Below are 72,089 nucleotides of genomic sequence, written 5' to 3'. Positions count from 1 at the left end.
CTGGCTACCTTGAGGCGACACTCCTATGCCAGGACAGTAGTGTGTATGTAGAAATAAAATTTATTTTGTATGTACCAAATTAAAAACCCTGTTAATGATACAATTTGTACCATAAACTATTAACTGTAGTTCAGTCGTCTTATAACCTTATCAGGACATTACAATAAAATTTTCAGTTTAATTGTATAATTAGAATTTGAGATATGGCTTTTTTAAAAAAAGACAATAAAAAAATTAGAAATTCAAATTCTGGCAAAATATTAATCCTGCATAATTTATTATATTTATCCGTTAAATCACAGCTGTTTTGCTTTACACATGCAAAATTTTAGATTTGTACATTAATAAATTTGGCTGTAATGACTTTTTAAATAAATGTTTACATTTTGCATTACACACACCCCTAAACAACAGTGGTGGTAAACTTCAAGCCTGTATTACACACTTCTCAATAAGTACTCGGTTTTGACTTTCCACCTTTACCACTGGCAATTGGTGTTATTGCGTCTTTCTTCTGAGGATAATATTGCCCGTAAAAACCAATATGGATCTCCTATTTTGTGTGTTAAGAGAAAGCAGTGAGAGGTCGGCCATTGCCCTGGTAATACGCCTGCCGTGGAGAAAGGGCGTCGTCAGTCGACGATCGATGGCCGGTGAGCTTACTCCCGCTCCACTCCAGGAGAGATACCCCGGCTGTTGGCTCGAAAACTTCAAGCTGTAGGGCTATCTGCAACGCTCATTAATCTCCCTGTCACAAGTGGAGCATCGAGATGCTGAGAGAGAGAGAGAGAGAGAGAGAGAGAGAGAGAGAGAGAAATAGAGAGAGAGACTCCCATCTCATTGTACACTGTGTCTGCAGATCACGCTATTGCAAAGCTTGCAACAAACCGCCGATACTCACAAGTGAGAAGAAAAATGACTCTAACATATTTTCCCTCGAAAACCCCCACTACCCCATTTTTTGAGAAAACTACCCCTAGAGTTCATGACGAGCGGAGACCGCGAGACCGGTAAGTAAAATAATAAATCTTACCTCAGTGTAAACACCTAATTGTCTAACGCAATGAAGGGTCACACCGATGGGAATACTTGACTTGGTTCGGGATGGTCAGGTGCGACAGACAGACAGGTTCAGCCGCTGCACGTCCGACGAGGTACATCCGAGGCCTGCGAGAAAGACAGGCCGTGGCGCGTACGTCACGAAGGTAGTTCTTCGCTCGCTCGCTCGCTCGCTGGCTCAAATCAGCTAACAAACCACGTTTCTATACCAGTTAACTCGGAACTGGGCGTGTCCGTACAAACGAAAACTGAATCTTCTACTGAAATCTGCTATTATGGAATCTTATTGTTACTAGTTGTATAACGATGGGAAGTCCATGGAACTACTTATAATTTGTTACAGCTGTATTAGTGTACAACAAAATAAAATTATGCTAAAATGATTATCAGTTGCATAAGGCACCACTTCCAGCATGTAATGAGTACTGTTTAAGTAGAAGAGACTAAATGCTATAAAGAAGCCGTTATACCATTTATATCGAGTATTGATCTTAAATTTAGTACTGTTAATCAGTAAGACTTCATAATAGCACATTCCAGTGGAAGATGAAATTCTCGTTAGTACTTTCACGCCCAGCTGCGAGGTAACAGGTTTAGAAACGCATTTTGTCTGCTGAACTTAGCGAGAGAGTCCAGGACTACCTTCGTGACGTACGCGCCGCGGCCTGTGTTTCTCGTGGGCCTCGCTGCACATCATATGGTGACGTGACACATTCAACATTTGCCTTCCATTTTTGGGGTATTCACCAGCATTTTGGACCCCATGCGTAGCTCGACATCCCAAACACTTCGGTTGTCTTCTGCTTTGGTTTTCTCACTGTCCTTGGTTCACTACCATACAATACTGTGTTCCAAATGTACATTCTCAGAAATTCCTTCCTCAAATTAAGGCCTATGTTTGATACCAACAGATTTCTCTTGATCAGGAACGCCCTCTTTTCCCGTCATAAGGTGCCTTGAATGAGATTTTCACTCTGCAGCGGAGTGTGCGCTAATATGAAACTTCCTGGCAGAGACTCGAACTCGGGACCTTTGCCTTTCGCGGGCCAGTGCTCTACCATCTGAGCTACCTAAGCACGACTCACGCCCCGTCCTCATAGATTTAATTCAGCCAGTATCTCGTGTCCTACCTTCCAAACTTCACAGAAGATTTCCTGCGAACCTTGCAGAACAAGTGCTCCTGGAAGGAAGGATATTGCGGAGACATGGCTTAGCCACAGCCTGGAGGATGTTTCCAGAATGATACTTTCACTCTGCAGCGGAGTGTGAGCTGATATGAAACTTCCTGGGAGATTAAGTGAGTCGTGCTTGGGTAGCTCAGATGGTAGATCACTTACCCGCGAAAGGCAAAGGTCCTCAGTTCGAGTCTCGGTCCGGCACACAGTTTTAATCTGCCGGGAAGTTTCATAAGGTGCCTTTTATATCCTCCCTCCTACGTGGGTTATTTTGCTACGAAGATAGTAGAATTTCTGTACCTTGCCTACTTTGTGATCACCAGTTTTGATGTTAAGTTTCTCGCTCTTCTCATTTCTGCTACTTCACATTGCTTTCGTCTTTTCCCAGTTCACTCTTAATACATATACTGTGCTCGTTAGACCATTCCATTCAAAACATCCTGTTATGCTTATTTACTTTCACTGCAGAATCTTGATATCCTTTCATCCTGAACATTAATTCCCCTCTTGAAGCCTTCTTTCATTTCCGTCATTGCTATTTAAGTGTATAGATTGAACAGCAGGGGCGGAAGACCGCATTCCTGACTTTCACTCACTTAATCCGAGCAGCTTGTTCCAGGTCTTCCAATCTTTTTTTTTTTTTCTTCGTTCTTCAACGTATTGTATATTACCCATTTTTCCCTATACTCACACCAATTTCAAAGCACTTACTCGTATTTAAGCTGTGAGAATTTAGCTATGCATCACGTGTTTGGAATGATAGGATGATATGAGAGAGAGAGAGAGAACTGAGAAGGGGGGGGGGGGGGAGGAAAATTCACAAATTTGTTGTGTAAGTAGGCTGTTTAGCTTTTTATGTTGGTAACGCCATGTAGCGCTCTGTATGAAAATCACTGGCTGTGCTGTGTGCAGTCTGTGCTTGGTATGCATTGTTATTGGCTATTGTAGTGTTGGGCAGCTGGATGTGAACAGCGCGTAGCGTTGTGCAGTTGGAGGTGAGCCGCCAGCAGTGGTGGATGTGGGGAGAGAGATGGCGGAATTTTGAAAGCGGATGATCTGGACGTGTGTCCATCAGAGACAGTAAATTTGTAACACTGGATGTCATGAAATGATATATATATATATATATATATATATATATATATATATATATATATATATATATATATATATAATGACTTTTGAACACTATTCAGGTAAATACATTGTTTGTTCTTTATCAAAATCTTTCATTTGCTAACTGTGCCTATTAGTAGTTAGTAACATCAGTAGTTAGAATCTTTCATTTAGCTGGCAGTATTGGCGCTCGCTGTATTGCAGTAGTTTGAGTAAGGAAGATTTTTGTGAGGTAAGTGATTCATGAAAGGTATAAGTTATTGTTAGCCAGGGCCATTCTTTTGTAGGGATTATTAAAAGTCAGATTGTGTTGCTCTAAAAATATTGTGTGTCAGTTTAGTGTTGATCAGAATAGGTAAAGAGCGAAATGTCTGAGTACGTTCTGTTCTGCTCAGCTGTGTGAAAATCAAATAATGTAAGAGGTTTATCAGCACAGTAATTCCTTAAATTTTCTAAGGGGACATTTCATATGAGATTCCAGGTTCGTATCCAGGAAGGGTCGACATTTACCTGATTCAAACGGTTCAAATGGCTCTGAGCACCATGGGACTTAACATCTGTGGTCATCAGTCCCCTAGAACTTAGAACTACTTAAACCTAACTAACCTAAGGACATCACACGCATCCATGCCTGAGGCAGGATTTGAACCTGCGACCGTAGCAGTCGCCCGGTTCTGGACTGGGCGCCTAGAACCGCCAGACCACCGCGGCCGGCTATTTACCTGAATAGTGTTCAAAAGTCATAATATATATATATATATATATATATATATATATATATATATATATATATATATATATATATATATCATGACATGCACCCTTAAAAATTTACTGTCTCTGATGGACACACGTCCAGATCATCCGCTCTCAAAATTCCGCCATCTCTCTCCCCACATCCACCACTGCTGGCGGCTCACCTCCCAGCTGCCCAACACTACAATAGCCAACAACAATGCAAACCAGCCACAGACTGCACACAGTACAGCCAGTGATTTTCATACAGAGCGCTACATGGCGTTACCAACATAAAAACCTAAACAGCCTACTTACAGTTGTAACGGAGCGGAGGTGCTTTGACCGTGGACAAAATGTTGTGGATTGATGTGTACTTGATAGAGCCTTCCTTAAAAAAAAAAAAAAAAAAGATTGCCTGTCCGGAATCTTCAGAATATGGTAGCGTTCCGGATTTTAGTTGCAGCTGAACAAATAAGCAGACATGGAGGAGAAAGCCATGGTTTGCTGGCGAAGGTACGGGGTCATGCGCCACGCATGGCTCTTTAGTGCTTAGCCTAGTGCAGAAGCATAAGTGCAGATTCACTTGCCGGCTGCAATGTCATCCCTTTTCCGCGGTAGTCGCTGATGTACCTTCAGTCTATGTCAGCAAGAGGGACGCCGACGCATGATTTACAGCTGATGGTATATGGGTTGTACGAATACTTCTTTAATAGCAAAGCGTACAATGTTTCGCGGAATATTTACATACGTTTTTTCTATTTATATGCTATTGACATTCGGTATTCATGTTACGCGGCCAATACCATAACACTCAAAGAGTGTATGATGCCCTCTACCTTCCCCTTGCCGCAATTAGGTGGCAAGTTCTTTGCTACCTGTGACAGAATTACAAGTTTTTCTTTTTGCTCCCAGTATCTACATCTACATCCATACTCCGCAAGCCACCTGACGGTGTGTGGCGGAGGGTACCCTTAGTACCTCTATCGATTCTCCCTTCTATTCCAGTCTCGTATTGTTCGTGGAAAGGAGGATTGTCGCTATACTTTAGCTCCTACTCCTATTTGTCTTTCATTTTCTTTACTATATCTGACGATTGGAGAAGAGGAGACTTTGTTCCCATCTTCAAAAAAGGCAATAAAAGACTTCGTAAAAACTACTGATGAATAAACCTTATCAGTTATACAGCCAGTATATTTGAAAGAATTTGACTAAATCAAAAAAGTGAAAAGATAGAAAAGGAGATGAGTGAACAACAGCATGGGTTTAGGAAAGGAAGAAGCACGTTCGACCTGATATTTTCTATCAGTCAACTGCCGGAAAAAAGTTGGGAGTATAACAAATGGTGATAATGGTTTTTATAGACATAGAAAAGGCAAATGACTCAGTTAACAGGGAAAGACTCTGAGAAGAAATGAAGAAGATAAATATAGAAGATGGATTCATTAATGTAATAAAGACAATGTACAGAGGACACAATTGTAGAATTCGAACATCATTGGGGAACTCTGAATACATCGAAATAAGACAAGGACTTAAACAAGAAAGCAGTCTTTTTCCTGCACTTTTTAATGTTTTGATGGAGAGAATGAATATGGCAGTTACAGTAAAAGAAAAATACAAGTAGATGATTTTTGCAGATGATATGGTAATATGGGGTGATAAAGTGTTAGCTGTACAGTTACAACTTGATGCGTGGAAGGAAATAATGAAAAGATATGGATAAAAAATAAATAAAGATAAGAGTGGAGTAATGGTATTTGAAAGAGACAAAGGGATGAACGGAAATATTAATTTTAATGGAGAACCTCTCAAAGTGGTAGGCAGTTTCACTTATTTATGGAGTTAAATATCGAGTGATGGAAGAATAACCAACGAAATTAATAGGAGGTTACAGAAGGAATTTCTACCAAACAATAAAACACCTAATTTGGAATAAGGAAGCTTCAGGAAAAGCAAAACTCCTTATGTATAAGACTTATTACTTCCTTGTTGTCACATATGGAGGAGAAACATGGTCAATGGCAGAAAGGGACTGGAGCAGACTGCAAGCAGGGAAATGAAATTTCTCACAGCAGTTAAGGGAAAAACAAGCATGGACAGAGTAAGGAAACAAAATACAGAGTAGAAATTAGAGAAAAAAGGGATTAAAGTGGTATGGGCATGTTAAGAGGATGCGTGGGCAGAGATTCCCCAAAGTTACGGAAGAACTAAAGATGGGTGGAAAAAGACCTAGTGGACGCCTAAGAACACGGTGGAAAACGGGAGTGCGAATATCTGTGGAAAGGAGAGGTGTGGCCTGGCAGCCAGTGGAGGAAGAAAAGTGGTGGGAGGACCGAGCCAAATGCAGAGGACTCGTCAGCACTCAGACCGGGCAGTAGCTGGAGCGAGATGAGGATACAGATAGATTTTCTTTACTGCTTGCTGAATGTACAGACTTAATAATATCAGTGATAGGTTACAACCCTATCTCGCTTCCTTCTCAACCACTTCTTCTCTTCCATGCTCCTCGACTCTTATAAATGCTGTCTGGTTTCTGTACAGTGTAGGCTACATCACCTTTCACCTCTTGTATTTTACCCCTGTTACCTTCAGAGTTTGAAAGAGGGTATTCCAGTCAACGTCGTCAAAGGTTTCTGTAAATTTACAAATGCTATAAATGTAGCTTTCCCTCTCCTTAACCTTTCTTCTAAGAGAAGCAGTTGAGTTAGCATTGCCTCGCGTTTTCCTACATTTCTCTGGAATCCAAACTGTTCTTCCCCAAGGTCGGCTGGTCCCAGTTTTTTTCCGTTTTCTGTAAAGAATTCGTTAGTATTTTGCAACCATGACTTACTGAACTGATAGTTCGGTAATATTCCCACGTGTCAGCAATTGTTTCCTTTGGAAATGGCATTATTACAATCTTGTTGAAGGATATTTCACCTGTCTCATACATCTTGCCCACTGGATGGAAGAGTTTTGTTTTGGCTGGTTCGCCCAAGACTAACAGTAGTTGCCAGCCATAGTGGCCGAGCGGTTCTAGGCGCTACAGTCTGGAACCGCGTGACCGCTACGGTCGCAGGTTCGAGTCCTGCCTCGGGCATCGATGTGTGTGATGTCCTTAGGTTAGTTAGATTTAAGTAGTTCTAAGTTCTAGGGGACTGATGACCATAGATGCTAAGTCCCATAGTGCTCAGAGCCATTTTGAACTCTCAGTAGTTCTTACGGAATGTCTTCTGCTGCAGGGACCTTGTTACGGCCTATGTCTTTCATTGCTCTGTCGCATTCTTCTCGCAGTATCATATCTTCCATCTGATCTTCATCTACGTTCTGTTACCTTTCAGTAATGTGCCGTCCAAGTTCATTCCCCTTGCATAGTCCTTCTACATACTGCTTGCAGCTTTCAGCTTTCCCATCTTTGTTTAGTACTGATTTTCCATCTGAGCTGTTGATATTTATACAGTTGCTTCTGTTATCTCTAAAGGCCTCTTTAATTTTCCCTAATCATATAGTCTTCCAAAGCCTTTCATTTTTCGTCTATCCTTTCCTGCCTAGCCATTTTGCACTACTCCCCCCCCCCCTCTCTCTCTCTCTGTTTGTTTATATAGTGTTAAATTGGTGTTTCGGTGTGGGTGTTCTCTCAAACAAACAAAGTTTCTTCTTGAGTGCCACTCCACAAGAAGAGTGCACGTGAACACTTTGGAAGACTCTAACACCTATCCTGTGGAAATGACTGAAACGCCTCCTAATCATTGGTGCTAGATTTCGTCTGCCACATTTCCCATTCCGTGAACTGCGGCAGCTGTGGGTAGCAGGTTACACCTAGTTTATCTGCGATATTGTTTCATCTCACTTCTTTCCACGTGTTATCTACCCTTGCTTTGTGGTCGCGTGCGTTGATATCTCAGATACGTAAATACCCATTGTGAGCAGCGTCATTCACGAGGAGGTGTACGTACTCGTTTTGTTTACGGCTTTCAAGCGATGGGATCCAGAGGAAATTTGCTGTAGTTCCATACCTTTGCAGCTGAACCACATTGTGGACGATGTTCACTAGATGGGATTGTTTGCTCCTCCGTCTTGCTGGGTTTTGAGAACTGATCGTACACTTAGCAAGCCAGATATGCTTAGTATCTTGCTCAGACCTAACATGTTGACGAACTTGAAAGACTACATAATGGCACTGAGGTACTGTAATCAGGGAGAATGACGCCTCCGCTTGGAGATCCGGTCAAAAGAAAGCGCTCCCTACATACGGATGATCAGATACTGGCGATATTTTAATTGCGTCTGACCACCACATTTGCGCGATTGTCGTGAGTATATCGTTAATGTTCGACCCTTCACTTTTGGGGAGCAGGTGAGTGTCGCACAAAATGCATAGCTCACAAGTGCTAGTTAGTCCGGAGAAGTAAAGAAAATGAACCCTGTAGCAAATCCTCGTACTCTTGGTAGTAGCAAAAACAGGTTCAGTTTTAAGGTATCTAGAAATTTTACTAAGCCACCATAAGCCTCCAGACATTCTACAGGAAACTGTTCTGTATGCTAAATAATACTTATTGTATGCTTCAGACTGTTCACAGACAATCCACGATGCGTCACCGCAAGACAGACATACTCGTTTCGGTAATATTATCATCACAGGTCGTCTACGACAGAAGTATACATTATCCAGTCACACGGCTAAAAAATAAATAAATCAATCAATCAAAGAAGCTTAATTAGAAAAGTGCTAAAAGAAAACTAAACTAATGTTCTGGTTCCTAAACATTTTAGACCTTTTTCTTGTATTCACTTTATTTGCGGGGAAAACATCGATCGGTGACGTTTTCACGAACAGCAAATTTATTATCTAAGATTGCGAGGAAAAAAAATTGGAAAACTTCGAGGCACTCTGAATGAAACTGGGATTGATATTCGAAATAGTAAAAGTGCCACGGAAGTAATTTTAACACTCTGCTCATCAATATAAGTAAATTATGTCTGTGTTCATTACGAAGGTTGGTTTTAAGAACACATTGCTGTACTAGGTCTGGTCCTATTGGAAGTGGCGTGCCCTCCCCTCCCTCAGATCTTTGAACTTCTCCGCAGATAGGGAATCTACTGCTCTAAAGTTAATTTTTTACAGCTGCTCGCCAGACATTAAAGGCGTTTAAAAAACGTAACTGCAAAATAGATATGTTATTAAGCAGAGAGTTGTGAAGAAACGGAGAGAAAGAGAGAGACAAGGAGAGGGAGACAGAGAGAGAAAGAGAGAGAGATATTACATGTTATACTGATATCTCACATCGGCTACTTGCAGGTAGCCAGTATTTAATCCGGTATGTACTGCAAAGTTTTTCATTTGGTTATAAACTTTTGTCACAAATGTAAAGCTGAAATAAAAAAAAACGCTTTTTGTTTCAGTAATTCCGGCCACTGTGGCTCAGCAGTTCTACGCGCTTCAATGCAGAACCGCGCTGGTGCTACGGTCGCGGGTTCGAATCCTACCTCGGGGATGGATGAGTGTAATGTCCTTAGATTAGTTAGATTTAAGTAGTTTTAAGTCTAGGGGACTGATGACCTCAGCTGTTTACTCCCATAGTGCTTAGAGCCCTTTGAACCATTTGTTTCAGTAATATGCATTTTCTTTGTTGCGAAAAATGTTATCTACCTACCAGTTAATAACAGAGTTGGTGTATAGTTCGTGTGGCAACTTCAGAATTATGTAAATAATTGACCGAAAATTTCAACGTGGTCACGAAATCGGGTTACTGGATTGCGAATGTCACATTACGTTTTCATTTCTTTCTGTTGCAAGGGAAACTTAGTCCTAAAACTGTAGTAACCGTTATCTTCAGCAAGTAATTTGAAACTTTAAAATTTATTGCAGGCAGCTGCTAAAATCTCTCGAGCTAGTGATGAATGCTTGCGTTAGATACGTGTGCAATATTCGGTTGTATGATCATATCAGTCCTTCATACTCCCAGCTAGGTTGGATACGCCCACATACGGCACGCGATCTCCACACGATGTGCTTACTTCATCGATTTCTTAGCCACTGGTGCCCCCAATACTTATCTTCTCACATTAAACACCTATCGTCATTCCACAATCGCAACACCAGATCGGATACGTCTATCATCTTGGCTGTACCTTTACATAACACAAAATCTTTCTCCGTGTCATTCTCCATCTCAGCCATACGACTATGGAACGCGCTCCCCTGTGATCTGCGTCTTATCCAGAACTACTCAACATTCAAGAGGGAACTCAAAGCTTACATATTAGGGACGGTATAACCACCATTCTTGTGCCCCTCCCATCTCTTTCTTTCTCCTCTCCATCACAGCTTCGAATTTTACCGTTCTATTTCTCTTCCTCTAACCTATCTACCTCTTATATATCTCTTTCACCCCATTCTATCGTCTTATGTCTCTGCTCGATGAGAATAACTCACAAGCTGCAAGAACATAACGAGAAAATTCCCAACTAACAATGGGACTGATATTCAGAAAAGAAAAGTATGTTTACTTTCATATACATAGTCATTATTATTATTATTATTATTACTATTATTATTATTATTATTATTATTATTGATTGTTATAATTATTTTTTATTGTTATAATTATCATTATACTACTGTTATAATATCTATTTTTTTCTTTAACATCAATACTGCATAATAGGCTATATGTCCTTAATGTTAAGTAGAAACTGTAACTCGTTCAGCCTGAGTATGCCTGGTTAGGTGTAAGAGAGGGCCTGAAGGCCCTAATCTTGCCAGGTAAAATAAATGCATAAATAAATAAATAAAATAAATAAATAAAATCTAAAATTAATTACTCGATGCAGTTAAACATGCAGAAGTAAATTATGGCCTTTTTTTTTAGTTATTTCAGATGGAAATGGGTGATCATCACTTCAGTAAATATTAGCTTTCTCCCCCTAAAGCTTTCACGCACATTGGTTCAGCCATTAAGCCAGACAGTTACATTGTCGGCGTTCCTTCCTGTTCGCTGCAGTTGCTGGTATTTGTGCATTACGGTGTCTCTAATGCTGGCGTTTCGGCTGCAGTGATTTGCACTGCGGTTTCCGCAGCAATACGAATTTCGCGGCGCTGGTAACAAGAGGGCTGCCATTACGAGGCTTGAATTGCGCCGTCTCTTTCCCTCCGCAAGCTGAGTGAAAGGCATTTCATTCAAATTAACCCCAGGCCCGAGGTGAGTCAGCTTGACAACCGTCTCTCTTTCTCATCCTGAGGAGTTGGTGAACGACTTCCAGAAACGTGTGGGAACAGCCCGCGGGAAACGAGGAGGGTGACCTGCTTCCTCACACTGTGTGAGGTGGGTGTCTTCCATACCAGTTGGTGCTCACGGACTTATTTTTTAAAAGGTATATATTTTCTGTTTACACAAGAACTTTATCCTTTTCAAAATACTCTCCATTACAACCAATACATTCGTCCCACTGGTGCTCCCACTGTTTGAAACATTGTTTTGGAGTCATCTTTAGAAATGTCTGGCAGCTCCTTCCTCGTTTTCTCTTGACGTCTCCAATGTTGTGAAATCGGGGTCCTTTCGTGCCCCTTTTCACGAGTGGAAATAGGAAAAAGTCGCACGGAGCTGTGTCAGGAGAGTAAGGTGTTTGGGACAGCCAAATCATGCCATTTTTAGCCAAAAACAGTCTAACAGAGATAGCTGTGTGCATTGTCGTGGTGGAAAAAACAGTTTTCTACCTGCCCAAATCTTCAAATATGGTTCAAATGGCTCTGAGCACTATGGGACTCAACTTCTGAGGTTATTAGTCCCCTAGAACTTAGAACTAGTTACACCTAACTAACCTAAGGACATCACACACATCCATGCCCGAGGCAGGATTCGAACCTGCGACCGTAGCGGTCTCGCGGTTCCAGACTGCTGCCGGCCCCAAATCTTCCGTTAAAATTCACTGAACCGAGCTCCACGACACCCCACTAATTTCTGACAGCCGATCAGTTGTCTGTCGACGGCCTGTGAACAATATTTTCGTCGATTCGGGCAGTTAATGGATGTCCAGAAAGAGGTTTGTCATGAAACGACATGTCGCCACTTTTGAATCGAGCTAAGCACTCGTACACTTGAGATTTTCCCATTGTGTCATCTTGGTAAGCCGTTTTCAACATAAAAACAGTTTCAGCAGCATTTCTACGAAGTAGAAAACAAAACTTCACAGGTGCACTTTTCTCACTTAAACGTATCTTCATAAAAAAAGAAACAAAGTGTTAGCAAAAACAATCACTGCGGATGAACAGAACAAGCCACGCCTATAATACAGGCGGCACGGAGCTGGCAATGAGTTCGCCATACACGCCCAGCGGCAGAAATGCGTACTATACAAGCTCTGCCCACGGCAACGTTATTCAGATTTTTTTGGTGGTGCTATAATACAGGAGAGACCAAAAAAATGTATCTTCTGTTTAAAAGTCCATAACTGGCAAACTAATTGATGGAGTTGCCTCATCTTTGGTAGTTTATTCGTTTGTAGTCCAGGCAATCGCCACACAAGCATTGTATTGCGTTGTTTTGTTTTGTCAGATGACAGTCGCCAGATAGTCAGTGTTTTGTTCTTAGTTGCACCTACTTACTCAAGTAAACTTGGCTGGCGCAAGGCTTACATTCGATGAAAGAGAGTTAGTTTTGAAGTGGTATTTTACCTGCCATCCGAGACTTGTGTGGAGAGAGAAGAGTTTACTTTCAACAAGATGGTACCCCAGCCCACTACCAAAATCGTGTTATGGCCTATCTCGACGAAAATCTACCAGGAAGATGGATAGGCCGTAGAGGTGCTGTGGAGTATCCACCACGTTCCCCGGACCTAACTCCTCTGGACTTTCATCTAATGGGAACACTAAAGGACGTCGTTTATGGAAAAAAGCCACGCACACTGCATGAATTTCGAGCGATAATCCATCGTACATTCATGCGCAAATATCCAACTGAAGACGTTGCAGTCAGTAGTTCGTGCTGCAGTTCGGCGGCATAGTTTGTGTGTGGATGTTAATGGTGACCATTTCGAACACCTACGGTGATATCTTTAAGTTGGACTTTAAGCTACTCTTTCACCAAATATTATACAACTTCGTCAATTAATTTGCAAGTTATGGACTTTTAAACAGTGGGTAAATTTTTTGGACCCCTCTGTATAATAAAAAATAAAGTTTAGAAATATGGAAGTAATGAGATTAATTCTCCACTGTGTCGGACAAGCACAATAAGCTGAGCTATGCCTGTAAATGGGTAAAGAATCTTTTCGTATTAGTTCCACATAAATGAAATTGTCTTTATCTTCTTGTAGATCTATACTTACCAGATAATAATATTACGTCCGATCACCTTATCCAGAAAATCTTGACTGTGTCTATAATGTTGTACTCGGATCTTCGTGATAACTTCGAAGTACACAGGTGGGATTTTGAATTTTTATATATTGCGGTAGTATCTGGGATAATGACTCATTCAGCTTCACTGGTAAAATATTGCTGTATAATTCGTATGCACATAAAAAATACGGACTTTTTACTTATTCTCACAACCAAAATGGCTACCGCCGATTACGCTCTAAAATAACCTGCATCTACCTTCGCTCATTAACAGACAGCGAGGCCTTCCTCTTACCGAGGAAGAGGAAAAACATCTTATGTTTTTCAGTATTTGAAAATCAAAAATACATGACGGTAGGCGCAGCCTCTACGCCGGGCTACCGCTTCACCTTTTTTCTTTGCCTTTGAAGAAAAACGAAAACATAAAAGCAAGAAATGCAAAAATGGTTCAAATGGCTCTGACCACTATGGGACTTAACATCGATGGTCATCAGTCCCCGAGAACTTGGAACTACTTAAACCTAACTAACCTAAGGACATCACACAACACGCAGCCATCACGAGGCAGAAAAAAATCCCTGACCCCGCCGGGATTCGAACCCGGGAACCCGGGCTGGGGAAGCGAGAACGCTACCGCACAACCACGAGACGCGGGCAATTATTGCAAAAAGTACAGCACAAATCCCCTCGTACGCGGCACACATAAGACATGAGGCTCGACGTTTTTGCTTACTAATTTGTAGATATGAAACTTCTTAGTAGACTAAAACTGTGTCCGACACACAGGATGTTTAAAATCAGCGCACACTTAGCTGTAGGGTGAGAATTCATTGTGGAATTTGAACTCGTGATTATAAAATAGTTAGTCATCTGACATCTGCTGCTGGATTTTGGCCTCATCTATATCCCGCCACGCATTACAATACTCACCGGAGTACCTAGTAAGAAGAAGTAAGAAAACGATCTCAAAGATGTCCAATGTAGGGAAAATCACGGATGACAAGCTGTTCTTCGAGGGATAGCACATTTTCCTATCCTTTTACATGGAGAAAATTTTTACAAAATTATTGTAGAAGTATACGGAGATTAGCAACTGAACACTTTATTTCACTGCTATATACTTATGTATTTAGTACAGTCATATTTCTGAAGTCTGAGAAAGCAATAATAATGTTACGCAGAGTGGCACTGAGCTAAGTAAACTGGAAACTCTTTAGAACAGCGAAATGACAAGCTTTTCCCCCTGATCATTTTCGTTCCCGAAGCGCCTTTTCGACTGGAGAAATGCGCTGTAGACCAACTCAGAGTACACCAACGGTATACGGTTAACACGTGGCTTCGTCATTTTTGTTTTCATTCGAATTATGAGTGCGGTAGACAGACTGAAGTCGGGGAAGTAGATAGCTAGCAGTGGCTGGGTGAAGTCACGTAATGGCGCACTCTTCAAGATTTTAATGTTTTCTGTTAACATCGGTGCTGTTTACTGAGGAAGGTAATACTGTAATACTTTTGCAGTAATAAGCTGCCTCATTTGGAACAAGAATTAAAATTCAGGGAGAAGAAATAAAAACGTTGAGGTTTGCCGAAGAATTTGCAGTTCTGTCGGGGACAGCAAAGGACTTGGAAGAGCAGTTGAACAGAATGGATAGTGTCTTGAAAGGAGGATAGAAGGTGAACATCAACAACAGCAAAACAAAGATAGTGAAATGTAGTAGATGAGTTTTGCTATTCGGACAGCAAAATAACCGATGTTGGCCGAGGTAGAGAGGATATAAAATGTAGACTGGCACTGGCAGAAAAAGAAGAAATTTGTTAACATCAAATGCAGATTTAAGTGTTGGGAGGTCTTTCCCTAAGGGATTTATCTGGAGTGTAGCAACGTATGGAAGTGAAATACGGACGATAAACGGTTTAGATGAACAGAGAGTAGAAGCTTTTGAAATGTGGTGCTACAGAAGAATGCTCAAAGATTAGATGGGATCCATTACGTAATTAATGAGAAAGTACACAATATAATTGAGCAGACAAGAAATTTGTGGCATAACTTGACAAAAAAAATGGGTCCAATGGCTCTGAACACTACGGGACTTAACTTCTGAGGTCATCAGTCCCCTAGAACGTAGAACCACACACATCCATGCCGGAGGCAGGATTCGAACCTGCGACCGTAGGGGTCGCTCGGTTCCAGACTGTAGTGCCTAGAACCGCTCGGCCACCTCGGCCGGCCACTTGACCAAAAGTAGGGATCGGTTGGCAGGACACATTCTGAGACATCAAGAGATCACTAATTTAATGCAGGAGGGAACCGTGAAGGGTAAAAATCGTAGAAGAGACCAATGGTTGAATGCAGCAAGCAGATTCAGAAACGTGTAGGTTGCAGTAGTTATTCGGAGGTGAAGAGGCTCGCACAGTAATATGGAGAGCTGAATCTTCCGGCTGAAGGCCACAATAACAACAAGCTGCCTCATGAAAATTGTAGCCGTTGTTGCAAGACATCTGCTAGGAGAAATATGATGCACCAAGAATAGCACCAACGGTGCCGATCGGCCGCCGTGTCATCCTCAGGCCTAAGGCGTCACCTGATGCGGATGCGGACGAGCACGTGGTCAGCACATCGCTCTCCCATCCGCTGTCGGTCCGTACCGTTGGGCCTTCACGGCCTGTTCGGACTGTAAGTGGAGTGTTTAGGTTTTTGTGTTGGTAACGCCACGTAGCGGTCTGTATGAAAATCACTGACTGTGCTGTGTGCAATGTGTGGCTGGTTTGCATTGTTGGAATATTTGCTGTTGTAGTGTTGGGCAGTTGGATGTGAACAGCGCGTAGCGTTGCGCAGTCGGAGGTGAGCCGCCAGCAGTGGTGGATGTGGGGAGAGAGATGGCAGAATTTTGAGAGCGGACGATCTGGACGTGTGTCCATCAAAAAGAGTAAATTTGTAATACTGGATATCATGAACTGATATATTTATATCTACATCTACATCTACATGATTACTCTGCAATTCACATTTAAGTGCTTGGCAGAGGGTTCATCGAACCACAATCATACTATCTCCCTACCACTTCACTCCCGAACCTTTCTGTTCGAGCTCTGATTTCTCTTATTTCATTTTGATGATCATTCCTACCTATGTAGGTTGGGCGCAACAAAATATTTTCGCATTCGGAAGAGAAAGTTGGTGACTGAAATTTCGTAATTAAATCTCGCCGCGACGAAAATCGTATTTGCTTTAATGACTTCCATCCCAACTCGCGTATCATATCTGCCACACTCTCTCCCCTATTACGTGATAATAGAAAACGAGCTGCCCTTTTTTGCACCCTTTCGATGTCCTCCGTCAATCCCACCTGGTAAGGATAGCACACCGCGCAGCAATATTCTAACAGAGGACGAACGAGTGTAGTGTAAGCTGTCTCTTTAGTGGACTTGTTGCATCTTCTAAGTGTCCTGCCAATGAAACGCAACCTTTGGCTCGCCTTCCCCACAATATTATCTATGTGGTCTTTCCAACTGAAGTTGTTCGTAATTTTAACACCCAGGTACTTAGTTGAATTGACAGCCTTGAGAATTGTACTATTTAACGAGTAATCGAATTTCAACGGATTTCTTTTGGAACTCATGTGGATCACCTCACACTTTTCGTTATTTAGCGTCAACTGCCACCTGCCACACCATACAGCAATCTTTTCTAAATCGCTTTGCAACTGATACTGGTCTTTGGATGACCTTACTAGACGGTCAATTACAGCATCATCTGCTAACAACCTAAGAGAATTGCTCATATTGTCACCCAGGTCATTTATATAGATCAGGAACAGCAGAGGTCCCAGGACGCTTCCCTGGGGAACACCTGATATCACTTCAGTTTTACTCGATGATTTGCCGTATATTAGTACGAACTGCGACCTTCCTGACAGGAAATCACGAATCCAGTCGCACAACTGAGACGATACCCCATAGGCCCGCAACTTGATTAGAAGTCGCTTGTGAGGAACGGTGTCAAAAGGTTTCCGGAAATCTAGTAATACGGAATCAACTTGAGATCCCCTGTCGATAGCGGCCGTTACTTGGTGCGAATAAAGAGCTAGCTGCGTTGCACAAGAACGATGTTTTCTGAAACCATGCAGATTACGTATCAATAGATCATTCCCTTCGAGGTGATTCATAATGTTTCAATACAGTATATGCTCCAAAACCCTACTGCAAACCGACGTCAATGATATAGGTTTGTAGTTCGATGGATTACTCCTACTACCCTTCTTAAACACTGGTGCGACCTGCGCAATTTTCCAATCTGTAGGTACAGATCTATCGGTGAGCGAGCGGTTGTGTATGACTGCTAAGCAGGGAGCTATTGTATCAGCGTAATCTGAAAGGAACCTAATCGGTATACAATTTGGACCTGAAGACTTGCCCGTATCAAGGTATCTACTTCTAAGAAACTCATGCTAGCAGCTGTTCGTGTTTGAAATTCTGGAATCTTCCATTCGTCTTCCCTGCTGAAGGAATTTCGGAAAACTGCGTTCAATAACTCCGCGACTTTTGAATATTATTAAGGTAAATACATTGTTTGTTCTCTATCAAAATCTTTCATTTGCTAACTATGCCTATCAGCAGTTAGTGCCTTCAGTAGTTAGAGTCTTTTGTTAGGCTGGCAGTATTGGCGCTCGCTGTATTGCAGTAGTTCGAGTAACGAAGATTTTTGTGAGGTGATTCATGAAAGGTATCGGTTATTGTTAGTCAGGGCCATTCTTTTGTAGGGATTATTGAAAGTCAGATTGCGTTGCTCTAAAAATATTGTGTGTCAGTTTAATGTTGATGAGAATAACAAAAGAGCGAAATGTCTGAGTACGTTCAGTTTTGCTCAGCTGTTTGAAAATCAAATAACGTAAGGGGTTTACCAGCACAGTACTTCATAAATGTTTCTAAGGGGAGGTATCAGGACTGTGCTTGTTATTCTGTTTTGAAGAATTGCACTATCTTACTTCAAGAATGGTTCCTAAAGGTGGACAATATGTCGTGTTCGATCTATCTAAATCATGACTCGTAAAGGTACTGTGGAAGCACTTTTACAACATATTCTCGACTGCACTGCCTCTGAAAAGACAGTAGTATGGTGCTGAACTGCACTGACCAATTTTGATGTAGCAGGACGTGTAGTTTGAAGGAAGTTTGTGTGCCAAGCAATCTCCTTTTCTCACGTAAAGTAGATTGGTGATTGATCTTATTTACTTACAACAGTGGTCCCTTAGGTATGAAAAGCTACGAAAACGTGGACTCAAAGCTATGCGCAATACGACCAAGTAACTAACAGAGTCGTATTTTAAACCTTAAGGAACAATAACTTCCTCCAAATTGTAATGCGTCACCAACTGGTGCAGAAGCTGATCATTCAAGGAGGCAGCAACCAAAATTCAGGTACCAGTTACGGCTTAAAGTAAAAATCTCAATCAAAAATCAATCTCTCTCTCTCTCTCTCTCTCTCTCTCTCTCTCTCTCTCTCTCTCTCTCTCTCCAAACACATATATAAATATTCATATTACTAAGATAAAAGTCATTTTATCAGCTCTGCAGCTGTGCGGATGGCAGGTGCATCACAGTGCGCGAGTGAAATGGCAATTTGAAACGTTTCCAGAGTATCTGAGACAGTACAGCTCTTGTGAGCAAAACGTCTAAATAGCTCACTGATTCATCTTGCAACTTCTTGCTTGATATGGACCAGTTGCAATGTCGTTACAGCTGCAGTGGAATGGTGCCAGCTGTCTGACCAAGACGCGATGACGTGCTTCGTGCTGATCGGGGAGTCGAGATGTTGCCGTACGGGATTTATAAGTTTTCGGCAAGCTGGAGGAGTATCTTGCTGGAAAGAGATTCTCCAACCATGAGGACGTTCACACAGCGCTTCTCGAATGGCCCCCTTGACCAGGGAGCGGATTTCTATCGTCGAGAACTGAACTGTAGGTAGAACGTTCAGACCGCTATTTACAGATACGTGATCACTATGACTATGTATCTGTGCCAGTCTGGAGTGTTGTCCAGTATTCAATGAAAGTTACTTGGCCTACCATAATAATTTACGTTTTGAATTCCCTTAGTATAATCTGCTCATTCACTCATTTTTTGTTTACCATTATCGACCTTGTGAACAGTCGACATTTAATTACTTAAGGGGGACGTAGGTAAAACTGCTCAAAAATTATTTAAAAAATTGACCCCAGGCGGTTCTTTAGTATCTTAGAAATACTGTCTTCAATTTTCGCAGATTAATTCCAAATACAAATGATAAAAAAGCTGTCTTGTGTCAATCACTGCTCAGCGCCACGCCCACTTTTTTAGACGACACTCTTCTTTTTGCGATGTTTTAGTACTTCCCGCTGTCATAAAAACATCGGATTGGGAATAGAAAGCTGTGGATCCGTTTACGTCGTGTTATCTTTTCCTTTCGCTAGCTGTCTTTGGCAGCTGTTATTGTGTGTGGTGCAGAAATATAAACAGTTCAGTTCTGCTGTTATTGTGAGAATTACGGCTGTGCTCAAGCTTTTTGTATAATTTTCCGTTTAAAATGCGAGGATACAGTGGTAAAGTGTTGAAGAAAGTGGCAAAAGCTCGCGATTTACGTGTGAATAAATAGTTTCTACAAGTGAGTTAACATAATTCAGCGGAAGATAGTTGTGAAGCTAAGAGGACGAGCCGTTCACAGAAGAAACTTGGAACTTTCAGTCCACTAAAGACGAAGTGAATAGTGGTTTTAGGATAATTGATTTAGAAATTATGTGTTCTATTATTAGAAATTCGTGTGAATATGGTAACTGTGGCAATGCACCTGTAAGATTATATGACAGCAATGACAGAGATGGTATTGAGTGTAATGTGCATTTGTTTTGTGACAGCTGTCAAACTGACATTCAATTCATAACATCAGCTGCTAAGAATTGGGTGTATGAAGTCAACACAGGATTCCGCTATGGGATGAGATGTGTTTGTGTTGGCAGGGAAGGTAGCAATATGCCATCTCCGTTTGCCTCGTACTCAACACTAAACAATCATCTTCTGTAAACCTTGGAAACAAAATGCAGTAGCAGTTTGTCAGCAGCAGTGAAAGAGGCAGTTTTATTTAACAAAGACATTCAGACAGAAGTGAATAACCCTTTGCCTTGTACAGATCGGTGTGTTTTATGTGATAGCACATGGTTCAAAAGGGGCACAGCTCCCTGCACAGTGTTTCATCTGTTATAAGTGCTGACACAGGAAAAGTTTTCGATTTACAGGTGATGTCCAAATATTGCTCTATTTGTGCACAGACGAAGACGTTAGACAATAAGGGAGAAGAGACACAGTCGCAAATAAAACACAAAATAAATTGCAGCAAGAATTACGATGGTTCTAGTGGTGCCAATGAAATTAATATTTCACCAGAGCTAAATGATGCATGGAGTGAGATATGTGAAATATCTTGGCGATGGAGAATCTAGTCTTTTCAAATCTGTTGTAGAAAACAAGCCATACGGAAGTGGATACAACATTGAAAAGCTAGAGTGTGTGAGGCACATTGAGAAGAAAATGGGTGGGAGACTTCGAAACTGAAACGAGAACATAGAGGTATAAAACTCAAAGATGGAAAGCCTGACTGACAAAGAGATCCACAATTTGCAAATATACTATGGCAAAGCAATAAAGCAAAACATTGGAGTCTTGAAGGCAATGCAGAAGGCACTGTGGGAAATATTTTTTCAGAAGTTGTTAACTGATGGGAAGACAGTACATGAAATGTGTGCTATGTACTGGTGCAAGAATCACCAAGCAAAAGCAGAAAACAAAACCTATTCATGTAAACAAAGTCTCCCTGAAGTAGTCTTAAACACCATAAAGCCAACTTTCCAGTTTCTAGCTTATTCAGATTTGTTAAAGAAATATATCCATGGTGGAGCACAAAACCCGAATGAGAGCTCATTTGAAATATATGACCAAAAACAGCATTTAGCTCATCTGCTGTTGTTAAGAGTGCCACATATGATGCATGTCTGGTGTTTAATGATGGTAACACTGAAAGAATGAGGACCCTTACTGGAGTAGAATTCGTTGCAGTTTGCTTCATCGAGAAGCTATTGAAGAAGATACGCACTGCGCGTGTTGCACATTCTGAACTGTCTGTGAAGGATATAGCCAAAAGGGCAACCCAGAAACATCAAATAAAAAGGAAACAGGTACACCAAGAGCAAGAAGAACAAATGTATGGTTGTGGTCAACGTTAAGGTACTAGTTTAGCATTTCCCGGAACTTCCATTTTTCGGTGTATAAGGAACATATTACCCTGAATCACTGGAGAGAGAAAAGTGAAACTTTCTGCAGACTTTGTTCATAGTATAACACAACTTCGTGTTGTACAAATTTTTTCTAAGTATATTTCTGTCAAAATTATTTTATTTTCTGTGAAATTGCTTTGTTTTTTAAAATTGTAGGAGCTCTAAAACTGATATTAAAAAAACAGTTCCACACGTTTGCTTATCTGATTACGAAGAATTACCTAGCACAATATGAAAGTTGTAAGTAAAGAGATGTTTGTGAAAATTTTCCTTGTGTGATAGCATGTGTTGCGAAAATTTCCAACTATGCCATGACCAAACTTTTTGAGAAAAAAATTCCAGAATGTAGCTCATAACATAATTACTTGAGGTGCAAAATTTGGTTCTATTATCTTTCAAACACCAATAACTGTGTTAGAGATTATGCAAACTTGTCCATTTTCTTCTGCGTCTCCCCTTAAGGTATTGATCACTTTTGCAGACAAATGGGCAGCGATACTGTATCGACATCGAGGTGAGTGATGAGCGTGGGGGAGGATGTGTCAGGCAGCACTTCTAACTCCTCTGTTCCTCAACCCAAACTGAGCTTTGAGACAAACTAGACGTGTATGTGAGGCCTTGTTCTGAAAACGTAGGGCACTTCCATGTTCACTTCATGTACACACATGATCCTCTTCAGCCGTCCGAGAATGTCAAACATACCGGCCCAGACAGCATCGAAACACTCGTAGTGTAAGCAGAGTCGACACCGCAGGCAATATCTCTCTCTCGCTGTTGCCGTCCGGCGCCTGCGTGTCGAAGCATCGAGCTTATATAGCGTTGCTACGGGAGGTCGACCTAGCGGGATGTGGCGGGGGGGAGGGGGGGGGGGGGGAGGCACGCGAAGGGTAGCAAAGCGCTGACCAGTCGCCGCCTAAGGAGCACACGGCACGGAACGCGGGCCTTATGTCACAGGGTCATCTGCCGCGGCTCGTCTCTCATCTGACCATCTCGCGGATCTCCTCAGCCGCAGTCACCTCTCACTTCTCAGTTTCTTCCCTTTTTTCTTTTCGAAGTGGAAAACCGTATAACGGCTACTTCGGCGTTACCGGACGCAAGTATGTGAAATCAGCGATGTGGGGTGCTTATTTTTTTATTTCACGACCTACAAACGTATCTAACCGTTTCGCAACGCTGACTGAGGGTGCATGAATTTAACAGTGTACCAAATAACTTGATCGTATTATAATTAACAGGAAGAATATAACGGATACCCTTTTCAAACGAAGAAGATCACAGAACGCATTGTGAAAACACCTACTGAATCTTGCATCGAATTTTGTTCAACTGCTAAGGTCATAAGTCCCTAAGCTTACACACTACTTAACCTAAATTATCCTAAGGACAAAAACACACCCATGCCCGAGGGAGGACTCGAACCTCCGCCGGGAGCAGCCGCACTGTCCATGACTGCACCGCTTGAAACCGCTCGGCTAATCCCATGCGGCCCTCTTTTCTCAGGTGAATAAAGCATTGTCTGGGAAATACTTCCAGGACTGCGACGAGGTGATGTAATTCGAAGGTCTTTTTCTGAACAGCATAAGTGCAGACTTTCGAAAACCAAAGTCTCCACCACATTCTCTGTCGTTGTTACAAATATGTTGCATTGAAGAGAATGTACATAGTGATTCCGTGGCGATTTTGAAAACTTTCAGGAACGATGGAGAAGGCAATATGTATCAATTTGAAGTCGGAGTCACTGGTTCGTAAACGACCGAGTCCAAATTCATAAGTATAAATTGTTCTGATACCTCTGACAATGGGATACCTCTACTGGTAGTGTTAATGCCAAGATTGTAGCGTAGGTAACTTTCAGAGCTGTTATTATGGACAAAAAAAGAAAAAAAAGTGTCTATTACATGTGGGCTCTAAAATGCGTACGTCGAGTAATATGAGCACTTCTTTACGTTCACTGCAGTGAAGCACATCTCTTCCACAGCAAGCTCTTTCGTTTCCACGGTTTTGGAGGAGGTAATATGGACCAAAACAAGAACAAATATCCAATAAATATAGGCTCTAAAACGCATACTGTAAGAGCTGTGGGATCTTGTTCAAATGAGTTTCACAGTAGCTCTTAAGCCATGCTTTTTAGAGTCCATATGTAATAGACCGTTTTTGCTAGTTTTGGTCCATACAGCCACCTCTGAAGGTGTGTGCTGTACGACCTCAGCAACAACAGTACCGGTAAAGATGTTTCATTGTCAGAGGATAAGGACGATTTAGAGTACAAATTTCAACTCGATTGTTTCCGGGCTAGGGTTCCTCACCACAAACTGATAAATTTACCCTTTGCCACTACCCAGAAAGTCTGTAACATCATCACTGGATCACCCTCTATGTAGCGTAAGACGAACGCCATCACCAGGTTTCAATGTCGCAGTTTCACGTACTCAAGGTGCTAACCTTAGTAATAATTGAGTTGTTGCGGGTTTCTTCACTTGATAGTATGTTAAACGTTCATAAAAAGTACAAAATGAAAAATTTAAAGATGACTCACTGATATGCAACAAAGAATTCGGACTACCTTTTCTAACACAGACTTCTTACGGTAGCAGTAAGCCACGCCGGCAAATTATACCTGCGCGGCTAATTCGTTTGACATTAGGAGACACCTAATTTTGTTCTTGAAGTGGGAGGTCGACATACCATTTAGTACAAAGAAGCATGCACCTTATTCCGAAAAATTTCTCTGCCTCGTGATGGCTGGGTGTTGTGTTGTGTCCTTAGGTTAGTTAGGTTTAAGTAGTTCTAAGTTCTAGGGGACTGATGACCATAGATGTTAAGTCCCATAGTGCTTAGAGCCATTTGAAACATTTTTTGAACCATTTGTTAGCTAGTGTCGACTAACGAACATTTATTTATTTTTCTTTTAAAATGAAAAACTTTGTAATGACTGATTTAGCGTTGCAAGATGCACCGATATGATATCAGAAGTGTGCAGTCTTTATTGTTTTTCATGGTCTGCCCATGTACTAAACACATTTTCGTCAGTCTCTCTTTTAAGATAAGTCGTAGCATTAAGATGTCTTTAATTTTTCTGTAGGCAGCTTCGATCTTTCCTTTCGTCATCCATGCTTCTTTAGCTTTAGCTTAGCTTCCACCCATACCTGCTTTGGTATTTTGCACTTACCGCCAACGTCATTTATTACATGTCTGTGTACCCTTTTGCATTCTTTTTTCAATTAGAGTTCATAGACTGACAGTTAACCTCAAACTCAGGTTTATTGACCAAAACTTGATTCCAACTGACTATGGTTTCGGCTTGGTCAGTCACACAGAGTGATTCCGTGATGACGTTACAGAATTTCGCGGACATTGGAGGAGGGAAAATGTATGAGTTTGAAGTAACGGACTCTGGTCTGGAAAGGAAAGAGTTGAAAGTTATTTGCTATAATCTCTCAGATACTTCTAACATTGGAATACATGTATCGGTAGTGTTGTTGCTAAGAATGTAGGGTAGACAACCTTCAGAGGTGGTAAGAGGTGATAGTATGGACCAAAAAGAAATTCCACTAAACGTGGGCTGTAAAACGCATATCTTAAGAGATGTGAGCCCTTGTTCGGTAGAAGAGAAATGTTTCACAGTATCGAAGACGAACAAGTGGTCACAGCTTTAAAGATACGCATTTTTGAACCCATGTTTACTAGATATATTTTCCTTGTTTCGGACTTTATTGGTTCAAATGGCTCTGAGCACTATGGGACTTAACATCTGAGGTCATCAGTCCCCTAGAACTTAGAACTACTTAAAATTAACTATCCTAAGGACATCACACACATCCATGCCCGAGGCAGGATTCGAACCTGCGACCGGAGCGGTCGCGCAGTTCCAGATTGAAGCGACTAGAACCGCTCGGCCCCCAGAGGCGGGCTCGGACTTTACTACAACCCCTGAAAGTTGCCTACCCTACAATTGTAGCAACATCAGCACTGGTAAAGCAATGCATTGGCAGAGGAATTAGAAGAATTTTCGCATATAACTGTCGACTCAGTCGTTTCCGGATCAGGGTCATAATGTCAGATTCATATATTTAAACTTCTCGCTCACACTTGAAGCCTTGAAACGTCATCACGGACTCACATTGTCGATTATTCTACAATTACAAGGAATTTGTTTACCCACACATTACCTTCTGTGAGTACAGTATCCATAGTTGCAGGCCCTTTGGTCGTGGTTTCTAAGTGACCCGAAACAGGAATCTGCAAGCTGTGTACGCCTCTCGGAAGCATCTACCTTGGCTACGCGCCATCGTTTCGCCAACATCCAGGGACCTCTGAAACATCATGCAAACATACTAAAAGCAGTATCTGTTCCACTATAAAATCATCGCACTTTTAATTACTCGAAATAACTGAGAATACAGTTATTTCACGTCACCCTGGATTATACATTACTCTGAGATTAAATTCGTTGGTATTGACGACGCACTTTACACGAGCGAATTTGTACCGTCGCAATAGAAAAAAGAAATGTCATCCAATAATGTACTTTTACATGTTAAAATACATTTTATGATTTAAACTAACTCTGATGAGCGTTATTATTATCGCTACACTGACGGAATGAAATCGAAACACAAAAAATAATTAATGTAGAATAATAAAATTTCACTTATACATTTCTCTAGTTAATATACTTAAATAATTAAAACTGCAATATCACAACTTAATATAAGAGCGACATATGCCTTTGCAAATGTGGAAATGAAATGAGCGTTTGGCGGCATTGGCCGGGAGACCCCTTACGGGGCAGGTCCGGCCGCCTTCGTGCAGGTCTTATTACATTCGTCGCCACATTGGGCGACCTGCGCGCCCAATGGGGGTGAAATGATGATGAAGACAACACAACACCCAATCCCTGATCGGAGAAATACCCCACCCAGCCGGGATTCGAACCCGGTCCCTTAGAACGGTAACCATCACGCTGACCACTCAGCTATACGGACGGACATTGCAAATGTGAAATTTTGGTATATTAATAACCGATGTAACCACCAGAATGGTGAATGCAAGTATGCAAACGTTCATTCATTTTTCTGTACAGGTGCCGGATGTCTGTCTGTGGGGTGAAGTTCCATGCCTGTTGCACTTGGTCGGTTAATACAGGGACGGTTAATACTGTTTCTGAATGACCATGGAATTGTCGTCCGATCATGTCCCATATGGGCTCTATTGGAGACACATTTTGCGATCGAGCAGGCCCAGGCGATATGTCGACACTGCGGTACAACAGCGGTATGTGGGTGAGCCTTATCTTGTTGGGAAGAAACCCCCTGAATTGCTGGCAAGTCCGTGGAATAACCTGAGAGTGCTCCTGGTGTCATACGAAATCGCATTCCAGACCATAACTCCAGGTGTAGGTATAGTGTGTCTGGCACACAGACAGGTTCGTTGCTGGCCCTCAACTGGCCTCCTCCTAACAAATACACAGCCATCAGTGGCACCGAGGCAGAACCAGCTTTTACCAGAAAACACGATCTCCACCAGGGTCCTCAATGAGATCCACCACGCACCACTGAAGTCGCAAAAACCGATGGTTTAGGGTCAATGTAATGCACTCTACAGGGCGTCTGGATCCTAACTGTCCTTGAAATAACGTATTTGTAACACTGCGTTGCGTCACAGTGGTGCCAACTGCTGCTCAGATTTCTGTTGCAGGTGGTGTACGACGCGTCAGATCCACATGTCGAACACGATGATCTCTCAGTAGCGCCATGTGGGCATCCGGAGCACGGTCTTCTTGTGAACGTACATTCCCGTGACCACTGCTGCCAACAATCTTATACAGTGGGTACACAGTTTTGACAAATCATTCTGCAATAACGGAGTAGGAACATCCAGCTTCTCCTATACCCATTACACGACCTGGTAGAAACTCAGTAAGGTGTTGATAATGGCGTCTTTGTCGTATTAATGAATTTCGTGACTAATATCGACCTACTACGTGCAACCTCAAAGGCAACTAACAGTCATGACCGATTCGGCCTGCCTTTAAAAATGGTTCAAATGGCTCTAAGCACTATGGGACTTAACATCTGAGCTCATCAGTCTACTAGAACTTACAACTACTTAAACCTAACTAACCTAAGGACATCACACACATTCATGCCCGAGGCAGGATTCGAACCTGCGACCGTAGATGTTGCGCAGAACCGCTCTGTCACAGCGGCCGGCTACATTTAAAGCAAACCTGATTCGCATACTCATAGTGGCGCTATTAGCACCACTGCTTTGCGACTGGCGCAAAATTTGAAGAGACACCATCTTTCAGATGCAGAAAGACGCCTACCAGCTTTTGTTTATCTACGAAATTTTCTCAGTTTATCAGCTAGGTGGCGTCCTTGTCTTCGCCTGAAGACAATGGAAACGAAATCTATTGAAACGTTGTGACAGTACGAAGAAGCCCCTCAGCTGATAACCCGAGCAAATTTAATATCTGAAATACGCCGAGAAAGCCTGCATTCACATAAAACTTTCGTTTATGTTACTCACCTCCTTATTAGTGCTGCGATTGTTTCCCCTTCAGTGTATTATTGTCCATGTGATTAAACTTCAATCGCAATGCTTTCCATACATCAAAAGTATTCGGGATACGAGACTGGTATGAAGCTGCTAGCTTAGAAGACTGAAGAGAGGCAAACAACGTTTGTAGCATTAGTAGATTTAGAGAGAGCTATTGACAATGTTATTGCAATGCATTCTTTGAAATTCTGAAGGCAGAAGGGATAAAATATTGGTAGCGAAGGGTTATTTACATCTTGTACACAAACCAGACGGCAGCTGTAATAATTGAACGACATGTAAAGGTGGAAGTGGTTGAGAAGTGAGTGAGACTGGGCACGTTCCCGGCACTATTCAATCTGTCCATTGAGCAGACAACAAAGGAACAGAATAGAGAGAAGAAATAAAATCTGTAAGCTTTGCCGACGACATTTGGAGTGGATAGAATCTTGATAAGAAGTTACAAGATGCACATCAACAGAAATAAAACAAAGGTAATGGATTGTAGACAGATTAAATCAGCCGACACTGAGGAAGGTTCGCACGAAGAGAATAGAAACTTTCCAGATGCAGTGTTACAGAACACTACAAAGGATTAATTTAGATTAAATAAATGAGAAGGTACTGAATGGAATCGAAAAAAAAAACGAAATTATGGCACAGCTTATATAAAAGGGAGAATCAGTTAATAGGACACATTCTTAGGCATCAAGCGAAAGTCAGTTAGCTAACGGAAGGACATTTGGGGGTCAAAACTTGTAGAGGGACGCTAGGGCTTGACTGGAGCAAGCAGCAATTATTCAGAAACGAATGAGCTGCATTACACGAATCTTCGGATTCAAGACTATAGCAACAATAAGGAAACGTTAGCTGCGAGAGCTAACAAGGGGACCATCAAGGGGGTACTTTTGTTTACGTAGCCGATTTAAACAAATGTTTAAATCGTCTATGTAAGCAAATGCAATTGTAAAAGAGAACCAAACCACTGTGTTATAAGATGTATAGCATACCTTTTCAGGAAGTAAGTACAATGCATACTGCATATATAAGTGTAAAAATATGTAATCACAAAAACTTTGTTAAATTTTAGGAAGCAAATGTAAAATGAAAAATCTTTTATAAACTGTGAATCTCAATAATTTTGTTATATTTTAGGGGAAAAAATGTAGAACTTGCAAGAAGTCAATGCTACCATCTGATGATGGGTTCAGACTCGAAACTAGTAATGGCATAGTAAAATCATTTCAATAAAACTTGTGGATCGTTGCAGTATTTTCTACAGTGTAATTTACGAAAAGAACTGCGGTGTTCTCCAGACAAATTGGATGAACTAATTTACTGACTTTCCTTTCCTTCTATAATGCTATGTACACTCCTGAGAAAAACTTTGTATTCAGCCTACGTTCGGTTATTATTCACCATAACTGTCAATCCTACTTTGGGATTTGTGTATGCTGACTTTTATTCTAAGGAATTATCAGACAATTGATTATTTACGATGATTACACTTACTTCAACTACATACGAGTTGTATGAAAATTTGTTATGTGATTGACGTGTCAGCAGTTGCATATTTAGATTCTGAAGAAACAGAGACTAGTCCCTAAGAAGAAAGTTATTTGCAAATGCGTCGTTGAATGGTTTTTTTACAGCAGCTCCAAATACTTCGAATGCGAAGATTGTGTTTCATCGCACAGTTACTTGAGTGTGCTCAATACACCAGTAGCATCTTTGTACAGCGAATTCCACCGCGTCAGCTCCTTACTTAATAGGTTTGACTGGAAAAAAAATAGTGGAAGGAGATGCATGTTCAATACAAGAGAAAAGTTTTATATCGTAATAAAATATTTTCCAAGAAAAAGGTAGAAGTAACGGGATGAGTAACTGAATTTAAATAAGACGAGAAGTTTCACAACATTTTACTCCAGTGAGAAAAATTGATTCACAGTAAACATGCGTACCTTTATACACTGAGTTAATACCAAACATACAAATTACAGAGGTGTCTAACACACCAACGCCAAGCAAAGTAATGCGGGAACGAACTTCAGTGCACCGTATGCTGTGGATAACAATTTGGCCAGCACCCATAGTTGTCCGCATCTGTTGCTAATGCTCTGGTGAATTTTCTTTTGACAGTTATAAATATAAATCGCCAACATTAATTATCATGTACAAGTTTCTGTTAAAGTCAGTTTTAAAGAAGACCCCCGAGTATAGATTACTATACAACTGTTTTAATAAATAAATAAATAAATATGAAGTAATAGGTGAAATGATCAAGATATTGGATTAGAAAACACTTATGATGAAATACGTCCCGACAGACTGCAAACTGGGAACAGTTCTGAGACACACAAAACAGGGTTTTTAGCTTTCCGTGCATCAATCGGTAAAGAAGGAACCTAATAGAATCACTTCGTTGTCCATTTGTCTCTCTATGCGACTATTAACACGAATTTTTCAAGCTGAAATGTATGTCACATTCTAAGACCTATGGTTCTTTGACGATGTTAAAATTGAAGCTTCCAAGTCAATGCAATAAAAAAATACGACCATTTATGTTACACAGTATAATACTCGCAAATTCATTCTACAAAACCTATATATAGCGTATTTCCCGTTGACCTAGAATGATGAAGTTTGGACGAGGCAAGGTTTCACAGTATAAGTAAAGGAGAAAATCCTGCAGTTATTGTTGTTGTTGTGGTCTTCAGTCCTGAGACTGGTTTGATGCAGCTTTCCATGCTACTCTATCCTGTGCAAGCTTCTTCATCTCCCAGTACCTACTGCAACCTACATCGTTCTGAATCTGCTTAGTGTTTTCATCTCTTGCTCTCCCTCTACGATTTTTACCCTCCACGCTGCCCTCCAGTACCAAATTGGTGATCCCTTGATGCCTCAGAACATGCCCTACCAACCGATCCCTTCTTCTATTCAAGTTGTGCCACAAACTTCTCTTCTCCCCAATTCTATTCATCACACGAAATTTTTTTTGTGTCGTGTTATTCCACTCTCTTTCTGTCCGTCTATTAAGGGCACTCTGTTAAGACCGCCTTTTCTCAAGAACGAGTAGACGTATCAAGTTGAAATTTATGTCACAATCTAAAGTTTACTGTCAATTTGCGGTGTAAACAATATAAGATAATTAAGTTCACACGGAGCCTTCGACACGCGATTCAAACTCACACTTATCCGAGTTTCTTTCACAATATAATTTTTCTTTTTTCCGCAGAACATTTCCAAATCGATATTAAATATGGAGTAACCAGTTAACTGAATGCTCTACATCTGCTATTGATCCGAAAGTGTTCTGTAAATTAGCCAGACCAGCAACCACTGTGGAAGTTTACTACTGTATGAGGGTGATCATAAAGTTTAAATTATTAATTCTTTGTTGGTCTGCAGATACGTGACTGCAGTTACGGTACACAGTCAAGTCGCCATGTCACAGTAGCATGACGCTACATACGCCAAAACAATATAGTGTAGGCCACTGATGAAGTGGAATATCTTCCTGTAATTCGTTTGTTACATTTGAAGGTGGTCAACGCTGCAGTAATCTGTGCAGGTTTGTTGTAAGTGTACGTATACGATACGCCATGATACCACATAGTTGACACAGACACTTTGAGTGCGACCAGAGAGGCCCGAACGAGGAAGAACGAAGTGGCAGATCATCTTTCAGTCAAGAATCGGGAGTCACAAGAGAAGTGTTGAGCCAGGTGCTTGAAGACCGAAGAATCACAATCGAGGCGGTAATGGAAAAAGTTAAAATCAGTTATGGACCAGTTATTGAAACCTTGCACGACAATTTGAACATGACAAAGGTCGCCTCCGACTGGCTTCCGCGACTGCTCAACCCTTTCAAAAAGCCCACCGATCCGAGACAGCAGCGGGAATGTACCAGCCGTGTCAGGCCAATTCAGATCGCAGATGACTTCTTGAATCGCCCGATCGCCTAATCACTACGGATGAGTGCTGGGTGCACAAACTTTTTTTTTCCAACCTCCGATCGGCTGTGAAATTAAAACTACAGTGAAAATCCGGTTCAGCTTTGCACAGAAGTAATGTCCGTCTATAGCGTCACGACGCAATTTACTGTTCCGCCCGTACAGTGGGCACGTATGGCTGATTAAAAAAGTAGTGCCTTCCGACAAATGTGAAAAATTGCAGAGGTGTTTCGCCTGATTTCAAGCAGCCCACATAACACGACTGTCATGCATTTCCTTCTTCGTGACAATTCTCGGCCCCAAGCTGCAGGTGCAATGATGATGCTCCGGCAGTGTTTTCGATGGTAAGTGATCATCCATGATACAGGAAAAAAAAGGCTCTGAGCTCTGTGGGGCTTATCATCTGTGGTCATCAGTCCCCTAGAACTTAGAACTACTAAAACCCAACTAACCTAAGGACATCACACACATCCATGCCCGAGCCAGGATTCGAACCTGCGACCATAGTGCTCACGCAGTTCCAGACTGAAGCGCCTTTAACCTCACGGCCAAACCGGCCGGCCTTTAACTTTCCTTTCTTCGCTCAAAAGAACCGCTGGCTATGGAGACAGCATTTTGGTACAGACAACGAGCTGTACACCAGCAAAGTGAATTGCCGGAAATGACAACGTGGCTGCCTTCTACGATGAGAGTACCAGAAAGTTGGTAGCTGTAAAGTCGAAGTGGCGGCTGTGTAGTGAAGTAGGTGGTAGGTGAACTTGAAAAAAGAAAAGTAACTGTCGTATTATTACTACCTCGAGATAAGGAGGAAAGCAAGGAGAGGAAACGTGTGCATTCATCAGGTCCATCGTCGGGGTAGTTGACGTTTAGAAGGTTTTGTGACTGCTAACAAATTACTGTTACCGAGGACTGTAAACACAAATCATCGCAGGGAGGTGAAAAACGTGTGCTCTTGCTCCACGACAACACCCTTCCTCAATCTGCACTGGAAACAAACACATATGCTGCCTCTTTGGGCTGCAAAAGTTTGGCTGCATTTTCTGGCGTGGCACCCACTAATCTCTCCCTCTTTCCTCAGGTGAATAAAGCATTTTCTGGCAAGTATTCCCAGGACAGCGACGGGGTGATCTAATGGGAAGGTTTTTTCCTGAACAGCCTAAGTGCAGACTTTCGCAGACCACGTCCTCTGTAGTTGCTAAAAATATGTCGCACTGAAGAGAATGTACATAGTGATTCCGTGATGATTTTGCAAACTCGCAGGAACGATGGAGAAGGCAATATGTATCAGTTTGAAGTCAGAGCCACTGGATCGTAAACGACGGAATCGAAAGCTATAAGTATAAATTGTTCTGGTACCTCTGACAATGGGATACCTCTACTGGTACTTTTAATGCTAAGATTCTAGGGTAGGTAACTTTCAGAGCTGTTAGTATGGACAAAAACAAGAAAGAGGTTCTATTACATGTGGGCTCTAAAATTCGTACCTTGAGTAACATGAGCACTTCTTCATGTTCATTGCAGTGAAGCACATCTCTTCCACTGCAAGCTCTTTGGTTTCCACAGTTTTGGAGGAGATAATATGGAAAAAAACTAGAACAGATATCCAGTATATACAGGCTCTAAAATGCATACGGTAAGAGCTGTGGGCATTCGTTCAGATGAGTTTCACTGTAGCCCTTAAGCCATGCTTTTTAGAGTCCATATGTAATAGACAATTTTTGCAAGTTTTGGTCCATACAGCCACCTCTGAAAGTTGTGTACTGCACGACTTCAGCAACAACAGTACAGGTGCAGGTGTTTCATTGTCAGAGGATAAGGACGATTTAAAGTACAAATTTCAACTCGGTCGTTTCCGGACTGGGGTTCCTCATTACAAACTGATAAATTTACCCTTCTCCACTATCCCAGAAAGTCTGTATCATCATCACTTGCTCACCCTCTATGTAGCGAAAGACGAACACCATTACCTGGTTTCAATGTCGCAGTTTAACGTACTCAAGGTGCTAACCTTAGTAATAATTGAGTTGTCGCGGCTTTATTTATTTGGTAGAATGTTAAACGTTCATGAAAAAATGAAGATGAAAAGATTCGGACCACCTTTCCTAACACAGACTTCTTTCGGTGTCAATAAGCCTCGCCGGCAGAATTATACCTGTGCGGCTAATTCGTTTGACATTACGAGACGGCACGTCTCTCAACACGGCAGTGCCGAAAGGTCGCGGAGAGAGGCAGCGAGCTGTTTACCTAGGTGCTAACGGTCCTAGGTCGGCAGAAGCGACAGGTGTTCCACGAAAAGTCGGCCACGGCGGGTCCTCCAAGGATAGACACCCGCCTCCACCCACTTGGCGCCGTGAGTCATCAATACTGCTACCTCGTTACAGGACCCTTGCTACTCGCCAGCAAGCCGTTCTGCGCGTGCTTGTTCCGTCCAAGCGACTGAATATCGCAGTAACATTTTTCACGCTTACTACACGATCCCGTAACGACACGCTCAGCTCTTTGTTAGATCCTCTCTGTCTATTTTGATAGTACTTCGCGTAAAAGTTCCACGCTTACGAGCAATACTCAAGAATCGGCCGCTCCGCTGTTTTGCGTGCTACTTTCGTGGCCGAATTACATTTTCTTCAGATTCGTCCAATGAGTCTCAGTATGACATAAGATTTTCCTTCTTTTTTGCCATCAGTCTTATTGTTGGACTGATGCAGCCTGCCACCCAACCTCTTCTTCCAACCAACCTCTCCATGTTATAGCACTTGAACCCAACATCCTCACTTATTTGTCTTAACACATATCCTATCATTCTATTCCTTCTTCTTGTCAATGATTTCCGCATGTTCCTCTCTTCAATGGTAATGCAGAGCACGTCGTCGTTTCTTATGTCATCAATACACCTGATTTGTGACAGCATTTTATAGCATCACATCTCAAACGCTTCGATTTTTTTCTTCTCTGCTTTTCCCATAGTCCACGATTAATTTCCTTAGAATGATGTGCTGCAAATTTTCAGAAACTTCTTCCTCCAGTAAGGACCTACCTTCGGTATTAATGAGTTTGTTTTGGCCAGAAAACCCCTTTCTGCATTTACCAACCTGTTTTATATGTGATCTTCACTGCGTCCGTCATGTATTTTTTGCATCCTGTACTACATCTACTTCGTGGTCATCAGTGTTCTTGTTAAGTTTATCGTTAATCTAGTTTCTGCTACTCCTAATTATACTTTCGTCTTTCTTCAGTTTACTCTCAATCCATATTCTGTTCTCATCAGACATTCATTCCATTCACCACATCCCATAATTCTTCCCTTTCACTGAGGATATCAGTGTCATCAGTGAACGTTTTCATTGATATCATTTCTCTCTGAAATTTGACCCTTCTCTTGAAGCTTTGTTTTATTTCAGTCATTGATTCTTTGATGTATAAAAATGCTACATCCCTGTCTTACTCCCTTTTTCATACGAGCACTTCGTTCTTGGTCTTCCATTCTTATTGTTCTCTCTTGTCTCTTGTCGGTATTATATATTACCCGTCTTCCACTACAGCTTACATCTGTTTTTCTAAGAATTTCAAGCACTCTGAATTTCTAAGCATTTCAAGCACTTTGCACCGTTTTACATGGGCGGGCGCTTTTTATAGGTCGACAAATCCTATGAACTGTCTTGAATTTTCTTACTTTTTGCTTGCGTTAACAAGAATTGGGTCAGAACTATCTCTCTGGTTTCTTTACCTTCCCCGAAGCCAGAATAATCGTGATCATACAGATTTTCCATTTTCTTTACCTGTAACTAGTTTTAGGTGGTCTCTGAACTGTATGTTGCTCTAGACCGTCACTCATCCCTATTTTGTGGCTGTTACTGTCTATAGTAATTTATTACCAGTAATTTAACCCAACAGTAATGAATCTCTCTGCCTATTTATGCGAACTACGTTACGTTTACTCGTGTTGCGTCAACTGCCGGATCTCGCGCTGTGCTCTGATCCTCTGCACATATTCATGCATTCGGTACAGCCTTCTGACGTATCAACTTTGCTAGACGTTACAGCATATGTATCAGTATAGTGATAAGTAAAAACTCTATAACACTTTGTTGGGGTACTCAGGAACTTCATTTTATATCTGACGATTTCTCCCAGTGACGAAGGACGTATTGAGTTTCGCCTCTGTAGGACTATGGCAACCTACAAATCTACCAGACCCGTGACCAACTGGAGGCTGTGATGCCTTCGAGGAATTTAATGTAGCACATTAATATTTCCTGTTCCGTCCAGATCTTTTGATTTCAGCTGATCCATTGCTCTCACCGTCAATAATGGCTTGAACATAGGCCTATGCTTTATTTTTCCTTCTACTACATCTCAAAGAATCACATTAAATATCCTCGAAGGCCTTGAAGGATGTCCCATAGTGGTGAGTAAGTTCCACATTTTTTCCCTTGGCAGTTCTTTCTAGTACGTTGTTATATTTCATATTCTTTCAGGTCATTTTGTTCCTACATGTGTACAGAAGTAGTTGATAGTCCATGACTGAGGATACCAATAGCCCTGCAGTCTGTATATTGAGTCAACCGAAGGAAATAGTAGTCATGTCGTGTTTATTGAGATGCTCAGAGTTATGCGATTGCAGTCTTTCTCGGCGTATTCCATTGATGAAATCTTCTCGGGTTATCAGCCGAGTGGTGGCGTCGTCTTGTCGCAACGTTTCGATGAGTTTCGTACCCATCATCTTCTGGCGAAGATGATGGGTACGAAACTCATCGAAACGTTGCGACAAGACGACGCCACCACTCGGCTGATAACCCGAGAAGATTTCATCAATGCTCAGAGTTAATGAAAACGCCGGTTTCTTTTCGATTTAAAATGAAATTTTTTGTATGCCATTGTGTGTGTGTAATCTAGAGAGGTGCTCCAGATTACTCTAGCGTAAAGATACGTATTAATAGCCACAGCAAAACACGAAGACTTAGCAAGAAAAAATATTTAGCGATATTTTTTTCCACAAGAAATAGTAAATTTTTGTAAGCTTCACATGAAGTCAAGAGGAGATACATATCTGTGACAAGTATTATTCTAATATTTCGTACTGTATCTACAATAATTAGTGATCAGCCACTATCAGTCACTAACGCAGTACAATGTAACTGTGCATGTTTCAAATTAGCACGCAAATGCGACAACAGACTATAACGCACATTTTCATGAAACCTCAAAGTAATATTTTTGCTTAAGGATTTCTGTGTTGAAATTGCTGGTGTCATTTTCTTTAAGATGTGTGTGGGCATATGACAACAACGATACATGAATAGTGAGAGAACTGTTCTTATAAAACGTCAAACTATGTTTAAAATTTAAATTAACCTCTTATGAAACTCTAATCTTTGTACTCGAAGTTATAATTTCTATGCATACGTAAAAAGCAACGTAAATTTTATTTCTTCTTCCTCTTTCGGCAGGAGCACGATACAGATGTAAGAACGTTCATTGTAAACTTTGTGCCAAAATTTGTTTTATTATGTGAAATGATTAACATTTCAGTTCTCCTCTGTTAATTATGTGGAACAAATGATATTTGACCATTTAAGTTAGAAATGACTTGCTTGGTGTCACAACGATTGAGCACTCTAGCTCTATAGTTGTTTATTTTAGCGCTCTATAGTTGGTTATTTTACCTTTTCAAAGTCGGAACTTTATAAGAAGTCGGATTAACTTACTACCAAGTAATATCCTTTTTAGGAATACTACCTGCGTACATGGTTACCATTAACCAATAATGGCCATTTTTGCGTGTATCTAATGTACACATTTTAGGCGGTAAACTCAGCAAGTCTTCCTTTACTCAAAATTGAAATAATTAGCATGTTTAACTGTAAATTGAATTGTGGTGCCTTCCTCTTTGACAGCTTTTGAAGTGGTTTCCATTTCTTTAATAAATCGCGGTTTATAGGTGGTGGTGGTGGTGGTTAGTGCTTAACGTCCCGTCGACAACGAGGTCATTAGAGACGGAGCGCAAGCTCGGGTTAGGGAAGGATTGGGAAGGAAATCGGCCGTGCCCTTTCAAAGGAACCATCCCGGCATTTGCCTGAAACGATTTAGGGAAATCACGGAAAACCTAAATCGGGATGGCCGGAGACGGGATTGAACCGTCGTCCTCCCGAATGCGAGTCCAGTGTGCTAACCACTGCGCCACCTCGCTCGGCTTTTCGCGGTTTATATCCTGAGAACTGTTTCAATTGCAATTTAAAACATTAGAATTGTTGGTTTCATCATTCATGGTATTAGAAATATGAAAAGTGGGACGACAGACGGTTGTGAGAAAACGTCATGGAAACGATTGCCACCAGAGCTGTAATAAATATAGTGACTTGCTCTCGATGAATGCCTTGTCCAGTCGCTAGAAATCGGTAAACGCTTATTAGCGAACCCTGCCATTCCCGACTCGCTCCTTGTCGTGTGGCGCGCTTGTCTGGTACAGCTATTCACCTGCTTTAAGCAGTCGAAGTGCACCACTGGCTATTATTCCTGATTTACTGATCTTGTTAGTGCTCATCGTTCAAATCAATACTGCACTAGACACTGACACTGAGTTTGGCAAGAAACGCAGGACGTCAGTGTTTATTTGAGTTGACTACACCCCCGTACATAGCATACACAAAGCTGCGAATGGCTGCTGCAGCACAAAATGGAATGCGGCTGACGACTCTTAGGTGAAACACTCACTATATTCACTAGTGGCCATCAAAATTGCTGCACCACGAAGATGACGTCCTACAGACGCGACATTTAACCGGCAGGAAGAAGATGCTGTGATATGCAAATGATTAGCTTTTAGAGCATTCACACAAGGTTGGCGCCGTTGGCGACACCTATAACGTGCTGATATGAGGAAAGTTTCCAACCGATATCTCTTACACAAACAGCAGTTTACCGGCGTTGCTTGGTGAAACGTTGTTGTGATGCCTCGTGTAAGGAGGAGAAATGCGTACCATGACGATTCCGACTTTGATAAATGTCGGATTGTAGCCTATCGCGATTGCGGTTTATCGTATCGCGACATTGCTGCTCGCGTTGGTCGAGATCCAATGACTGTTAGCAGAATATGGAATCGGTGGCTTCAGGAGGGTAATACGGAACGCCGTGCTGGATCCCAACGGCCTCGTATCACTAGCAGTCGAGATAACAGGCATCTTATCCGCATGGCTGTAATGGATCGTACTGCCATGTCTCGATCCCTGAGTCAACAGATGGGGACGTTTGCAAGACAACAACCATCTGCACGAACAGTTCGACGACGTTTGCAGCAGCATGGACTATCAGCTCGGACACCATGGCTGCGGTTACACTTGACGCTGCATCACAGACAGGAGCGCCTTCGATGGTGTACTCAACGACGAACCTGTGTGGACGAATGGCAAAACGTCGTTTTTTCGGTCGAATCCAGGTTCTGTTTACAGCATCGTCATGGTCTCATCCGTGTTTGGCGACATCGCGTTGAACGCACATTGGAAGCGTGTATTCGTCATCGCCATACTGGCGTATCACCCGGCGTAATGGTATGGGCTGCCATTGGTTACACGTCTCGGTCACCTCTTCTTCGCACTGACGGCACTTTGAACAGTGGACGTTACATTCCAGATGTGTTACGACCCGTGGCTCTACCCTTCATTCCATCCCTGCGAAACCCTACATTTCAGCACGATAATGCACGACCACATGTTGCATGTCTTGTACGGACCTTTCTGGATACAGAAAATGTTCGACTGCTGCCCTGGCCAGTACATTCTCCAGATCTCTCACCAATTGAAACGGCTTGGTCAGCAACTGGCTCGTCACAATACGCCAGTCACTACTCATGGTGAAGTGTGGTATCGTGGTGAAGCTGCATGGGCTGCTGTACCTGTACACGCCGTCCAAGCTCTGTTTGACTCAATGCCCAGGCGTATCAAGGCCGTTATTACCGCCCGAAGTGGTTGTTTTGGGTACTGATTTCTCATGATCTATCCACCCAAATTGCGTGAAAATGTTAGCAGATGTCAGTTCTAGTATAATATATTTGTTCAATGAATACCCGTTCATCATCTGCATTTCTTCTTGGTGTAGCAATTTTAATGGACGGTAGTGTAGTTGAGGCGCATACAACAGGTAACCCAAAATACATTGCGTGACGAAAAAGTGAAGAACCCTGCGGACGCAGTCTGGAGCAGAAGACGCTTTTTTTAAGTGATTTAAGTTACTTCACTACTCCAAGGATATTTACTCCTACGTTACTCATGTTGGCAGCTGTTCTCGATTCGAATTCTGAAGTATTTACTTTGTTTTCTCGTGTGATGGCATTTCGGAAGGCTGTGTTTAGTAAATCTGCTTTGGCAGGACGGTCTTCGATAGTATCTCAATTATTATCGCGCAGAGATGCTGCAAACATACGTCACATACGACCAGAATCTCTTTCGATTTTCTGCCAGGTTTCGAGACAAAGATTCGTAGTGGAAACTATTATAAGTCCACGTCTGGCCAGAGCAAGGTAGGATCGCCGTAATGTGCACCAAGCACATCAAAATCCCTCCGCATCTTCCTGTCATTCGATAACAAGTAATAGACTCCCTCCAACTTTCTGTGTCGGTCCACACCAATAGTCGGAGACTAGCCAGCAGCCGGTTTAGAGAATTACCGCCCCATTCGTAGACTGCAGTTAGCACCATAACAAAAACGGCTGTATTTAGTTAGGTGACGAGAGCAGGAAGCATGGACAGCTGATGAAGAGTGTAGCATTGTGTTTAGCGGTGAATGGCGGTTCTCTGCTACCTCGAATGACCATCGTCGACGAATATGGCGTCGATGTGAGGAGAGGCACCATTTTCCAGTTCTTTGGAAAGGCACAGTGGTATTTCTCCAGGTATTACGGTTTAGGGACCCATCGCGTACGTCGTCAGGTTACGGCTGGTAATCACTTAGGGAACTAACAAGTATGTTTGTGTGGCCATCCTCCGCAGCAATCATATAAATACTTGGTTTGTAAATAAAACTGCCTTTTCCTGCTGCTAGCTGCTTTATTTATCCCATACGCATTTCACCTACTAATGTTCTATAGATCGTCACTGGAATCTATAACGATACAGTTTTGCTAGTTTTAGATTATTGAACAGTTCGCTTCACGATTTTTTTGTAAAAAAAGTAATTACTTACGATTTGCTGGGCTGCGTATCCTCACATCTGGTCTGGAGGTGTTCTCGACTTCCACACACTGTTCACCATGTTACTCACTCTTTTATGTGGTGGGCTAGTGTTCTTTCGTCACTCGATACAACTATTTCTTCGTTCACGGTTTCTCACAACGTAAATATTGCGACTCCCTTACGTGTTTCATCTTCTTTGGCATGTTCACCTATTTGTTGCCAACCTAACGAAGTATATTTTCGAGAGTAACTTCTTTTTTATGATGTTTATACAGCGCGTGTGTGTGTGTGTTTGTGTGTGAGTGAGAGAGAGATGGGGATAGAGCAGACAAGTTGTTTTTTTCAGGGGGGGGGGGGGGGTGTTGTACTAGCTGTTTGCGAGTGCTTGAAAACTTTGGTGGCAGCTGATTTGACTTTTCGTTTCAATATTCTGTGGAGGGGTCATGGATGAGTTAGTGAAAAGATGTTTGGTTCTATTATCATTATATTGGGCATTATTTGTATCTGACTTGTCAGATACAAAGAATACATGAGAGCCTGGAAATATGGTTCAAAAATAATTCTGTGCACTATGGGACTTAACATCTATGGTCATCAGTCCCCTAGAATTTAGAACTACTTAAACCCAACTAACCTAAGGACATCACACAACACCCAGTCATCACGAGGCAGATAAAATCACTGACCCCGCCGGGAATCGAACCCGGGAACCTGGGCGTGGGAAGCGAGAATGCTACCGCACGACCACGAGCTGCGGACCTGTGAACAGGAGACAAACCAATCCACATTTGCAGAACATCTAAGAGAACATGACCGCAAACCAACAACTAGAGAGGATGATATGAGAATAATTATAATCAACAATAAAAAGCACCTCCTATCCATGCAAGAAAATTACCACGTACAGAAAACCAAGGCAGAGGGGAAAATCCTATTGAATGACCAAGTACACATGCCAATCAATTCATTATTTACACTAATAGATAAAATAATAGAATAACATTCGCAAAAGTATTAATATAATAATACTGTCCAATATAATAATAATAAAAGCCAACATCTTTACATTCACTCACCCATGAACCCCTCGACAGAATATTGAAACGAAAAGTCAGATCAGCTATTTTCAACCACTCGCTAACACCTAGTACAACCACACACCCCACACCCCCCAAAAAAGAAAACAAGTTGTCGGCTCTAACCCCCCCCCCCCTCTCTCTCTCTCTCTCTCTCTCTCTCTCTCTCTCTCACACACACACACACACACACACACACACACACACACACACACACACACACGGTATATAGATCATAAATACAAGTTACTCTTGAAAATATACTTCGTTAGTTTGTCAACAAATATGTAAACATACCAAAGAAGATGAAACACGTAAGGGAGTCGCAATACTTACATTGTGAGAAACGGTGAACGAAGAAATAGTTGTATCGAGTGACGAAAGAACACTAGCCCACCACATAAAAGAGTGAGTAACATGGTGAACAGTGTGTGGAAGTCGAGAACACAAAGGTGTGATTATATGTCAGTGATAGAAGTGGTACTGCGACCTCCAGACCAGATGTGAGGAAACGCAGCCCAGCAAATCGTAAGTAATTACTTTTTTTTTACAAAAAAATCGTGAAGCGAACTGTTCAACAATCTAAAAGTAGCAAAACTGTAACGTTATATATCCCAGTGTTGATCTATAGAACATTAGAAGGCGAAACGCGTATGGGATAAATAAAGTAACTAGCAGCCGGAAAAGGCAGTTTTATTTACAAAACAACGCTTAGGGAACCGTTTCTTTATGTGTTCTCACTCAGGCGACACTATCGAAGTGTCATTTTTTCAGAGCACTATGCTCGTCTACACATGCCACACGTGTCGATGAACTGTCTGCATGATGCTGAGGGTCGCCCATGGCCAACAATGTCCTCAGATCTGTTCCCGTGTCAGGGAGTGTGTATCCATTACGAGTAAACATCTCGAGGTGCTGTTTTCGCTAGCTTTTAGCAGATAATGTAACCAATTTTAAAGTGTTTAAGTAAGTTTCAATGTCTTGGGCTGCTCAAATATGTAACCGTCTTTATCTAATTGAAATATACCCTTTTCTGTGGCTTTGGAAAGAGCTGTTGAAGACGAGTTCGGGGACGTAGTGTATGTCAAACGTGATTAAATAATAATTAGGTAATAGCTCGCTAAATCACTGTACCTCCATCATGTGAAGAGATTTCACACACGTCTGTCTTCCTTTAGCAAGTGAAAGGAAACTCAGGTAACATTTGTGTATTTAATCTCACGAGTGTCATATCAAATTACAGGGAGCACTGCTCCATGATATAAACCGATTCCGAAGACAATATTGCATATTGAATTTCGTCTTAACTTAGCGCTGCACATGCCTCTGTAGGCACTGTAATTCACCGTAAGACGTCGATGTTCCTTGTAGACATCTTGTTTCAATTTTTTCCACAGACAGAATACTAGCGATGTATTTCCACCTTCCAACGTTCTATTGAAAAGGTTTGCAATTACTTGTGGGGAACTGACGAGATATGCGTCATATTGGACCAGACGAACAGCCCTAAGTCCTGTAGGATTTCTTACAGAACCTTCGGCAGCTATGTATTTCGCACTGTAGTTACATTTAGTTGTTTATATTGATTTTGACGGTTCGGTTCCTCAGTCGCCAAAAACTGAATTCTACGATCACTTTGCTGTCCATCCGTCTGTCTTGCTTTCGGAACGGATCGACGTATCAAGTTTAATTTTCTGTCACACACTAAGGTCTACGGTAAATTGTTGGTGTGGAAAATTCAAGCATCTAAGTCAATGCAATCAAAAGATATGGCCATTTATGTCACATATTTTGATACTTGCTACCTCACTCATCAAAACGTTTGGGTAATTTCCATTGACCTAGAATCACAAAATTTGGCAAGAAGAAAGGTTTCACAGTACAAGTAGAGAGAAAAAATCATTACATTAATTCTTTTTACTATGTGTTGTCTTCCTGTCTGTTAACGCCCATTTTCCATAGGAACACGTAAAGGTATCTAATTGTAATTTAAATTAAATACTAAGGTCTACGCTCCCTTTAAAGCGTAAATAATTTAAGCTTTTAAGTCAATGGAATCAAAAGATGTGGCTATATGTGTCACATATTTTGATACCCACAAAATCACTCATCAAAAACTACAAATGATATACTCATGTAAGTAACAGAGTTCGTACGGAACATCAAAGCGCGTGTACTACTTGTGTGTTTGCAAATATGATATCGATACTTCTGTAAAATCAGAATACTTTTCGGCTCAGAACCACACTGCTGCTCTAATGGTTTGTCTACATTAGTTGCAAACGAAAACTTTATCCACGTCTGCGACGGCCATACACATTGTGAAAACATGAATAGCTGGTGTCTGAACGCTGTAACAGAAGAGCACAGAATAATCAGCATCAAATGCACAGATAAAGACACAAGTTGGCTTGCCAGTTTGCTTTCATTTATTACCAAAATTCAGACCTTTGTTGGAATTCTTCTTCTGACGGGAAAACGTTGATCCGCGGAGCTGTTACCTTGTTACTGTAAGGCTAAGTTCCACACACGTTCTGACATTGAAGCCCTCGTCGAAGGCTTTCGATAATGCTACAGAAAAAGCTATACAGTTCCTATAAAAACAGAAGAAAACCAAAGTCGGTATCATAATTCGCCACCTACAAACGTTAAAATGCAAGCTGTCTAGATAAAAGATTAATGTCCCCCTGGCATATCAGCATAGCGAACCAAGACAGATTATCCCCAGAATCAGAGGTATGTATATTTTATTCAATTTTTGAGTGGATGAATGATGAAATGAGATGAAACCTGAGCAATGTGTAAATCGACTAATCATGATAATGATGATGATCGAGTACATAACTATCGATTTTGGCCACCTATAAAATTTGGTTCTTCTGGCATGACATGTCAGGAAACTAACGAACTGATTTACATAAAAAATTTGATTTTAGAGCCTTGCCCCTCCCACCCACTGGAAAAATTTCTCCAGACACCAATGGGAATGGTACTGATTTACGGAGAACGTCAGTTAGCAGAATGCATTAATATTTTCTTATTTACAATACAGGTATATACAGGAATAGTACAGTACGGTAGTACTTTTAAACAATATGTTGTGCATAGTAAAGGGAGTCTTTGATTAAAAACTGCATCATCATTCGTTTACATAATTGTGATTGAAGGCAGGTGTAATGTCACTCAACAAGCCATATTGTACAAGAATCCACTTTCCCGACGGATGTGTTCTCTTCTTCCTGTGAAAGTTCAGGAAATAAGAAGGTTCGACCCAAGGCAATTTTCGTAGTACTCACACAGACGAAGGCACTGACGTCACTGTTCTCGCTTCTGTTGCAATGTATCCAAACCTGAGCACATAACAGCTTGAACCGGATACCGGAATTCCTGAAATCAATATACATCGCATTTTAACATGTCAACAGTTCCGATCTTATCACGTTCACTTTACAAGAATTGCTTAGGAATGGCTTCGAGTATCGTGCACAGTTCTGTTGTAACCATAGCAGCAAATCCTCGCCAGACAGACCTTCTTCTTCGATGTTCTCGTTGTCGACAAATGTTCCTTCTCAATCAATGGACAGGTAAATATGTGCCTGGCTCTTTAGTGAGCGTTTTCCAAGATATACACTGAAGAGCCAAAGAAACTACTACACCTGCCTCATATCATGTAGGGCCCCCAAGAGCACGTAGAAGTGTCACAAAACAACGCAGCGTGGACTCGACTAACGTCTGCAGTAGTGGTGGAGGGAACTGACACCATGAATCCTGCAGGGCTGTCCATAAATCCGTAAGACCACGAGGGGCTGGAGATCTCTTCTGAACAGCACGTTGCAAGGAGTCCCAGATATACTCAATAACGTTCATGTCTGGGGAGTTTTATGGCCAGAGAAAGTGTCTGAACTTAGAAGAGTGTTCCTGGAGCCACTATGTAGCAATTCTGGACGTGTGGGGTGTCGCATTGTCCTGCTGGAATTGCCCAAATCCGTCGGAACGCACAGCGGACATGAATGGATGCAGATGATCAGGTAGGATGCTTACGTACCTGTCACCTGTTCAGACATATCTGGACGTACCACAGGTCTCGTATCACTCCAACTGCACACGGCCCACACCACTACAGAGCCTCCACCAGCTTGAACAGTCCCCTGATGATAAGCAGGGTCCATGTATTCACGAGGTTGTCTTCATACCCGTGCACATCCCTCCGCTCGATGCAATTTGAAAGGAGACTAGTCCGACCAGGCAACATGTTTCCAGTCATCCACAGTCCAATGTCGATGCAGAAGGGCACAGGCCAGACTTAAAGCTTCGTGTCGTGCAGTCATCAAGGGTACACGAGTGGGCATTCGGCCCCGAAAGCCCATGTAGATCATGTTTCGTCGAATGGTTCGCATGCTGACACTTGCTGATGGCCCAGCATTGAAATCTGCTCAATTTGTGGACAGGCTGCACTTCTGTGACGTTGAAAGATTCTCTTCAGTCATCGTTGGTCCCGTTCTTGCAAGATCCTTCTCTGGCCGCAGCAATGTCGGAGATTTGATTTTTTTCCGGATTCCTGATATTCACAATATGGTCGTACGGGAGAATTCCCGCTCCATCGCTTCCTCGCAGATGCTGCGTCCTCGCAGATGCTGCGCCGACTATAATACCACTATCAATGTCGCTTAAATCTTGATAACCTGCCATTGTAGCAGCAGTAACCGATCTAACAACTGCGCCAAACAGTTGTTGTCTTATATAGGCGTTGCCGACCGCAGCGGCGTATTCTGCCTACTTACATATCTGTCCATTTGAAAACGCATACCTGTACCAGTTTCTTTGTCTCTAGTAAGACTGATTTGGAGATGGTTTTCTAGCAGTCGGAATTAGTTGCAAATCACTGTTTTGTTCCGATGAAAATAATTAAATAAGTTCAGAAATGTATTAGATTCGTTATCTTTGTCTGCTGTGGATGTCACCTCTTAGAAATACAAAGAACATGTCATGCGTTATCGGTCCATCAAAGCCCACAATGGCTTACATGGATAGTACATCAGTATAAACAGTTAATGTCTGACGTGGGATGCTTGCTACTACATTTAAGATCCCTCATTGTTACAATCTGTGAACTAAAGGGCAGGATATAAGCCAACTTTTCACACGAATTTTTTGCGCATCTTCTTGAAGTTCTGCTAAGACGCAGAATGCTTATGTGGTACCGAACCAACGCAGTGACCGATCGAGCCATGTGCTCACGTCACGTGTTCTAGATCGCAAATATCCTGCTAGACGGATTGGTCGTGGAAGAACAATGCATGCGCCTGATCTGAATCCTGACTTATTTCCTATGGTATTTTCTCTTTGAGGATGCAGGAAAGACGTTGTTAACCGAGACAGTCCAACATTTCCAGAGAACATGCGGGAACATATCGCGCTTACAGTTCACTTGAGCAACCGACACTGGAAGCAACGATGAAATCTTTCATCCAACGCGTAGACCAGTGTCTCGTCAACAGAACAGAAAACAGGTTCGGTTGGCAATAATTTATTAAGTGCACGACCGTTTTCGAAGCCTATCCTTTCATCTTCAGGTGCCACCAAATAATTATGGAGATTTAAATGTGTGGTTGGGCCTGTCAGTTATGGGGTGGGATGGGAGGGGGGTCACATCCACATCAAACAAGCGCAGGGGAACGTAGGAGCAGCAACGGCAGCGTCCGTGTTGACAGCACTGCACGGAGGTCAACTGTGCAACCACCCAGGAGCCAGTAGATTGCGGCGGCGGAAGCTTCGAGATCGGTCGTGCAATAAACAAGAAATTACTGGCAGCCCGGTCTAAGACGCTGCAGTCATGGACTGTGCGGCTGGTCCCGGTGGAGGTTCGAGTCCTCCCTCGGGCATGGGTGTGTGTGTTTGTCCTTAGGATAATTTAGGTTAAGTAGTGTGTAAGCTTAGGGACTGGTGACCTTAGCAGTTAAGTCCCATAAGATTTCACACACACATTTGAACTTTTTTTTTTTTTTTTTGAACGTCAGCCCAAGCGTGTTATGTATTTCATTAATACGTTTCTCAGTTGGGTATGTCCACCTGGCCACATATTCTGCAGTGTATTATTGAGTATAGTCACTACTTTGAGCACGTTTGTGTGTTACCCTTTTTGTGCCCTTTATGGGTTACAGTACTACAAAATGGTAGTAAAGATCCTCGTTTCTATTTATCATTAAGTTGAATGTTGTATTTACGTCAAAGCTTGATACATTTTTTGAAGAGGTCTGGAGGATAGGAAGTGGATTACAAAAAGAAAAATATAGGTTGCTGTTCGAAAAAGACGTAATTCTATACAAATCTTCGCAACGAACGAAGTTATAAGAAAAGCAGTCACGCTGATTAACGTACTCAGGCAGCTAAAAAACTGCTTGATAAATCTTCTGCTTTGCTTCTAGAGAAAAAGTTGTCTGGGGTAGTCAAGAAAAATTGGGCACTATACTGGCCTGTATACGAGGTAAGAATATTTCCGGGTAGATAGCAACTTGGTCGTCAGGCTCAGCGCTTCTCTGCATGTTCGTATTAACGGTACGCTAAAACACTTAACTCGTTTCAACATTCGCGTCGGAGCTGTAGCTGTACGTACAGTAAGTCTGGAGAAGCGCCTTTCGCCGCGAGTGGCCGATGTGCGATGCACACTCCGGGTCACTGGAGGTCAGGAGAGCGGCGCTCGGTGGGAAACGGCAGTGGCAGACCGCACCGCAGACGTGTGCGGGGGCGGTGAAAGGCGGCGGCGGCGGCGGCGGCGGCGGCGTCTGCCGGCGCCGGGAGAGCGGGCGAGCACGCATCGCGTGGGAACCACCCGTGACGTCACCGGGCGCCTACCGTGGGCTCGACACACCAGCGGCCGCGACGGTCGCTCACAGACCGCCGAAGCCTAACTTAGCTATTCAACTATCACAACCAGTCTTTCGGCGTGTAGCTGTGTATGTGTGCAGTTTTTAATACTAGAAACACACAGCTGGGCTACATCTAAATCTACATCTATGTATACACTCCGCTAGCCACCAAGCGGTGTGTGGCGGAGGGCACAATTCGCGCCAAAGTCACATCATCCCCCCCCCCCCCCCCCTCTGTGCCACTCTCGGATCGCGCGAGCGAAAGACGACAGTCCGAACGCCTCAGTACGAGCTCTTACTTCCGTTATCTTTGAATGGTGATCATTGCGCGATCTGAAAGTTGTTGGTAATAATATATGATCTACATCATAGGTGAAGATTGGATTTCGGAATTTAGTGAGCAGCCCCTTCTGTTTAGAACGCCGTCTATCTGCAAGTGTGTCCCACTTGAAACTTTCTATGAGATTTGTAACGCTCTCGCGATGGCTAAATGTGCCAGTCACGAATCTTGCCACTCTTCTTTCGACCTTCTCAATCTCTTGAATCAGACTCAATTGGTAAGGGTCCCATACAGACGAACAACATTCCGAGACTGGACGGACTAACTTATTGTAAGCTACTTCCTTTGTTGAAGGACTGCATCGCTTCAGGATTCTACCAATAATCTAAAGTTCATCTTACCCGTTACTTGTGCAATCTGATCATTCCGTTTGAGATAATTTCAAATAGTCACACCCAGATACTTGACTGATGTTACCGCTTCCAAAGACTGATCATTTATTTTGAACTCGTACATTAATGGGGATTTTCGCCTTGTTATACACAGTAGGTTACAGATAACTGCGAGGCATTACACCAATCATTTATTTTCTGCAAATCCTCACTGATTTGCCCACAACTTTCGTGTGATGATACTTTCCTGTAGACTACAGCATCATCGGTAAACAGTCTAAGGCCGCTGTCAATACCATCAACCAGATGTAAATCCTAAAAAGCAGCGGACCTATTACGCTGCCCTGGGACACACCTGAAGTTACGCTTGTTTCTCTTGAAGTCACCCCGTTCAGGACGACATACTGCTCCCTGTGTGTTAAAAAACTTTCTATCCAACCGCATATGTCATCGGAAGACCGCACGCGCGCACTTTTTGTACCATGTGACAGTGTGGAACTGAGTCGAACGCCTTTCGAAAGTCGAGAAATATGGCCTCAACCTGGTAGCCGGTATCTAGAGCCTGTTGTATGTGATGCACAAAGAGGGCCAGCTGTGTCTCGCATGACCGCTGGTTCCTAAAACCGTGCTGGTTTCTGCAGATGAGCATCTCAGAGTCTAGACAGGTCAAAATCTCTGAACACAAAATATGTTCCATGATTCTACAACAAATCGTCGTCAGTGAAATTGACCGGTAATTATGTGCATCCGATTTTCTCCCCTTTTTATAGATTGCCATTACCTGGGCCTTCTTCCAGTCCCGTGGAACTTTCCGCCGCTCCAATGATCTCTGATAGATGACGGGTAAGAATGGTGCTATATTTGTAGCATAGTAAACATAAAATCTTACGGCGATACCGTTTGGGCCAGATATCTTTCTGGAGTCTAAGGATCGTAACTGTTTTATAATCCCAGAAACACTAAACACTATGTCAGCCATCCTTTCGTTTGTTCGATAGTTGAAAGGGGGAATGGTGCTGCAGTCCTCTATCGTAAATAAGTTTTTGAAAGCTAGATTTAGAATTTTGGCCTTTTGTTTAACATCATCAGTTACATTATCCGTACTGTCAGCAAGAGAAGGTATTGAAGTATTCATAGATTTTATGTATGACCAAAATTTTTTGCGGTTATTTTTAGAATCTGCAGATAAAATATTGCTTTCAAATTCGTTAAAAGAATCTCTCATTGTCCTTCTGACAGCTGCTTTCATTACGCATAATTTCTGTTTGTCAGCGGGGCAGCGACTACGTTTAAAACGACTGTGCAAAATTCTCTGCTTTCTCAGCAACTTCGTGATTGTTGTATCGTGGTGGTTCCTTTCCCTCCCCTATACTTTTGCTAGGCACATACTTCTCTAGCACATGGTGGACAATACCTTTAAGTTCCGACCAAAGATGCTCAATATCTTTGTGCCCCGGCGTGAATGCTTGAAGCTGACTGTGAAGATATTCATTAATGACACTTTTTTTTATTTTATCAGGCTAAAACCCGAAGCTGACTGCAGTGAAACTTTAGCTGAAATTTTGAATATTGGAAAGATAGGCTAATGGTAAATGGTGCACTGATGCTGAAATTCAATTTCATGAAGACATAAACTGAAGGTGCATGCAAGATTTTCTGAACAAGAATGCATCAAGGACGGGCATAACATTATGTCTTGTTCAAATGTGTGTGAGTTCCTAAGGAACCAAACTGCTGAGGTCATCGGTCCCTGGACTTACTCACTACTTAAACTAACTTATGCTAAGAACAACACACACACCCATTCTCGAGGGAGATCTCGAAACTCCGGCGAGAGGGCCGCACAGTCCGTGACATGTTATGACTTGTCTTGTGCGAACAATTAGACTCACCCCTATGTGTAATCGAAAACCTTAGAGAAAACATCAGGTCACTAGTATGTATATTCCAATCGCACGAAAATTAAGTCACACAGTAATCATCTGGGATACGATGATTACAGTTTGCAAATAGTGGGCTTCACAAGTCTCACTTGTTTTTACAGTATGACACTGAATTCGTGTATTAGAAACGATAACAGAGCTACTTACAAGGTCTTTCAGTGAGAAGCACACTACAGTCTTGTGATATCATTGAATACCGCACATAAAAACGAACCAAAACAGCCCAGAAATTTTTATCTTTCTGTCGTTCCTTACCTGCTTTTTTTATTATTATTTTGTTATCTTCACGGAGTTGTGGTTTCTGTCTATGCAGCTAAATTATAGATTGTGTGTTTTTATGCCAAAGCCCTTTCGCTTACCTAATGATAATAACGAAAAATTCGTAATATAGTGACTAGAAACACGTTTGTTGTGTGTATACAACAAACATGTTTTTCAGGCCACTGAAGGTGTTTCGTAAATAACGGACACGAAACACGTACGACACCAAAACAAAAAGCCTTTTATTTAGTTCCAAAGATGGATCACATCTTCTAGAAGTTGAAAATAATAACAATTACAGTATCCCAGAAACTGTACGGGTATGGAAACGCAGTGGCGGTCAAAGAGCATTAGCAGGTTACACAGCGAAGCAAAGATGCAGGTATATACGTACATGTTTACAGCCTTAGCACCTTAGCACTTTCTCATAGAAATATTGATTAAAAAATAGCTTTGGCTGTCATTTATTTTTCTTCCACGTTCTGAGAGGTTTTCAAATAAATATTGTGGAAGTTCCGTACATAAGTTTTCCGATGAAAATGCTATGTTCATGTGAGAAACGCGTAAATAAGCAAACACCTATGTGCGTGGTGTCTATCCTTTCACTCGTTACGTTAGCTGGTTGTACCTTCTGATTTACAAAACACGTACCTCTACGACCTCATGCCTACATAAGCTTGCCTGTTTGCTTTTGGATTATTGCTATGCATTATCGAATCCTTACCAGAGAGGACTGACGGAGAATATCGAAAAAATTTAAAGAAGAGGAGATTGTTTTGTATTACGGCGAAATAAGAGAGAGGATGTCACAGACATGATATGTGAGTTGGGATTGCAATAATTAAAACAAAGGGGTCTTTTGTTCTGGTAATATCTTTTCAAGAAATTTCAATTACCAACTTTCGCCGACAAACGCGAAAATATTTTGTTCACTCTCTTCCACTCAGGATGAAATAATCGTAGTAAAATGAGATAAATCAGAGCTCTCACCGAAAAATATAAATGTTCATTTTTCCTATAAGCTGCTCGAGACTGGAATGATAAAGAAATAGTCTGGAAGTGATGCGTCAGTAGACAGATTGCTACGTACAGGAAAAGACGTGCACGTGTAAACAACTGTTCCCCCTGAAGTTGAGGATTTAAGTCTCCAAATTGCGACGCGAAACAAAATAAAAAGCGACTGACGCATGTTATTGTTTCAAACTGTCTTTTATGAAGTTCTTCGCACTTCAGTTGACCTCACTTCCGCTCACAACATATGGAATGCTTTTAAACGATGTTTTCGACTTGTTCCTGATCCGACCAGTTTCCGCCAGATCTAGCCGGTGGTTTGGCGGTCAAGCGTCATGATGATTTCCCAATTTATTCGGAGTCACGCGGACTTCCTGACATGACGCGTCTCCATCTCCATCAAAACAACGGGAATTTCTACATCCCACTAGAAAGTTCTCATTAAATTATTCAGTAGTGTAACTTTTTCCATTTTATTTTAAGCTACCTGACGCACTTTGAGTCATCAGATGAATTAATTTCCTTGTGCTGACAGGCTGGCAAACCATTAGGTACTGGAATTTAATGGCAAAGTTAATTAGTGCAAAGTGACACGCTACGGCAGAGGAAAGACCACGTGACTAACTTGATTCATCACTGGGAACCTCCTCATTAGAATCATCTGACCTTCATTTCATGCCGCCGGTTCATGTACGTATCGATCTGTGATTCTGTAGCTGCGTAAAATCGACTTTCAGCAACCAAAACATCAATTGAATCATTGCAGACTTTCAAGTCCTTTATGTATAAAATTTTGCTCGCAGCGTAACTCTAGTTTCTGATAGCTTACTAGAAAGCTGATAGTTCTGGATTTCTCTTGATTCTAGTCACTTCAAGTATATTTCCGAGTCTGTCGTTAAGTTCAAAACTTTCATCACTTGATCTCAACAATTAGATTCTTCCTAAAGTTGCATATTTAGTAAGCATAAGACATTCATATAAGGTTTTATGAGAGAAAATAACTTCAAGCTGGTTCTGTCAAAATTTGCAGCCAGATAAAAACGGTATTCTATACTGGACCACTTCTCGAACCTGGAACACTGATTGAAATTTCTCATGTTCAAGAATTAGAAGGAACGAATTGTTTTATTTGATAAAATGCTTTCTGTAGCCAAGAGCGTATGAATACTTACACTACTGCCCGTTAAAATTGCTACACCACGAAGATGACGTGCTACAGACACGAAATTTAACCGACAGGAAGAAAATGCTGTGTTATGCAAATGATTAGCTTTTCAAGCCATTTACACGAGGTTCGCGCCGGTGGCAACACCTACAACGTGCTGACATGAGGAAAGTTTCCAACCGAATTTTTCATACACAAACAGCAGTTTACCGGCGTTGCCTGGTGAAACGTTGTTGGGTGTAAGGAGGAGAAATGCGTACCATCACGTTTCCGACTTTGATAAAGGTCGGATTGTAGCCTATCGCGATTGTGTTTTCTCGTATCGCGACATTACTACTCGCGATATCCAATGACTATTAGCAGAATATGGAATCGGTTGGTTCAAGAGGGAATACGGAACGCCGTGCTGGATCCCAGCGGCCTCGTATCACTAGGAGTCGAGAGGACAGGAATCTTATCCGCATGGCTGTAATGGATCGTGCAGCCACGTCTCGATCCCTGAGTCACAGATGGGACGTTTGCAAGACAACAACCATCAGCACGAACAGTTCGACGACGTTTGCAGCAGCATGGACTGTCAGCTCGGACACCATGGCTGCGGCTACCCTTGATGCTGCATCACAGACAGGAGCGTCTGTGATGGTGTACTCAACGACGAACCTGGGTGCACGAATGGCAAAACATCATTTTTTCGGATGAATCCAGCTTCTGTTTACAGCATCATGATGGTCGCATCCGTGTTTGGTGACATCGCGGTGAACGCACACTGAAAGCGTGTATTCGTCATCGCCGTACAGGCGTATCATCCGGTGTGATGGTATGGGGTGCGTTTGGTTACACGTCTCGGTTACCTCTTGTTCGCATTGTCGGCTCTTTGAACAGTGGACGTTACATTTCAGATGCGTTACGACCCATGGCTCAACACTTCATTCGATCCCTGCAAAACTCTACATTTCAGCAGGATAATGCACGACCGCATGTTGCCGGTCCTGTACAGGCCTTTCTGAATACAGAAAATGTTCGACTGCTGCCCTGGCCAGCATATTCTCCAGATCTCTCACCAATTGAAAAGGTCTGGTCAATGGTGGCCGCGTAACTGGCTCGTCACAATACGCCAGTCATTCACTACTCTTGATGAACTGTGGTATCGTGTTGAAGTTACATGGGCTGCTGTACCTGTACACGCCGTCCAAGCTCTGTTTGACTCCATGCCCAGGCGTATCAAGACCATTATTATGGGCAGAGGTGGTTGTTCTGGGTACTGATTTCTCAGGATCCATGCACCCAAATTGCGTGAAAATGTAATCACATGTCAATTGTAGTGTAATATATTTGTGCAATGAATACCCGTTTATCATTTCCATTTATTCTTGGTGTAGCAGTTTTAATGGCCAGTAGTGTATTTTCGACAAGCGATTTCCACAGGCTTTGTTGTCCTCTCCTGGACTTCAAAAATTATTGTTACAGAATGTTTTCAATGTGAGTTGGAACTTGATGACATGCTGTCATATTAATAGATAAAATCTAACACATTATGCTTTATGTGACAAATCCTGCATAATGTGCTACATTTTATCTGCTAATATGGAAACTAAGCATGAGGTTGCAACTCTAACGAGTACGTTCCGTAACAGAAATTAAGGCAAGTGGAGAAAGCTCTGTTTGTCAAATCAGCGTGTCGTAAATAAATAAGTCTTAACGCGATCTTGACTTGGAACCCTGGCTTCCGCAGGCAAATCTCTTATCCTTTCTTCAAGATTTGTGAGGCCCGCAGGTGAGCTTCTGTTGCTGTCGGAAGTAAGACTGTAAGGATGGTACGTGATACCTGGATACTTCAATCGATAAAATCATTGACCGTGGAAGACAAAGCTACGGGTTGTAATATCAGTCCTGAATGCATTTTTAACTTACCAGGCAGTTTCGAAACAGCGCACACCCCCCTACAGAGTAACAGATTCATTATCGAATAGTCCATATGCGAATATGCACTATTCCGAAATTTTAAAAACCACTTATTCAAAAAATATATGCGGAATCCAGGTTTCTATGTTTGACTATAGGTACCTCAGGTCGCAGTATCGTATTCAGGTTAGAACACGAATTTTTTTCCGTCCGCCTTTAAACTAGTCTTTACCTCGCAACGATGCGAGCGTTCGTCGGAGAAGACACACTTTAAATTTTAGGTCCTCTGTTCCCAGTTGGATAACTACAGCAGGTTAGGAACACGCAAGTGGCGTGGCATTAATATACTAGCACCAGACCATTGAGCCACACGAAATATTTACTCAGTCGTAACGAGGAAACCACTGGATTCTAGACATGTGTTTATTGGGATTATTTGCTTAATTCATTGTCCTTTACTGGCTCCTTACGTTTGTAGTCGTAATAGTAATCCTGTATAAAGGAAATGGAAGCTCCTGACGTATTACAAGCTCGTTCAACATGTTTGATTGTTTGGCAAAACTACAGTGTATTTTTTGTTGAAATGTGGGAGGCTAACTTTCTGGAGCCAAGAACTTGTAATAAAATAAGGCACTTTCCTAAAACTAAATTGAGAAAATGTTACTGGGTTTTAAGTAGGCTGTTTGGGTTTTTATGTTGGTAACGTCACATAGCACTCTGTATGAAAATCACTGACTATGTAAGTAGGCTGTTTAGGTTTTTATGTTGGTAACTCCACGTAGCGCTCTGTATGAAAATCACTGACTGTGCTGCATGCAGTCTGTGGCTGGTTTGCATTGTTGGAATATTCACTATTGTAGTGTATGGCAGTTGGATGTGAACAGCGTGTGTCCGTCAGCAATTTGTAAGACTGGATGTAATGAACTGATATATAGATTATGACTTTTGTTTGTTCTCTATCAAAATCTTTCATTTCCTAACTGTGTCTATCGGTAGTTAGTGCATTCAGTAGTTTGAATCTTTCATTTAGCTGGCAGTATTGGCGCTCGCTGTATTGCAGTAGTTCGAGTAACGAAGATTTTTGTGAGGTAAGTGATTCGTCAAAGGTATAGGTTATTGTTAATCAGGGACATTCTTTTGTAGGGATTATTGAGAGTCAAATTGCGTTGCGCAAAGAAAAAAAAAATATTGTATGCAGTTTATTGTTGATCAGAATAAGTAAAGAGAGAAATATCTACGTGCAGTTTTGCTCAGCTGTTTGAGAATCAAATAACGTAGAGATTTTCCAGCACTGTCATTTATAATTTTTTCTTAGGGGATGTTTCGGATTTAAAGAACACTCTTCAAGATTCATGAACACAGCAGCAACATCGTTCAAAATATCTGCCTAATTTTATGCTGAAATAAGCGTCATGATACTAACCAATTGTACTACGACATCAGAAACGCCATGTTAGTTGTGTGACTTATCATAAGCAAGTAGCCACTTGTGGAAAAGGCTAAACGGCAATCTAAGATCTGAAGAATGAGCGAATCCTATAACCAACTATGTATCATGGTGAGTGAATGTTCGATTTTAATATGGCAACACGTGAAATACTGAACTGTGATTATTCATCGGTAAATAAAGCGAGTAGCATCTAAAATGTAATTCCATTTCAATAGACGGGCCTCCCCAGCCGAGGACCCAGGCATGCGCCAATGTTAACACCACGACATCGGCAACTACGAGTGAAATGGCCGCGTGACCAACGGCACTGAACATGGTGCACTGGCAGAGAGTTGCATGGTCTGATGAATCACGGTATGTTCTTCATCATACTGATGGGAGGACGCGAATCCGTCGTCTTCCAGGGGAACTGCTCCTTGAGACCTATACTGCGAGATGGAGACAAGCTGGCAGCGACTCCATTATGCCAAGGGACATATTCACGCGGACATCTATGGCTCCAGTTGAGCTCGTGCAGGGCATCATGACGGCCAATGAGTACCATACACTTGTTCCAGACCACGTACTCTTCATGATGATTATGTTTCCCGATGGCAGAAGTATTTTTCAGTAAGATAATACTCCATGTCACAATGCCAGAAGTGTGATGGAGTGGTTCGCGAACACAGTGGCAAGTTCCAATTTGTGCTGGCCAACTCGCCTGATCTGAACCCGATCGAACACACCTGGGCCGTAACTGAACGTGGCGTCAAAGCTCATTGCCCTCTACCGGAGTTTACGGGAGTTAGGTGATTTGTGTACGCAGATGTGATGCCAGTTTCCTCCAACGACGTCCAAATGCCACGACGCGTCGCCGCTGTTATCCGAGCGGAAGGTTGACGTACCGGCTATTTGGTAGGAGGTCATTATGTTCTGGCTGAATAATGTATATACTTCGTATGGTCACTACTACCCTATGAATGCGCAACCATTCGAGTAAGTGCGTAGTTTCATAATCGAGAGGTCTCTGGATCGAGTATCGCTTCTGGTACTTCCGTTTTTCATTCCCCGTAAGTCAGACAAAGATATGCGTGGTACGAGACGGAACTGTGTGATGATCGAGAACCGTTTATGAATGTAAGTCAAGTCTATTTTTCCATACGCACACCGAAGCAACCATCCACATGCAAATTTTTACTTGTCATTTCATGTGCTGTAGGTCGTAATAATTATTATTTTCTGTGTTTCTATAATCAGAACAATCTTGACTTGTGCAATACTCCATAGGTTACACATTACAGTTTTCTCGAATGTACACTCATGCTCATGAATTAAGGATAACTGCAGAATGTGGTGCCACACAACGTGGCACTACGCAAAACTGGCGCTAATAGTATAGGCACATAGGAAACATACACGAAACAGACATGTAAGTCCACGGTATTGGTGATAAGGTGAGAAAACCGTCGCGAAACACATGTGCTGCAAAACGCCACTGTTTCCTGCGCATGTAACCCGACATCAATATGCGATATGATCACCATGCACGCGTACACAGGCCGTACAACTGGTTGGTATACTCTGGATCAGGTGGTCGAGCAGCTGCTGGGGCATAGCCTCCCATTCTTGCACCAGTGCCTGTCGGAGCTCCTGAAGTGTCCTAGGAGTTTGAAGACGCCCGGCGATACGTCGACCGAGAGCATCCCAGACGTGCTCGATGGGGTTTTGGTCTGGAGAACAGATAGGCCACTGCATTCGCCTGATATCTTCTGTTTCATGGTACTCCCCCACGATGACAGCCCAGTGGGGCCGTGCGTTACCCATCCATCAGGAGGAAGGTGGGACCCACTGCACACCTGAGAGGGCGGACATACTGGTGCAAAATGACGTCCCGATACACCTGACCTGTTACAGTTCCTCTGTCAGAGATGCAGGGGTGGACGTGCAACAGACGTAATCCCATCCCAACCCCACACCATCAAACCACGACCTCCATACAGGTGCCTTTCAAGGACATTAAGGCGTTGGTATCTGGTTCCTGGTTCTCGCCGGATGAAAACCCGGCGAGAATCACTGTTCAGACTATACCTGGACTCGTTCGTGAACATAACCGGGGACCACTGTTATAATGACCATGTACTGTATACTTGACACCAGGCTTTACTGGCTCTCCTGTGGCCAGGGGTCAGTGGAATGTACCTTGCAGGTTTCCGGGCGAATAAACCATGTCTGACCAGTCGCCTGTAGACTGTGTGTCTGGAGACAACTGTTCCAGTGGTTGCGGTAAGTTCCCCAGCAAGGCTACCTGCAGTACTCCGTGGTCGTCTGTGGGCACTGATGGTGAGATACCTGTCTTCTTCTGGTGTTGTACTCTGTGGACGTCCCGTACTGTAGCGCCTGGACACTTTTCCTGTCTGCTGTAATCGTTGCCATAATCTTGAGATCCCACTTTGTGGCACTCAGAGGGCCTGTGCTACGACCTGCTGTGTTTGACCAGCCTCCAGTCGCCCTAGTATTCTATCTCTCATAAAGTCAGCAATGTGTGTTCTTTAAGCCATTTTCAATACACAGTCACCGTTAGCACGTCTGAAAACGTCTGCAAACTTACTCGCTGCACCGTGTTCTGACATGCACCAACACACCTCTTAGTATGTGGACTGCTGCCAGCGCCACCTTGCGACGATCGCTGGTCATACCCCGACGTGATTTAAACCCACAAACCGCCCACCAGAGCGTTGTTTCACCATGTATCAACATCATCCTTCATTTATGTGCATGTGTGTAGATACAATAATACAAGCTGATTTTATTGAAAGGTGTTGTCCGTCCCATTTTCACACCGCGTCTGCTTAAGAAAAAAATCTTCTCCTTTTCTTAAAACAAAGATCTTATAAATAATAAAGAATGGTTAATACTTATAATTTACATGGTCATAATAAATCTGGCGTTTTTGAAACTAACACTTACTCGCTCGGCTGCGGTTTCCTATGTAATAGTCATAATTTGTACTATACCGGTAAGTATAGCGCGTCAACGCTCACGACTCCTTAATAACACCCCGTGTAATTTTTAAAATACACGCAATGAGAAAGAAGCTGCTTAGTTTCAGATACTAATTTTCAGTAACTGTGGAGGTGAAAATAGAGAAGGCGGAAGCCGTTCAACCTCTGTTGCAAGTCATCACGCTGAAATGAGCAAAACAGGAGGGATTTTCCGACACTTTCTTGCTTGTGGTTTTTCAGACAATTACGAGCACTCGCAGAGCAGAATGTGGTTTGGCATGCGCACGAGAAGCTATGGCACGAAAATGAGGAGGGATTTGCGTTGTTAATTAATTGCTTGCATTCCAGCGGCAGCGGTCTTGCCGCTCCCAGGAGCGCCTCGTTCATTAAGCACTTCTACATCTGGAAGCCTGCAGGAAGCCACTTAACGCGGCCGTTAACAGTAGCAGGGTCGTTGCAAGACAATACAGTGGATGCGGCTCTCAGCGAAGCGTGGCGTATCCCCCAGAGTTCGTCTGCGCTCCACATCATTGTATTGTTAGCATGCTACATCAGATATACCCAGGGAAATAGCGATCAGAAGGGGAAGGACCTAAGTCCCTGCAAATCGCTTTGAACGGCGCAGCACAGCAACCAATAGTGAGACAGGTTCGATAGCCGGTAACAATGGGGCCGGTTCTTTGGACTCTGACAAGTGGAGAAAATGGTTTTATTAATAAATCAGATTTAACAAGAACTGGTAGTCGTTTTTAGGCCAATTTCATATAAACTTGCTACTGCCATATGGAAAAATAATTTTATGAATGTACGAGAGGAGCTGTTAAAAGCCGATATCGAAAGTACTGTTAAGATGCTCCATCCCTTGCTGAAGCATATTTGGATTGAAGAGAAACCCCCAAATGAGTGCAAAAGTGCGCTTGTATTAAAGCTCCCCCGCCCTCGACCGAAAGAAAAAGAAAAATTGATTTGATTGTAACAAGTGGCGTGGTATTACGTAGCTGCTAGTGTACACTAAGGCACTATTTTATATATGATCAAACATTTAGTTGAAAACTGACTGTGAAAATAACAGGCCGGTTTTCTGGCAAATCGTAACTGTGTTGCTCGTATTAGTACTCTTGGGATGATCTTGTTGTTGTTGTTGTGGTCTTCAGTCCTGAGACTGGTTTGATGCAGCTCTCTATGCTACTCTATCCTGTGCAAGCTTCATCATATCCCAATACCTACTGCAACCTACATCCTCCTGAATCTGCTTAGTGTATTCATCGCTTGGTCTGCCTCTACGATTTTTACCTTCCACGCAGCCCTCCAATACTAAATTGGTAATACCTTGATGCCTCAGAACATGTCCTACCAACCGGTCCCTTCTTCTTGTCAAGTTGTGCCACAAATTTCTCTTCTCGCCAATTCTATTCAATACCTCCTCATTACTTATGTTATCTACCCGTCTAACACTCATCATTCTTCTGTAGCACCACATTTCGAAAGCTTCTAATCTTTTTTTGTCTAAACTATTTATCGTCCACGTTTCGCTTCTATACATGGCTACACTCCATACAAATACTTTCAGAAACGACTTCCTGACACTTAAATCTATACTCTATGTTAACAAATTTCTCTTCTTCAGAGACGCTTTCCTTGCCATTGCGAGTCTACATTTTATATCCTCTCTACTTCGACAATCATCAGTTATTTTGCTCCCACAAATAGCAAAATTCCTTTACTAATTTAAGTGTCTCATTTCCTAATCTAATTCCCTCAGGATCTCCCGACTTAATTCAACTACATTCCAATATGTTCGTTTTGCTTTTGTTGATGTTCATCTTATATCCTCTTCATCTTATATCCTCCTTTCAAGACACTGTCAATTCCGTTCATTTGCTCTTCCAAGTCCTTTGCTGTCTCTGACAGAATTACAATGTCATCGGCGAACCTCAAAGTTTTTATTTCTTCGCCATGGATTTTAATATCACCCCGAATTTTTCTTTTGTTTCCTTTACTGCTGGCTCAATATACAGATTGAACAACATCGGAGATAGGCTACAACCCTGTCTCACTCCCTTTCCACCTGTCTCACTCCCTTCCCAACCACTGCTTCCCTTTCATGCCCGTCGACTCTTATAACTGCCATCTGGTTTCTTTACAAATTGGATATAGCCTTTCGCTCCCTGTATTTTACCCCTGCCACCTTTAGAATTTGAAAGAGAGTATTCCAGTCAACATTGTCAAAAGCTTTCTCCAAGTCTACAAATGCTAGAAACGTACGTTTGCCTTTCCTTAATCTTTTTTCTAAGATATGTCTTAGAGTCAGTATTGCCTCACGTGTTCCAATATTTCTACGGAATCCAAACTGATCTTACCCTAGGACGGCTTCTACCATTTCTTCCATTTTCATTTTAGAGCAAAGCAAATGACCCCAGGCAACCACTTACCTGGCATTCATTGATTCTGAAACTACCTTTGCTTCTGTGGAACATGAAGTACCGTGTCAGGTGTTACGGAGAATACTCTAAAGGTCGCCAGAGATATGTGTGGTGGTAACAGATGTTGTGTGCTTCACAATGGAGTTCTCACAAATCCAGTACGGGTAAGAATGGAGTACGGTAGGGTTGTATTTTCGCACCAATGCTCTTCCTTCTGTCTTTGACTCAGTTGCGAGAGGAATCACGACGGACAGGGGGCGAGGAATCTAATTGGCGATCCGTGAAAGTCTCGGGGATTTGGATTTCACAGACGTCGTAGTTTGACTGGCTGAAAGGCTGTCAGATATGAAAGCTAAAATAGCGGCTGACAGATATGAAAGCTGAATTAAATTCAGCGAAAGGAAAAGCACATATTACTAGGTTCAAGGTAACTATAGGTAAAAAAGGAAATGATAATAAATTCTGGAAAATGGAAGTCCCGATGCTTGTAGGAGAGCAACAAGAGGAGACTGCCAGTTCGTTCCTGTGTGCGGGTGTTGTGGTGACAGAAGATGGTGGAGCCGGAGAAGATGTGGAGAACCGCGTAAAGAAGGTAAATTTTGCCTTTACACAACCGTACTGAATATGGAGAAACGTTTTAGTACAAATATTAAGGCTGTCCTTCTGTATGCCAGCGCAATATGGAAAGTAGATCAGAGACTACCATCATAACTATAGAGACCCATAAATAGTCGTCTCTGGTGCATAATGAATATCTAGTGGCCAGAAAAAGTAAGTAATGAGGACATTTGGAGAAAAACAGACAGTCATAGAAAAATAGATACATGAAAGGAAGTGTGGATGGCTGGACATAGACTAAGAAAGCCACGTGAGGCAATTGAAAAGAATGCATTGGAATGGAATACTCAAAGAACAAGGAAGGAAGGAGGTCTACAGATACATAAAAGTGGACGTTATCAAGACCTGGGCGGAATCGGCCAAAGACTGAAATGGATGGAGTGTTCTCCTGGATGCCCTGTTCCCCTACAGGGGCCAAAGGCACATTTTTTGACAAGTAAGTCATGACAGAACTTGAAAATGTGAGCTATATCTTAATATGACAGACCAAGTCACTTTTATTGGACGCTGCACTACACCTAAAAGTGACACAGATACAGGACACTATTTTCCAACGTAGTCACAAAGTCTCTACACACAACGGTCAGAACGTCCAAACCATTCGTTCTGTTCCTTGACCATAGAAATTCGCTCCTTGGTTACGGTGCCATTCGAGAAGCGTTGTGTGGACATCTTCATCGCTGGAAAATCTCTTTCCCTCCAGATGTTTTTTTTAGATTTCCCAAAAGGTTGAAGTCACGTGGTGAGAGGGCTGCACTTGTCGATCAGTATCACTCACACTTGTGAGACTTTGGGCGAACTGTCGGCACCATTTCACTGCGGCTGGAGGCGATATTGAATTTAGTCCACGTACCACCAGAATTCCAGGTGAATCTGTGTTCAATTTAGAAGTTAGACCCCTAGACTGTACTGTAATTGCGTCAGTTTTGGAGTGCATATCCACTGCTCGCGCCATTTCAGTCGTACACTATGATAACCTATTATCCATACTGCAATAGAACTGTCTCCATAGGAAGGCCAGGACTTGTACCCCTCTCAGACACTCTCTTATTGTTACACAATGAGCTAAGAGTGTGACGTCCATACATACAACTGTACCCATTTACGCTGTGATCACAAGTCATGGGATACCTCTTAATATCGTGTCGGACGTGATATGATCTCAGCAATTCCTTGAAAGTTCACTGCTGAAATATTGAGCCCTGCTGCCTCTACAGCCGTCCATAATTGTGAAAGTGTTGCCGGTGCAGGATTTTGTGCGATCTGACCTCTTCATTATGTCCCATAAATGTACGATACGATTAATGTCGTGCGATCTGGGTGTCCAAATAATTCACTCGCACTGTCCAGAAACCAATGGCGAACAACTGTGGCCCGGTGACATGGTGCATTGTCATCCATAAAAATTCCATCTTTGAATGGCTGAATATATACTATAGGTAGCCGAACATAGCCATTTACAGTCAATGATCGATTCACTGGGACTGGAGCCACCATCAGTGCGTTGTTGACAACCTTCGTCCATGGCCTCGTGGGGCCTGCGTCACACTCTAATCCTACCATCAACTCTTATAAACTGAAATCGGAACTCATCTGACCAGGCTACTGTTTTCTAGTCGTCTAGGATCAAACCCATATGGTCATGAGCCCAGCAGAGGAGCTGCAGGCGATGTCATACTATCAGTAAAGGCATTCGTTTTGATCTTCTGCTGCTATAGTCCACTAACGTCAAATTCCGCTGCACTGTCCTAACGGACAGAAGGCCGTGGTGGCCGAGAGGTTCTAGGCGCTACAGTGCGGAGCCGCGCGACTGCTACGGTCGCAGGTTTGAACCCTGCCTCGGGCATGGATGTGTGTGATGTCCTTAGGTTAGTTAGGCTTAAGTAGTTCTAAGTTCTAGGGGACTGATGACCTCAGATGTTAAGTCCCATAGTGCTCAGAGCCATTTGAACCATTTTCATAACGGAAATGCTGGTTGTACGTCCCACACTGATTTCTGTTTGAAGCAGTGTTGCTCGTCTGCTTGCAGTGACACTCCTACGCAAACCCTGCAGCTCTCGATCTATAAGTGAAGGCTGTCGGCCACTGTGTTGTCCGTGGTGAGAGTTAATGCGGGAATTTGGTATTCTCGGTGCACTCTTGACACTGTGGATCTCGAAATATTGAATTCCCTAACGAATTTCAAAATAGAATGTCCTATTCGTCCAGCTCCAATTACCATTTCGTGTCCAAACACTATTAATTCACGTTGATCGCCTCATTACAAATGACAGTTTTGCCAATGCACTGCCCTTTTACACCTTGTATGCGCGATATTAGTCCATCTATATGTGTGCATTTCGTTATCCCGTGGCTTTTCTCACCTCAGTGCAAATCGTAGGTTTTAAGTTTGAATGTATATAATTTTATAGAATTTCTGTCATTTTATAGGAATGGGTTTATCAATTGAGACTAAACGTTTTACTAGTTCTAAGTCTTCTCGAAAGATTTTTTTTTTTAATTTTATGACTTTGCATGCTTTTTGGCTTGATAACGTTTGACAAAATCTGTCATTGTCATGTTATTTTACTATTAATTACAGGTCTGACGACGGCAGAACCCGAAACGACATTATAAATGTAGATATATGTTAAGCGATCCAAACCCTTTTATTCAGAAAAAAGAATGTAGTGTACGACATGGAGAGGTCCTTGGAAGGAAGTCCGAGAAAAGCGTTGAGCCTTTCAGCACTTTGTACAGGTGCTTCAATAACATTTGGTCACACAGCTCTGAACAAAGGCAAACAAACCTCACAAAGTAACCGAAGCCGTGGTCAGTACAGAAGCTGGTTATTGCAGACTGTGCGTGATGGAGAGGTTCATCCTGAAATCATCTTTTCTCCTGTGAGACACGGCAGCATTTATAGAGGTACGTAGATTCGTAGAATAATTAACGTTGGAGGTTTGGCGGTAACTTTCAGTTATAGCAAGCGCTACTGCGTGATGTGAAAACTGGCGTGTGGTGTGCAATTACAGCAACACAAATTATTTTAGTTATCGTTTTCTTCCAAACAACATTTGACAGGAATGTGACACAAAGAAATCGAGATCAAGTGCATGGCCTCTGCGGTTGACGTTGCAAACTTTGTCAAATGTTTAGAATCATTTAGTAACCAAATAAACTTCCTTGGAAAAATATCATAGAAAGCAGGGCTACAAATCTCGACATCCAAAGCAGAATACATGAAAAAATATCGTAGGTGTCGCAAAATCGTTGCAAACAAGTTTCAGAATTATTAATGGAATTCAAAAATTTAAATATTCGTAGAAATTATTCAAACCAATGGAGATGGCATAACAGTTCTCCAATGACACCTACAACAAAAAAATCAATATGTATTAGTGCGAATATGACTAACTATGAGTGCTGCAGAATGCATAATCAAAGTAGGAGGAGTAGAGAAAATTGGGAAAAAATGGTGGAGAATCCAAAAAATGTGGGACCCACACAGATAAAAATAACAACTATAAATTAAGAAGTAACGGAGTACTGTATAAAAAATTCCCAAACTCTCAGACACAATCCAAAGAAAGCTAGTCAGCATTTTGGACACGGGAAAGGAAATTAGGACAACAAACTAAAAGAATCTACCAACATTTTAGTGACAAAGAAAGGAAAGTCACTGAGTCAAAGTCACGCAAAAGACTTAGGAGCGATGATATACACAATCTAATCAGAAGTTCCTGGACGGCCCTATGTAATGTGGAACTCATCACTAGGTATCACGAGAGGCCGAGCCGCCAGTATAAAATGAGACAGGGTGTACTGTGTTGTCAGTGAAGCAGTAACAGCAGAGTGGATCGGTCAGAAGAGTCCACTGACTAATGGACTGGTCACAGGATGTAAACTGAGTAGCAAGTGAATCAGGGACATTTCAGTACCTCTAAACTTGAGCAAGTCGACTGTGTATGACGTGACTGTGAGGTGGAAACACGGAGCAGTAACTACACCTAAACCAAAACCTGGCAGACCTCATGTACTGATGGACAGCGACCGTCGGACATAGGGGAGGGATGTGTGTGTGTGTGTGTGTGGGGGGGGGGGTTTCAAAAATCAAATGAAATCAGCGTAGTGAATTACTCGTAACTCTAGTCTCAGAGTACTGCCGGTAGTTCAGAAGGCACATTGTCTGTACGTAGGGAGTTGAAGAGAATTGTGTACAATGCTCCTCAAAAGCCACATTTATGTAACCAGTGCTAATAGACACTTGAGATGGTACAAAAGGCAGCACCACTGACAGTGGATGATTGGAAAAGAGTGATTTGGATTTATGAATAGCGCTGTACACTGTGACATCCTATGGAAGGATTTGGGTTTCGCGAATGAATGGAGAACATTACCTACCATATTGTGCAGTGCCCGCAGTGAAGTACGGAAAACGTGGTGCTACGGTATGGCGGTGCTTTTCGTCGTTAAGGTGTGGTTCTCTCATTGCGTTTAAGAAAACACTAAATGCAAGACAAGAACGCATTTTACTGTACTGTGTACTGCGTACGTTAGAGAAACATTCCGGAGACGAAATCGTCTTTATGAGCATAAAAATGCACCCAGTGATAAAGCAGTATGTGCGAGGGCATTATTTTTAGACAATATCATTCCGGAAATGGACTATCATGTCCAGAGTCCTGACTGCAACCCATTGGACACCATTGAGGTGCGACATAATGTTGGTCTCGCTCCAGACCATAGCGTCTTACACTACTACTTCTCTAGTTCGTCTCTTGAGAAATAATTGCCGGCAGGTGTGGCCGATCGGTTCTAGGCGCTTCAGTCTGGAACCGCGCCACCTCTACCGTCGCAGGTTCGAATCCTGCCTCTGGCATGGATGTGTGTGATGTCCTTAGGTTAGTTAGGTTTAAGTAGTTCTACGTTCTAGGGGACTGATGACCTTATAGTCCCATACTGCTCAGAGCCATTTGAACCATGTTTGAGAAATAATTGATTGCCGTTCCTCCACAGACATTCAAATACCTCAGTCAAAACGTCTCCAGCAAAGCTCAAGCCGTCATCAATGCGAAAGGTGGACAGGTTCCATATCATTGTCGACCAATAGGACTGTTTTTGTAAGACAGTGTATTCGTCACTCATTGCATTATTATTGCTATGTATGAATCACTACATGGTACAACGAGTTCTAACAACGTCTTCCAGAGGCCATTACTATCTCCTATTGTTCGGCTATAATCGATACGCCAGCTATCACAGTCCAAGAAACGGTCTAAAGCATATGTGGCGAGCGAAGCCCTTCTCCCCAGTATTCGTGACCGCCCACTGTGCTTGTGACGTACAGGAAACATGTTGTACTATAAATGTGATAAATACGTCAGACTATACGGCTAGCGAGAAAAAGCATTCAATGATCGAGGCACGGGTTATCAACAAAACCCTAAGTATGTCTTCAGTAAAACTAATTCCCCGTGATCGGAAAAAGGGGATAGGTCGCACCAACTGAACCACGAGTGCCAAAGTTTATGGCTCGGCAAAAACTTTAGCTTTGAAATTATTGCACAGCACTTCATTATGGCGTAAGACTGGCAACTGGCCCCTTTCTGACTATACCATAGGTAGTCTCCTCGCCAAAGCAGGGATGTTACCTCTTCAGTTCCAATGGTAGTAACTCTTGCCCTTCCACACATTCACCATTCAATGATTTCCGAATCAGCCAACATCATGACATATTTTTTCATATAGTGGTTGTCGGCCCCATGACACTTAATCTCAGTTGGGTTTCTTAGGTGGAGCTCACCTTATAACTCTCTGTCAAGACCTACATCCCTGGCCCTCCTTGGAATCTGCTCCTCGTATATTCCCGTGCACTCCTCGTTTCTTTCTTCCCTTTTCTTTTTTTTTTTCAAGGACATAAAGCTTCAGTTGCCTGTTCCTCCAATATCTTCAGACGTATCTTGGCTCTACCCTCTCCCGGCTATTGATCTGCATTACTTATTTCACTCTGTGATACCTACTATTTTCGATTTTCTCTTTGTCATGCTCAGTTGTCTTTAGATGCTGTCGCCTGTAATAAACTCCACGTTATCAAGAAGACTACACCTGCATTGCATTTCTCTTTACATTCCTCCCGAAAACAGTCCCCCAAATTATGATGTCTCCACATCGGTCATATCAGATTGACTGTTTTATCTCGCGTAATGAACCATCCTCATATTGTGGTTGCAGAACTCACACCTTCGTGGAATGCGTTCTCTTTCTGGCTCCCCATGACAAGCACGGTCTACCAAACTTTTTGCCTGTAATGTTGGCAGAAAGTGTACGGAAGATTGTACTGATTCTTCGTTTTCTCCCAGGAAATGGTTTTTGTCCTCAAATCTAGCATTTGAGATTGGGATGAGTTGTTGGGTTTGGGGCTCCTTCCGCCACATGTTGAGCGCGGGGGACACTCGACACTACCACCTTCTCTAGAGACCCTAGACATTCCTCCTTTAGTCCTGTTTTTAGAGGGTTTTATACTCATCGTAAACACTTTGACTGTTTCGTGTCAGGGGACTCGACTCCCGACTCCAGCCATCCACTCACTGGCCTGACAACTTCTCTAACCTTGTTTTGCTGTTGTCTATCTCACTGGCGTTCATTACATTTTTATCCTCTTCACCTTTAATAAAGGAGTCGCCTCTCCAAACAGTAACAGTTTATCCTGTGACTGTCTTACCAATGTGTCCGGTAGGCGAATGGGGCTGAGACGTCGGCGTGGTGTCTCTGGCTGCTGATGAGCCCGTGAGTTTCCTCGCCTAATCTCTGGTCTGCATATCAGCCCGAACTCTATACTTTCATCTTTCATGAAATTATTTCTCAGGTCTAACAATAACATCGCCTCGATTTTGACACTCCTACACTCACAATTTGATCAGATACGTGGCTGATGTGCCAGCTCCACATTAGCTGAAACATGAGCAAGGGACTAATGACCTCACTGTTCTGTCGTTTGATCCTCAGCAAATAATAACAGTCTAACGAACACAGAGTGTGTATAAACAAAATATAGATGAAGGTAAAGAGGAGTGGATGAAATGCGATGAGCGATAAATTTAAAATCAAATTCGGGGCATACGTTAAAGATGAAATTCCGTTACCTTAGTAGCCAAGTAATGCATAACAGATGAGGGAAGAAAGATGCAAGGAGTAGACTAGCACCAACAAAGAAGTCTATTAGTATCAATATGAGCAATAAATTTCTGGGAATGTGTTGTATGGAAGTCAATCATACAGTTTGGGACCGTTAAAATATAAAATAGTAGCTTTTGAAATATAAGTGGACTGACATCAAAATAAATGATGAGATTCCTTGAAGAACCGACTAGCATAGGAATATCTGTAAAGCACTGACTAGAAGAAGGGATAGGATAATGACGATTCAACATGTGTTAAGACAGCAGGCAGTAACTTTTATGGTAGTAGAGGAAGCTGCAGACAGTGAAAACTAAATGTGGAAAGATAAAGACTGCAATACATCCAACAAATAAGCGAGGCTATGGGATGTACATGCTTCTCTGAGACAAAGAGTTTGGCACAGAAGACGAAACAGTGAAGGGCCGCTTAACATCAGTCAGAAGACGGATGATTAGTTTTACATTACATTAATACGTGTTCCATAGACGAATACGACATCTCGTAATGATGTGGAATGTGTCAGTTTAGCACAATGAATCTTTACACGATACATATATTTATTTCTTTGCTACCTCCTATCCAAAACTTCATCTAGTGAGTGGAAGGAGGTATCATTCAGAATTTCTATTAATTTGTTTTTAAATTCTAATTGGCTATCTGTCAGCGTTTTAATGCTAATTGGTAAATGACTAAAGGCTTTTGTGGCAGCATAATTCACTCCTTTCTGGGTCAAAGTCAGATTTAACGCAGAATAGCGAAGATCATTCTTTCTTCTAGTGTTGTAGCTACGCACTTTCCTACTCGTATTATTTTTGATTTCGGATGGGTTGAAAATAAATAATCTCGTAAGTGAATACATGTATTGTAGAAGTACTGTGAATATACTTAGGCCATTAAATAAATTTCTGAAAGGTGATCTTGGGACGGCTCCAGCTATTATGCTCATAACAGACGTTTGTACAATGATGAATTATTCCATAATATGATGCCATTTGAAATCAGTGAATGACGACAGGCATAGCAGGCTAATTTACTGCTATGTTTATCACCAAAATTTGCAATAACCCTCATAGCGTAAGTTGCTTAACTCAAACGTTTCAGCAGATCGCCAATTTGTTTTTTTCCGATTCAATTTCTCGTCGATGCACACACCCAGAAAGTTGGCAAAAGACTTCTGCTCAGAAACAATATTTATC

Source organism: Schistocerca gregaria, chromosome 1 (genome assembly GCF_023897955.1).
Source record: "Schistocerca gregaria isolate iqSchGreg1 chromosome 1, iqSchGreg1.2, whole genome shotgun sequence".
Lineage (NCBI taxonomy): Eukaryota > Metazoa > Arthropoda > Insecta > Orthoptera > Acrididae > Schistocerca > Schistocerca gregaria.
Note: the sequence above shows the minus strand (reverse complement) of the source record.